Source organism: Triticum aestivum, chromosome 7D (genome assembly GCF_018294505.1).
Source record: "Triticum aestivum cultivar Chinese Spring chromosome 7D, IWGSC CS RefSeq v2.1, whole genome shotgun sequence".
NCBI lineage: Eukaryota > Viridiplantae > Streptophyta > Magnoliopsida > Poales > Poaceae > Triticum > Triticum aestivum.
In genome coordinates this window covers 100398909-100470997 of record NC_057814.1, presented here as the reverse complement: position 1 = coordinate 100470997, position 72089 = coordinate 100398909, and the positions used below count along the sequence as shown (strand labels likewise).

Here is a 72089-nt window from a genome sequence, read left to right as displayed (position 1 = left end):
CTTCAAGAAAGGGGAGAAAGGGCTTCAACGAGCGTTCCAGTGTAATGATGATTGCTTCGTCCAGTCCAACTTCGAGGCCACTTTACCACTGCTGGTAAAGGTGTGGGTTTGTGATATGACGGGTCATGACGGCCACACCGGGGTGACCGGTGAGTCTCGACTGTAGCACCTTGCTGTGATTTGGTGGATGGCACGCGGGCCCGGATGCTTTGATGTCCCACATGTAGATAGAGCAGCTAGTCATATAGGAGTACTCAATATTGTGCACCGCAACAAAGGCAGAGAGGAAAACGAGAGAACTATGTATTTATTTACGGTGTAGATTCACTCATTTTGCTCCATATGTACTATACTCATTTAGGGTGTAGTCTAGTCACTTGTTGAAATCTCTAGAAAGGCAAATACTCCTTTCCGATTTACAGGGCTATACTAGCAAGTAGTACTACAATAATGGGCTCAAATAGCAATTTTGTCTCATGCAAGAGCCTGGCTATATGCGTGCTCCAAGGCACTGCACCACGCCCCACCCCTACACAAAGACTGCCACGCGAGCGTTCGCAACTGCCACGTTCGGGTTGCGCTTGGCTCTTCGCCTCTTCGAGAAGACGAACAATGATGTTACTACTACTTCTACAGTATCGAATCCACTGCTACATGTCCGTCCACCGTGTGCGGGAGGGATAGCCACCGCACGCATGGGCGAGGGAGAAGGCATGTAGTAGTAAAATCAAGCTTCTCCTCGTTGTACGAGTTGAAACGACACATCATAGCACTGGCCCCACATGCTTGCCTCTAAACTTGGCTGAAAGACCCACAGTGTACAATATATTTGCTACAACCTCTAACATTTACCCCACCACAAATTAAAATATATATTCCTGTCTTGACCAGATGAGCGTGCAAACTACAATCACCAGGATGACAGGTAGGGCCAGAAGATTATTTTAATCAACAAAAAATGCTTCAAGACGGCCTCATAGCATGGAGCCGACCCCAACGATTTTAAGCTTACAGGCACGGTACACGCTATCCTAGACTACTCTACACATGAAACTGCCACACAAGCGTCCGGGCTGCACTTGGCTCTTTGCCTCTTCGGCAAATCGAACAATGATGGAGTACTACTGTAGTGGAGGAGTACTACAGTATGCTTCTGGCCATCTGACACCAAATGAATTGCTACATGTCCACCGCGTGCGGGAGGGAGAGCGTGTAACGAAAGCTTCTCCTAGTCCAGTCAGCCACCATGCTCATGGGCGAGGGAGGGACGCAGCTTCATTGACTTACTGCTCCTGCCTTTGCATGTATGACAGGTGGGCCCAACAGGTGGGTGGCCCACCTGTCATGCAGCCAAAGGCAAGTGCAGTTAAGGCACCGGAGCTCAGCCCGCGAGGGAGAGGGCGTTGTGGTAATCAAACTTCTCGGTGTTGTACGAGTTGGCGTGACACATCAAAGCACTGCACTTGATATATTTCAATAATTTGCGTTTATCGATGTATTAATTACAATGCATGCATGCATGTTGTGACTTTCCTTTTGATACTTGCATGTGTTGATTTAATGCACCTTGCCAAATTTTGACTATAAATTTAACTAACCAAATGTTCATGCATGTCACAAAAAATTACATCATTGAAAACTATGTTCAAAACGAATCAAACGATATAATTTTTGTTAACATGCACTAACATTTTGTCAGTTAAATCTTTGGTCAAAATTTAGCACCAATTACAAAGGGGCCCAATAAATATTGTACTCTCACATTTTGTTTTGAGGATACTCCCACATACTCCCTCTGTTTCCAAATATAAGTCTTTTTAAAGATTCTAACAAGTGACTACATACGGAGCAAAATGAACGAATCCATACTTTAAAATATGTCTACATACATCCGTATGTTGTAGTCCATTTGAAATGTATAAAAGACTTATATTTAGGAACGGAGGGAGTAGAAAATATAAATAATAATGCATGTTGGGGCAGCCCACGTTTCCGATAATTTTAGCCGTGGGCTTGTTCACAAATTTTACGAGGGGGTGGTTGTTCATTTAATTGAGGGTCTTGTACCAGACTTGAACGATACAAAGTGCGACCTGGCACACCGTAACACCACTTGGAATAAGCGGGTAGCTATCTCAAAAAACAATCAACAACTAAAAAAACGGCGACCTGGCACGTACACAATTTTAAACGATTGTTCTGATGGAGTGAAAAGGGAAAACTACCCCACTACGTATATATAGGCCGGAGCCTCCGTACTTGCTTGCTAGGGTTGCCCTATTCACGCACTCTCATCCTCTCCAGATCTAAACAAGATAGCGGTGGTAACACTGTCTTTCTCCCTTCAAAAAACACTGTCTTTCTATCCTCACCGTTGGTTACAGGTCCGGACGTATCCCCCTCTGCCGGTGAAGGGGAGGAGGGGCAGCGTTTAGGCCGTCGTCGACAGCGAGGGAGGAGACCCACTGCCGGCCGCACCGTTATCTCTGGCCGAGCGCCGGCGCAGGAGGTCCTCCGATCCCTTCGTCGTTGCCCTAGTGTGGGCGGATCCGGCCTCCCGCCGCCCACCTATCCACATACCGACGACCTTCAGGTATATCTTCCTTCGAAACCGCCCTAGCTCTACTTCCCCAGCTCGCTACGTCGCTGCATGTGCATCATTTTCTACCTCTCAGCCCCTCTCGATCGGATGGTCCAACGTCACCTATTTTTTTTCTTTTATTGTTAGAGGTAAAGCTACTTCATGGAGTCGAATCTTGTACTTGGTTCAAACAAGAAATAAAATGGGGATGGGGGAATTTAGTATGTACATCAGACTTGGTACAAACAGGAAGGAAAGGGGTGAAAGTAGTACAGACTGGTCATCCAACTTGTCTCTTGGTCAAAAAGGGAAATATAGGGGAAACGTTGTACACAGTGGTATGACCAGGACTAGATTTGCTATCCACACATAGGAGTAGGTGGCTAGAGTGAACAAAAATGGGACCAACCCAGATATGTTTCTTGGATGTTTGTTTCTCGGGGCAACAAACTCTGAATCACCACTTTATGCCCCTGTTTAGGTACATGGTGCTGGACTGCTGGTGCACCCACTGTCCCATGCCCTTATACCAAATATTTAGATGTTCTTAATCTAATGCCCCTGGTAAAATGAAGCCATGCCACTGTTATAAGCCATAACAAGTTTAGCCAAATGTTTTTGCCTGTAATTGTTTGAGACTCTGACTGTTTTTTCTTTTTACCAGAAAACAGTAGGAGAGACTCCTACTGCCAATTTGTATTAAAGCATCAGTAACAATTTACATATGTACAAGGGTATGAGAGTCCCCTCCACTTTGTGGGGGGGGGGAAGAGAGTAACTAGATAAAGAGGTAGAGGAAGTAAAAAAAGAAAGAGATTGCCTCAGAACCTAAGTGTTGTGAGGCAGGCTATGTTACACTTGCCACAAAGGCAGTGATGATGTCTATGTGTTTCTCTGAGGCTCTGTGTTTCAGATTAGAGAAGTCCGTTTTGAATCGCCTCTTCCATGAATATATCGATGGTGGTATGTGCCTGAAATAATTATTGTTCCTTTCATTCCAAAGGCTCCAGGCTGCCACCAGGAACAATTCCATGAACATCCATCTCTTCCAATTATTCTTGGCAGTCTCTAGCAGTTGTAGTCTGTGATTTCGATCAGTCCAATGAATCTCTAGGGTATCCCAGCATGCCTTGCTGAATCTGCAGTGGAAAAAGAGATGTTCCACTGCCCCTTCAATGTGTGTTCCACAGAGCAAGCAGTCCAGATTGGACCCAATATTGTAGTGTCTCCTCTTTAACATGTTACGGGTATTAACTCTATCCGAGAGGCCCGCCGAAAACTTTGATTTTCGGGGTGCAAATGCATTTCCAAAGCCATTTAAAAGCATCATGCACCGGAACATCCTTGAAGAAGAATTTGTAATAGTCCTTGGACTTGAATTCCCGGGCTCCCCATATATATGTCCATTGATCATGGGCGCTAGAGGACAACCCGGTTTCAGCAAGTTGTGTTTGGAGTTGCCTGAGCTCTTGAAGCGCTTGTGGTGAAAGAGGGAGGTGGAAAGCAGCATTGAGTGATTGTATGGACAAGAAATCCTTGACAGACATATCCTCATGAAGTGAGAAAGAGTATGCCCTAGGGTAGGTATCAGCCACTATATTGTCTTGCCATGAATCTTTCCAGAATAAGATTGTCTTTCCATTTTGCAGTTGAATCGTGGTCACACCTCTGAAAATGGGGCTGAGATGCATGATGTCACGCCACCAAAAGGATCCACACGGATCAACAGCGTGTGGAATGCGGTTTGTATAATATGTGTCCCACAGCAGTTGGACCCAAGGGATATCATGCTTGTTGTAGAATTTGTGTAGAAACTTGAGGAGTAGTGCATCATTTTGGACCTGGAGGTTGATGACACCTAGCCCACCACTTTGTTTTGGTCGGCAGACCAAATCCCAAGCTGCTAAAGAATTTGATTTCTCCCCCTGATTAGTTTTCTTAATCCAAAGGCAATGTCGGCGGATTTTGTCAAGCTGCTCAAGCACTTTGGGAGGAAGCTTCAATGTGCCCATGGTATATATTATCAAAGAGGTGATGAGGGAATTTAGCAGAGATAGTTTCCCAGCTTTAGACATCATGGACATGGAGGTAGGTATACTTCTTTCAGCATGATAGACGAGAAGCATAAGATCTTGTACAGTTGGACGAGTCGTTCCCAATGGCAGCCCAAGGTAAGTAAAGGGCATGGAGCCCACAACACATCCAAAGATTTTTGCAATGTTCTGACCTAAATCCGGGGTGGTGTTGATAGGGATTAGAGTTGACTTGTGGAAGTTAATCCGTAGGCCAATAGAGGTGGCATAGTCAGTGAGGATATTCTTCATTCTGGTTGCTTGGATTAGGCAAGCGGGCATGATAATGTGGCACCCCGGCTTAGAGAAACTGGTTTACCCTGCATTGCCAGCCCAAAGACTATGTCTTCTGGCAACACACAACATCTTGGTACAGAGAGCAACCGCTTTATTGATGCTAGCGGATCATAGTTCATATTACAACAGGTGGCGAGGCCAAGTGGCACACACGGTGCGGCTGAACAATATGTACATTATTTAGTGAACATAAAGGGCCTTGATCATAACAACTACGCGGCAACAGAAAGACGTCGTAGCGGAACTCCATAGCACAGGGACACCGATGTGGACACGATCTAGACTCGGACAGCACTCCTTTCCAACGAGACTTTCCTGAAAGCTGACATGACACGCCAGGTCAGTACATTGAATGTACTTGCAAGCTCACAACAAACACAAACATAATGACAAGCAATATCATGATATTTAACCAATTGCTTTACTAATGCAACATCATATCATACATGCAGTGATCATGATCTTGTGATATAAGTCCCTCGGACTTGCTTACTAAACGGTGATCGCTCTTGGATCACAAACGGACCAACCTCATGGTCTTTGATCAGTTACCTCGTAACCAAACGGTGATCTTACCGAGATCACAAACGGACCAACAACTTGGTCTCCATCAACACAATGTTTTCTCAAACATCATCTTCTCAACGATGCAAAGTTCATATCTTAGTGTGCAAAATTAATTAAACGTTGACCCATGGTGTGACCTACTTTCGAGCGTGTCCGTAACCATGGACTCAGCTATCATTAGATTTAATACACTCTGCAGAGGTAGCGCACTGTACCCACACCACGGAACCCATGGCCTCGCACTCCCATTCGGGTGGACCAACGGCGTTCCGACAAAACCCCTGCATTGCCATGACACTCTCCCGGCCACTCCGACTCACTCCCCACTGGGCTAGTCCTGGGTGGCCTCGTGTCTACCAAAGACACCAACGGCCACCGTCGTGGCAAAACATAAACGGTCCCAAATGGGGACAAGGTACCATCACAACAACAACGGGCACACAAGGTTATGTCGGCTTACCGGGCCAGGGTACCGCACGCCCATAACCTTCCCTCGTTGGAGGCACCGACCAGAGGCATGACAACGGACCGAATAAAGGCCTTCCCATAAAGGCAAATGTGGTTGCACTGGGAAAACTCAATTCAGTGGCACCATGACCCGATCAACGATATGTTCAAGTTGAGTTATTATCAGGTTCAACTTAAGGTGAAAGTAACCGGTGCAATGATATGCCATGAAAATGCATCACAAACATATGCATCATATATCAACGGAAATAACTGGTTCAACCATATCCACACTAAGCATAGACATCAACAGCTCATAACACCCCTCTGGTTATGATTTATCATCACTTTAAACAGAATCTTTTCTTAGCAAAGTTATCATTTATCTCATTTAAGAAAATAACTCAAAAATAATTACTTATATCCGTAACCATATTACTTATTCATAACAAATATTACTTCTAGTTACTTAGCCAACTAAATTAGCTTCAAACTTTTGTAAACTAAGCATATCAACTCAAACAAGCAACCAACAGAATACAAATATTATTCTAGTGATTTAAATGCATGGATTAAACCATTAATTCAAGTTGAAAAATCATAAATATTGTAATGGCACCATGAAAATGTTGATGTGGCTTGCCTTAGTGTAGATGAGGTTCACAATCCTCCTGGTGATCCTCAAGACAAGCTTCACTTTCTGAAAACAATTATAAGAACAAAAAGAAAACATCAAGAACCCTTCTGAAATTCACCAGAAAATCTAGACAGCAGAGAAAAATCTCTTTTTTGGTGAGCTGCTAGATTTCTTCATAAAGAACACAATGCAAAAAGAATCAATTCATTTGGACTTATGGTTAAAAAGTGTTGGCTGTTTGAAGCTCTCTGGATAAAATTGAATTTTGAATTTAAATAAACAGAACTGGGGGTGACGTCGAAGGTGTAAACCTCGCGGGCGCCACCACTCGTACCGCTTCGGGCGCGTACAGAGTGGCTGACTAGTGGGCCTCGCTAGTCATGTGAGAGGAAGGGGAGAGGGAAACAGAGGGCGGCGAGGCTCCGCCGGAGCACACGCCGGCGAGGAGGGCTCCTTGGCCAGAACTGGAGGGAGGGATCAAAAGAGGAGACGGAGGCGCACCTGCCCGTACCCGTAGGTTAGCTAGGGGTGGTCGGATGGCGTCGGAAACGGCCTCTCCAGCGGTGACAGAAAGCAGAGGTCGCCGGAGTTGGAGACGACAGCAACTAGAGGCAGCACCAGGGGCTCCAACCGGGCGGAACGGCACCACCGAGGCACGGCGGAGGCCCTGGAAGGGTGGCCCGAGCCTGGGAGGGGCTGGAGCTGCGGAGACGACCCGAGGGGATCGCCGGCGAGCTCGAGCTCGGGGACGGCGGCCCGCGGCCTGCCCGGCCGGGCTACAGCTTTCTACGAGTTTGTGGAGTGTGTGTGAGGAGTGGATGATGCTCGAGGAGGCTGGGGAGGGCTCTATTTATAGCCGAGCAATGAGAGGGGCTCGGGCTCAGCCAAAGGACACCTGGACACGGCGCCTGGCGATGAACGGCGTCAATGAGAGAGGGGGAAGGCGACGCAGCTCACGCGGGCACTATGGGCGAGCGGAGACGAGCACAGGAGCGAGGGGGTGGCGACGAACACAGTGCACAGCGCACTGTTGGGTTGGCCGGACCACGCCCGTGCTCGCTGCGGCGAGCTCCGGCATCAACGAGCGCTAGGAGAGAGTTATGAGGGTCGGGACGATGATCGAGGCGAAGTTTGGCAAGGTTTGGCAGGCGGGGAAGCGGTCACGTGAGCAACAGAGGCGCGGGCGCGACGCAGAGCGCGTCGGTCGTATGCCAGCACGCCTGGACGAACGCGGTCACCACATGAACTCCGACCTCAGGCCGAGCTAAGCCTAAACTTCATGTCTGGCATGTAGTCCGTGGTAGATTGAGAGGTTACCACACTTTGGTTTGAGCTCAGGCGCAGTAACATGGATTTCAACTTCCTGGTAAGTTTCTGGACAGTAACTTTGAGAGCTTACTGTGGTCAAAATACTAAGATTTGGGAGCTGGTCTTTGGAGGTTAGCAATCATCTACTAAGGTGATGATGCACAAGAAAATTCAGCCACAATTGAGCAAGTAAAATGGTAGTTGCTGTAGAAACTACCATTTCTGTCCAGAACAGAAAATATTTTCTGTAGCAAAAATATTCCAAAAAGTGATGAAATATTTTTGCTTAGGAAGGTGCCCTAGGGTTCAAAGAATATTTGGGATTTTTCTCAGATTTTTGTGGTCAAGAAAAATTGGGGTTGCTTTGGGACACAAGGGGCTAGTTAGGGTTTTAGAGAGAAAATGAATATTTTTCATTAGAGAAAAATATTCATAATATTGTTTTGAGATGGATCAGAGAAGAAATGATGGCTTAGGGAGAGAAATAAGTCACTTGGGTGAAAGTCAAGGGGGTACCCAAGTGTTTAAGTCCATCAGAAGTGATTCAAAATTTCAAATTCAAATCCAAACCAACTGAAAATCATGCAAAGAGAAGAGGACAAAAACCAGGCTGTCACAGATAATTATTGTGTCGTTGGCGTATTGAATGACAGGATAGTCCGTACTTCTTTCGGTGGGGAACGGCATGGTCAAAAGGCCTTTGGAGTATGCGTCATTAATTGTAGCTTGTAGCAGTTTAGCCGCGAGAACAAAGATTAGGGGTGATAATGGATCACCTTGCCGCACTCCACACCAACACTAAAACTGTCTCCCCGGAAATCCGTTTAGCATGACAGAGCATTTCCCCGATGAGAATATGCATTTAATCCAGTCAATCCATTTTGAGTTAAAGCCCATATGTTGCATGATTTCAATCATCGTCGGGTGCTCAATTGTGTCAAAGGCCTTGGCGAAATCAAGTTTGAGAAGGACGATCGGTTGTTTGGAAGATTGGCACTGGTGAATGAATTCAAACGCCCAGGCAACGCAATCTTGAATGGATCTCCCTTTTGTAAATCCGTATTGATTTTTGTGCATGATCTTAAGGATAACTTTCTGCAGCCGATTAGCCAGAATTTTCGTGATCACTTTCAGACATCAGTTAAGCAATGTGATTGGGCAATAGTCATTGACTGTTTCTGGAGAGTTATTCTTTGGAATAAGAGTGATGTATCCATAATTAAGACTCTCAAGATTGAGATTACCTTGATGGAATTCATTGCATAGCTGATAAAAATCAGTTTCAATAATTGGCCACCAAGCTTTTAAAAATGCTCTGTTGAATCCGTCAGGTCCAGGGGCTCTATCTGGAGGCATCTCATTAATGACTGCATCAATCTCGGTTGTTGTAAAGGGGGTCATAAGATGGTCCAAATCTGAAGTGTGTTTAATAATAGCAGATAGGTCAAACCGCATTTCATGTGGAGTGGAAGTGACTAATCTTTCTCGGAAGGCCTCAAATAAAACTGACTCCTTTGCGTTGTGATCTTCCATCGTGAGGTCATTGTTTACCTTGAGGCTAGCGATTACAGTTCTCCTATATCTCTGGGTGGCAACCGCTTGGAAGAATTTTGTTCATTCATCACCAAATTTGATCCATCGTATAGTGCATGTATTTTTCTAGTAATATTTTTGGTACTCCAGCAACCTAAGTAGATGAGCTTTGAGGATTTTTCTGAAGTTAGCTTCTGGGGTGGTAAGGGTCCTTTTATCTTCAATAGAATCCTTTTCCAAAAGGGCCTTATTAGTGTTCTCAATTGCCACAGAAAGCTTAGAGATAGTCTTACTCCATCTCTTACGGGCCTGTCTAGAGTTTTAAAGTTTCTGACTGTTGGAACACGCGGTACGCTACGCTAGCGCCAAATAAAATTTTCTACCGCGCACCCAAGATCATGCTGCTGGAAATAGATCACGGGATCGGGTTTACCACTAGACACGCAGTCACCACAGCGGAAGTAGAGTTGGTGATGCGTGTAGCCGATCTCCCGGGCCGTCTCCTCCTCGCGTTGGCGATCTCCCGCGAACAGCGAAGACCCGTGAATGGTGATCTCCCGCGAACGGCACCTCGCGGTTCCCTCGAACGGTTCGTCCAAGCACCGCAGATGCGATGCCTCCAAGGTATCCACACGTACGGGGAGCAGCGTCGAGCGGCGGACTGCTAGGTCCGGTCGCGCGGCATGGGCATGGGGAGTGGCGGTGGCTAACCAGGGTTCAATCCGATCAACCCTAAGTGGTGTGCCCACTCCCCTTTATATAGACCTCCGAGGTGGGCTCAACACTTGAGCCCACTAGGAGTCCACATCCATTTTCCACTCAGATCCAATCCGAATGGGCTGCAGCCCCTTAAGTGTGCGACCCTATAGGTTCACGTACACATGGACACGACCAGAGTCGATAGTTGGTAGCGGCTCCTAGCAGAACGTGCCAACTCCCATGTGGGCGTAAAGTCGTTTGACGAACCTCAACAATGTGGCATATGCAACATTCCTTTTGCCTCACGATATTTGTTGTCGAGCTCAAGGCGAGTACTTGTCACCCTTGTGTTAGCTCGACCTCTCTTCTCGAAACCATGATACAGATTCCCGAACTGGGTTAACACTTAACCCAAGTCGCATGGCCATGCTTTCCGAATCTGATCACTCGAGAGGGCCCAGAGAATATCTCTCCAAATAGGAGGGGCAAATTCCATCTTGGTCAACCATGTCTCGCGGCATGTCTCACGACTCACCTGAAAGCTACCTTTATAACTACCCAGTTACGGAGTAGCGTTTGATAGACCCTAAGTGAGTCGATCCTCATCCCGAGAACATGCGAGGACCTCAGGTCTAGGACATGGCATAGACATTGCACTTGAGACTAACAGATGACTATATCTCGCTGCGTCTCAAAGTGGGTCTGTCCGGCTCGGTGATCTCCATCCCCGAGCCCATACTATCGGTTTAGCATCTCCATGCACATGACTTGTGAAACATAGTCATCAACCGAGTCGTATACTAGTCAAGGATATGTGTCCGCATAACCTTATCAACTAGGGACCATTAAAACAATCATCATACAATACATAGTTCCACAAACAAGTCACATACTTATTGATACATATCATTGATGATGTTCAAGGACAATACAAAGGACTCATGAATACATATGGAAATATCATCATCACATGATTGCCTCTAGGGCATATCTCCAACAGTCTCCCACTTGCACTAGAGTCAATCATTTAGGCATCGTATGCCCATGGAGCTCATGTGCGCCTCATGCTTCGGACGTGGGAGAGGCTTCGTCAATGGATCAGCAACATTTGCATCCGTGTGTACCTTGCATATGTTTACATCACCTCTTTCGACAATGTCGCGAATAAGGTTAAAACGCCTGAGTATGTGTTGGGTTTTATGATGGTTCCGTGGTTCCTTGACTTGCGCAATGGCACCACTATTATCACAATAGAGGTCCAATGGATTAGACGCGCCCTCAACCACACCAAGATCAGAAATAAAATTCTTCACCCAAACACCTTCTTTTGCAGCTTCAGAAGCCGCAATGTACTCGGCCTCTGTTGTAGAATCAGCTACCGTATCTTGCTTGGAGCTCCTCCAGCTCACTGCTCCTCCGTTCAGAATGAACACAAACCCAGATTGCGATCGACTATCATCCCTATCTGTTTGGAAACTAGCATCGGTGTAACTATTTACAACGAGCTCATCCTCACCTCCATAAACCAGGAACATATCCTTAGTCCTTCTCAAGTACTTAAGGATATTCTTAACCGCTGTCCAGTGACTCTCCCCTGGATCAGCCTGGTATCTGCCCACCACGCTAAGAGCAAAACTAACATCGGGACGAGTACATACCATAGCATACATGATGGACCCAACAGCCGAAGCATACGGAATCCCATCCATGCGTCTTCGCTCATCAGGAGTCGTAGGACTCTGAGTCTTGCTAAGACTAATGCCATGTGACATGGGCAAGAAACCTTTCTTGGCATCTTGCATGTTGAACCGCTTCAACACCTTGTCAATATACGCACTCTGGCTTAATCCAATAAGCCTTCTCGATCTATCTCTATAGATCTTGATTCCCAAAATGTAAGCTGCTTCTCCCAAGTCCTTCATAGAAAAACTATTTTTCAATGAGTCCTTGACAGATTCAAGCATTTGAACATCATTTCCAATCAATAATATGTCATCCACATATAAGATCAGAAATGCAACTGAGCTCCCACTGACCTTCTTGAATACACAATGATCACAGTCATTCTTGATGAAGCCAAACTCTTTGACAGCTTCATTAAAACGAATGTTCCAATTCCGAGATGCTTGCCTTAATCCATAAATGGATCTCTGAAGCTTGCATACCATGCTAGACTTCTTTGGATCGACAAAACCCTCGGGTTGTGTCATATACACATCCTCGGTTAAATTTCCATTAAGGAAAGCCGTTTTGACATCCATCTGCCATATTTCATAGTCGAAATATGCCGCTATAGCAAGAATGATCCGAATTGATTTAGGCATCGCTACCGGTGAGTAAGTCTCATCGTAGTCAACTCCTTGAACTTGTCGATAACCTTTAGCAACAAGTCGAGCCTTATGGACTGTGACATTTCCGTCCATATCAGTTTTCTTCTTAAAGATCCACTTGCACTCAATGGCTCGAACGCCATCTGGCAGATCAACCAAGTTCCAAACTTGATTGTCATCCATGGACTTTAATTCGGATCTCATGGCCTCAAGCCATAACTCGGAATCAGGGCTCTCCATCGCTTCCGCATACGTAGTCGGCTCGTTGTTCTCCAAGAACAACACATTGCAGTCATGCAAATTGCGTAACCTTTCCGACCTCCGTGGAACCGGTGTCGACTCCACTACGGGTTCCCTGACTAACTCCGGTGTGACAGTATCACCTACCGGAACGTCCCCGTGTGGTTCTCGAATTTCTTCTAGTCGGACCGTCCTCCCACTAGCCTTCCGATTGAGAAACTCTTTCTCAAGGAAAACTCCATGTCGAGCGACAAACACTTTGCCCTCTTCACGGTTGTAGAAGTAATATCCCAAGGTTTCCCTTGGATATCCCACGAATATGCACTTGTCCGATTTGGGTGTGAGCTTATCCGACTGGAGTCGCTTGACATATGCTTCACATCCCCAAATTTTCAGAAAAGACAAACTGTGACTCTTCGCAGTCCATATCTCATATGGTGTCTTATCTACGGACTTAGATGGTACCCTGTTTAGTGTGAAAGCTGCAGTTTCTAGAGCGTATCCCCAAAATGACAAGGGTAAATCCGACTGACTCATCATCGATCGGACCATGTCCAACAGGGTCCGATTCCTCCGTTCTGACACACCATTTCTCTGTGGCGTACCCGGAGGAGTCAGTTGTGGAACTATTCCACGATTCTTCAGATGATCATCAAACTCCTGGCTCATATACTCACCGCCACGATCAGATCGTAGAAGTTTGATTTTCTTGCCGAGTTGATTTTCCACTTCGTTCTGAAACTCCTTGAACTTTTCAAAAGTTTCTGACTTGTGCCTCATCAAGTAGACATATCCATATCTACTCAAGTCGTCGGTGAAAGTCACGAAGTATTGGAAACCACCTCTGGCTGCCGTGCTCATTGGTCCACATACATCACTATGTATAAGTTCCAACAACTCGGACGCCCTCTCGCAACTCTTTGCAAAAGGAGTCTTAGTCATCTTACCGAGTAGGCAAGACTCGCATGTCTCGAATGATTCAAACTCAAACGAAGTTAGAATTCCATCATCATGGAGCTTCTTCATGCGCTTTTGACTAATGTGTCCTAGTCGACAATGCCAGATGTAAGTCGGATTTATCTCATTAGGCTTATGCCTCTTGACATTTATGTTATAGACTGATTCACCTTCAAGATCTAGGATAAATAACCCATTTACAACGGGTGCAAAGCCATGAAACATATTATTCAAGTAAATAGAACAACCATTGTCCTTAATACTGAATTCATAACCTTGTCTCATCAAACATGAGGCAGAAATAATGTTTCGACTCAAAGCAGGAACATAATAACAATTATCAAGTTCCATTACAAATCCTGAAGGTAAATTAAGTTGCATAGTGCCGACGGCCAATGCAGCAACTCTTGCTTTATTCCCGACGCGAATGTCAACTTCTCCTCTTGCGACATTCCTAGTTCTGCTTAGCCCCTGCATCGAGTTGCATATGTGAACAACCGATCCGGTATCATATACCCAAGAGCTACTAGAAACATCAGCAAGATAAATGTCTATAACATATACAACAAGTGTACCTGAAGAAGAAGTCATACTTCCAGTCTTCTTGCCCTTCTCGGCAAGCCACTTGCTACAGTTCCTTTTCCAGTGTCCGGGTTCCTTGCAATGAAAGCAAATACTCCCCGAAGCCGTCCCTGACTTAGGCGCAGCGGCTGTAGTTGGAGTTGCCTCCTTCTCTTTGCCCTTTGCCTTAGCCTTTTTCTTGGACCAGCTCTTCTTGAACTTAGCCGAGTTCTGCACCATCAACACTTGACGATGTGTACCTTTCTTGATATCCTGCTCTGCCACTTTGAGCATCCCATGCAATTCAGTGAGCTTCTTTTCCATCCCATGCATATGGTAGTTCGAGATGAACGGCCCATAGCTGTCCGGAAGAGAACCCAGAATTGTATCTGTGGACAACTCATCCCCAAGTGGGAAGCCCAGCCTATCCAGAGCTTGCATGTACCCGATCATCTTGATCACATGCGGGCTCAGTGGATCACCCTCTTTCAGCTTACAATCCATCAAGGATCGCCAGACGTTGAACCTTTCGGTCCTAGCCTGCATTTGAAACATGCTCTTAAGGTTCTCGATCATATCGAAAGCCTCAATATTTTCGAACTGCTGCTGCAGATCGGGCTCCATAGAAGCCAGCATGAGACAGCTGATCTCGTTTGATTCATCAACGAGTTTCTGGTAGGCATTTCTGGCTGTGGCATTAGCATTATCGGCAGGTTCCTCTGGAAGCGGATTCTCTAGAACTTGTTCCTTTTTCTCATGCCTAAGAACAATTCTCAGGTTTCTATACCAGGTGGTAAAGTTTGTTCCATTCAATTTATCTTTTTCCAGGATTGATTTCAACGCAAAAGGGGTAACTTGAGCAGGTGGTGCCATTGATCTACAACAGAAATATGCAAAACACTAAGACATGTATTCATGAAGAGTAATTCATATTAAACATTTTAATAAGATCATTACTCCCACTAAAATCAACATCCCTCGGTTGATACTTAGTGATTCAAGATCCAAGATCAACATGTCAACTAGTGAGCTTTTGCATCACCGCTAGAGGACAAGATCACTCGGTAAGCAACTCTTGCTAATCGTATCTCCATACGACTCTTGTTGTTGGGGACATCTCATGCCTCGCCAACTCCTATGCCTCGTAGCCCAAAACTGTTTTGATAGCCACGACAAGTAAACCAATGCTCCGCGTGTAAGTGTCCGACACAAACCCATCACTTCAAGGAGATCTAGTGGCACCCTAATTTCATAGGCCCGCCACTAAATATACTTGATATGTGAAGGTGCATCAATTGGGGAGGCATTTGTACTTGACATTCTTTGAGGGATCACCCTACTTAAAACATCTACCATGCAAAAGGAAGGGTGCATAAAAGGGATAAACTTTCACAGGCAGTTTATGTATGTGTGATATGGTATAGCCCCTTTTCACAGCGTGTGGTAATCTCCATCTCCACGTGCGCAGTCTTCCCATGCATGGTTGTCCTCGTGGTGATCTCCATCTCCATGCCATGGTGTCAACCGCCAAGTGTTACATAAGATACTATGCTATTAAAAACTAATAGCTACTGAAAGTAAATTACATTACATGGCTTCTCATGTTGACACGCAGGTCATTAATACAATAATGGGACAACCATATGGCTCCTGCCGGTTGTCGCACTCATGACACGCAGGTCATGAAACAATAATATACAAGCAACATACATGGGCTATACCAAATCACAGTCATTCCCTACAAAAACGAGTCAGACGTTCTACCGCCGAAGATAAAACCTCCTGAAACTGTATCTTCCAAGCGGATTTTGGCCTAGCCAGAAGTGCCGAAATCCTGTTCGACGGTTTTGCCGCTAATCCAACTTTTTATTAGCTTCAGTTTGACAGGTCGTGGAGCAAAATCGGAGTTCGTATGCAAAAGTTACAGCCGTTTTACCGAGACTGCTCCAACAGATTTCAGCACCGCGGAAATCACATTTCCAAGGTGTTGATCTATGTTCCGATTCAATCAATCTCATTGATCTTCGCATGCTGCATCCGGATTTACGTTCCACTGTCGACCCCGATGGCGGACAACCGACCGGTAGGGGTAAGTCGTGTCATGATCTCTGAATCACGATCACGGAAACAAGATCACGAAACCAACCTTCAACACTGACATGCGCGACCGATCTCATCGACCCGCACCTGAACCAATCTACATATCTCATATGCATATCATCGAATCTATTACCACACAGCGGAGGCTCTGATACCACTGTTGGAACACGCGGTACGCTACGCTGGCACCAAATAAAATTTTCTACCGCGCACCCAAGATCATGCTGCTGGAAATAGATCACGGGATCGGGTTTACCACTAGACGCGCAGTCACCACAGCGGAAGTAGAGTTGGTGATGCGTGTAGCCGATCTCCCGGGCCATCTCCTCCTCGCGTTGCCGATCTCCCGCGAACAGCGAAGACCCGTGAACGGTGATCTCCCACGAACAGCACCTCGCGGTTCCCTCGAACGGTTCGTCCAAGCATCGCAGATGCGATGCCTCCAAGGTATCCACACGTACGGGGAGCAGCGTCGAGCGGCGGACTGCTAGGTCCGGTCGCGCGGCATGGGCATGGGGAGTGGCGGTGGCTAACCAGGGTTCAATCCGACCAACCCTAAGTGGTGTGCCCACTCCCCTTTATATAGACCTCTGAGGTGGGCTCAACACTTGAGCCCACTAGGAGTCCACATCCATTTTCCACTCAGATCCAATCCGAATGGGCTGCAGCCCCTTAAGTGTGCGACCCTATAGGTTCACGTACACATGGACACGACCAGAGTCGATAGTTGGTAGCGGCTCCTAGCAGAACGTGCCAACTCCCATGTGGGCGTAAAGTCGTTTGACGAACCTCAACAATGTGGCATATGCAACATTCCTTTTGCCTCACGATATTTGTTGTCGAGCTCAAGGCGAGTACTTGTCACCCTTGTGTTAGCTCGACCTCTCTTCTCGAAACCATGATACAGATTCCCGAACTGGGTTAACACTTAACCCAAGTCGCATGGCCATGCTTTCCGAATCTGATCACTCGAGAGGGCCCAGAGAATATCTCTCCAAATAGGAGGGGCAAATTCCATCTTGGTCAACCATGTCTCGCGGCATGTCTCACGACTCACCTGAAAGCTACCTTTATAACTACCCAGTTACGGAGTAGCGTTTGATAGACCCTAAGTGAGTCGATCCTCATCCCGAGAACATGCGAGGACCTCAGGTCTAGGACATGGCATAGACATTGCACTTGAGACTAACAGATGACTATATCTCGCTGCGTCTCAAAGTGGGTCTGTCCGGCTCGGTGATCTCCATCCCCGAGCCCATACTATCGGTTTAGCATCTCCATGCACATGACTTGTGAAACATAGTCATCAACCGAGTCGTATACTAGTCAAGGATATGTGTCCACATAACCTTATCAACTAGGGACCATTAAAACAATCATCATACAATACATAGTTCCACAAACAAGTCACATACTTATTGATACATATCATTGATGATGTTCAAGGACAATACAAAGGACTCATGAATACATATGGAAATATCGTCATCACATGATTGCCTCTAGGGCATATCTCCAACACTGACACATCATGAAAGCAGCATTGCCAGGTTTGACAGGTTTATTTCAGGCTTGTTGGACTACTTCCATGAACCCCGGGTGGGCAATCCAGAAATTTTTGAAGCGAAACAACTTGCTTTTGGGGATTTTAGTTTGAATTACCATTGTGCAAGGAGTATGATCTGAGGTGGGTCGGCCGAGTGGTTTAATAGTGGTGTTGGGGTATGAGGTTGTCCAGTTAAGGGAAGTGAAGAACCAATCCATCTGCTTTAGAAGGGGATCATTTTGCATATTACTCCAAGTGAACCGACGTCCTTTGATTGGAATTTCAATTAAGTGTTGCTCCCTAATGAAATCATTAAATATAAGCATGTCAGAAGTATTTCCCCTTGGTTTGTTTCTATTATCTGGGGCCCTATAGTAATTGAAATCTCCAAGAAGAAACCAATCCTCATTGGCTGGAATATTGAGCTCAAACAACCATTTAGTGAAGGTGTCCCTTGGTTCTCCTTGGCAGGGTCCGTATATATTAACTAGAGTCCAGGTGTTAGAGCATAAGTTATAGGTGAATTGGACCTCGAGGGCAAACTGTTCATTAATAATAACCTGCCCAGTGAACAGAGAGTTGTTCCAAATAGTGAGAATACCACCCGAAGCCCAAAAGGAAGGAATATAAGCAAATTTATCAAAGCGTCTTGGGCATAAAGATTTAAGCATAGCAAGATCAAATACATCCATTTTTGTTTCTTGCAGATAGATAACGGAGCAACCACTAGAGGTAATCACATTAGATAGAGCTAATTGTTTTTTCGAGGAATTTAAGCCATGAACATTCCAACAGAGGATGTTCCAGTCCTGCAAAAGAGGCATTTAACACAACTCCACACTTAAGCAGAGGAGGAGGGCCCATCAGAAGGCCTATTGAGAATCTCAGCAGAGAGTTCTTCCTCCGGAACAGCACATAACTGCACCCCGATTGACTGCAGCACAGGGACGGGGGGTGGAGGTGGCACATCATCAGCAGTACCTTCATTGCTAATATGAGCAGAATGAGTGACACCAAAAGCTTGAGCAGAAGGAATGATGCGAGCCTTCACCTTGGATTTGTATGGGCGACGATCAGAAGGTTGAGGGACATGAAATCCATCATATTTGTTCATACGTGCACTCCGCCTAAGCATGGTGGTCACAGTTGGGGCTGGCTGTTTGCCAGTGCAGTTAATTGAAGAACTGGCTGCAGTGCTAGGAACTGGATCATGAGGTAGCAATAAAGCTCCCAAACCTGGGGAGGTCTGCGTTGAGTCAAATATAGCCAAGTCCAAAGTGGGGGCAGATTCCATAGATTCATCGTTGATCTCTTCAATCGTGACAGCAGTCTGTGGAGCAGAGGGGACTGGGTGTTCCCTGGCAGTAATCTGCAAGCCATCTGAACCATAAGGGACATGAACATCTACCTGAAAGTTGTCATATTTCAGACCGTATCCCCTGCTCCATGGGCCAAAGGTGGCAAGATGAGGACGAATAGCATTGGCCAGAGTGCATTGATTTGCACAGCAGGGTTTGGGCTAGCAAATAGCATTGAAGATATGAGATCTCCCTGAGCCTCCATACTAAACTGAAATCCACCTTTGTGGACAGTAACAGAAATAAGCATCTCATTCCGGGTCCTGTCCTCCTGAGCAATCATATCAGATATCGTAGAAGGGATAACAGCATAGTCAGGGCCTCCAACTTCAGAACTGGAGCTGCTAGGGATTGTAATGGCGTCATTCCAAGCTTGAGCCGCACTGTCAGCGATATTGTCAACAGGAGTGATGCCATCATTAACATTGAGCCCTTGTTTAGCTAACCAGGTCTGATAATTAACCAGGACAGGTGGCATTAAGTGTTGCATCGGAGCAGGTGCATCAGGCCAGGCCCCCCACCCAGCATTAGCATCAATCTGAATATCAACCTGTGCATCCTCCGCATTTTCCTGAGCCACATTATTGCCACCATTTGGCATACCATCCTATGCAAACCAATTGTGCATCTGTTGCTGATAGATTTGTTCGGCAGTCATCTCCGAACCAAATTGGGGATGTGGGTTGCCGTCCGGTGGTGGTGGCTCTTCTCCGGCTGGTGGAACCTCGGGGAGGTGAGCGTTCCACATTACTGTGCAAGATTTTGACTTGAACAGTCCAACATTCTCTAGGACCACCCAGCTGATAAACCACAAAGCTCTTCGGGATCAAATGCATGTGAATAACCCGGACCTTAAGCATGACGAAACAACGATCATGACCAGGATTGTACCAAGACAGCAAGCCACCAATGCCCCCCCCCAATTTATTGATATAATGCTTAGTTTGGTAATCGTACGGAAATCCAAAGTAAAGCAGCCAAACTTCCGGACCATAAGTGGTGAGCCTCATATTAAGAGCAGCATTGTGAGGCACAAAACTAATAACCAGATCTTCATCATCTAATTGAAAGGTAGTTGCAACGGCGGTATCTCTAATGAAGGGCTCAACAAATCCAAATATGCCAATGCCAAAAGGGTGGTCACTAACTTACGTAGTGAAGAGATGGGATTCATGTAACAGACCTTCAATGGTATCTCTGAGTGCAGCCCGCTAATGGATTGGAACATATCTGCTCGCCTCGGTGATGGCGAGGAACTCATGGTTCAGAGGCGGAACAGGATAGACCATCATGCCGCTCCGAACCACCCTATCCGGAGGGCCTGTTCAACCGCCATGCCTTGAGGCAGAAAGGGGATGACGTTGAGTGGGTAGTTCGCCATGGCTGGTGAAGCTCTGAGAGACGACGGGGGTGGTAATGGGTGCATCGCCAGAGGCAGGGGAGGGGGAGGGGAAGCCGAGGCAGAATGTGGAACGTCCGGGGCAATTTTGGAAGTAGTATTGATTTTGGGCACCCATTTCCAATTGTGTTGCTGGAGCGCCTTGAAGCAAGATTTTGCCACGTGTCCATACCAACCACAGCAATTGCATCAGACAGTTTGAGTGCGAGTACGGGGGCGGTCCAATGGGGGAGCAGCTCGTGTGTGATCAGGCTGATTGATTTGACTGTCGCGGGTCAAAGATTTATTACTGGTATCAATCAACTTTCCTTTGCAACTATTGGCTTTATGGCCAGGGCCAAAACAACGGATGCAGATAATTCTAGCAGGGCAAGCAATCTTTTTGTGCCCCCACTGTAGACATTTAGCACATAGAGCGGCCCAATTATTTGCCAACGTGATAATCTCTTCGTCAGAATACTGGGCTTGCGCCAGGTCACGTTTGTGTGCCGCACTAAGCGTAGGGGGCCACAAGTCATGAGGTGGAGCATGTTTGTATGCCGATTTGAGGAAACATTGTGGGAGCGATGGATAGGGCACATCACGACAGTATCTGAAGGAACCAAATTGAATGTGATTAGCAGTCTGTCTGTCCTCCAATTCCTCCTGCATTGAAAGCTTACAAAAAGACTCAAAATATCCTACTCCATTAGTATTCCAAGAATTAAGCCCCAAATCATTGGATAAATTGCCGATAACAGCCTGGGACGGGGGCGCCATTAAGGGAACTTTTGAATTTTGAATAACTTGATGAACCTGCGATGAACAGTTCGTCCTCGAAGAAGAAGAAGCCTCGGTAGCATTGAGATTAGAGAAATCCATGGAGGAAATAGGAACCAAATTGAACTTCTGTAATTCTGCTTGAGAGCACTTCCCCAAGACCTGCGGTTGCGGGCTGAAGTTGAACTTAGACTTGATCGCCAAAGGAGATCGGGCTGAAAGTTCTTGTAATTCAGTATCAGCATGCCATTGCTTATCCAGACTTGAAAGTTTGGAAAAGCACCCATTGAAGAGATGAAAGTGGCAAATAAAGTCCGGCCAAATTCTATCCTTAAGACCATAAATAAAATGCCCAACTTTGTTATTAGCCACCGAGAATCTAAATGATCTGTTGTTAATACGGACCACTTTGAAACCATTGATAATCCCTCCAAGACAACATTGCAAGGTAATAGCCACAGAATCTTCATTGAGGGAAAAGGGGGCAGACGAAAAGGACACCACCAGAAAGAATTCTTTGGCGCCTCGAGAGGGAGAGAAATGCACCGTAGAACCAAACCTTCTCCTCACCTGATCGGCTAAAGCAACACCCGGGGAGAAATCCCAGTGTAGTAGCCCTTCCATCTTGATTAGATTGAAGAAACTTCATGGTTGAATCTCTGTGGAGGAGGAGGGGTGGAGAGGGAGAGAGGTGGAGAGGACAGTCATCTTGGCCCGTCAAATATGTTGACTCTGACTGTTTCCTCCGTAGCTTTTTGTGCAAATAGGGATATCCATTTCACCTGGTTGCTGTTGTGACCTTTTGGTGCACTGCACAAAACACTTCTTAAAAACAAGCGACTTTTGTGTTGTTTAACTGGAATGTCAGAATGGAACAGTTGGTTCATTTTGGTGGAACTGCACAAAGGGAGATCTGTGTTCCAATCCTCATCATCCATATTGGCACCATAACCTTCCTTTAGGTAAGAATGATATTTAATGCATGTGTTCATCTCTATTTTGTGACTACCATGAGAAAATAATGCTTTGTTTACTAGTACACTTGTACTCCCTCACTGACAAAACCAATCTGAAATAGAAGGCCAATCATGTACTTGGTTTCACCAACTGGTGAGGAGAAAGAGAAACAGAGCATGAAGAGGAAGAGGAAGAAGAATCAACAGTGCCAAGGTGATCTTGCTAAAGCCCGAGGCCTCAGTCGAGGCCATTCAAGGGCTCCAGCAACGTCTACCTTACATGTGAGACGATCCTCCAGGGAGCCTAATACGTCTCCAACGTATCTACAATTTTTGATTGCTCCATGCTATATTATATTCTGTTTTGGACATTATTGGGCTTTATTATTCACTTTTATATTATTTTTGGGACTAACCTATTAACCGGAGGCCCAGCCCAGAATTGCTGTTTTTTGCCTATTTCAGAGTTTCGCAGAAAAAGAATATCAAACGGAGTCCAAACGGAATGAAACCTTCGGGAACGTGATTTTCAGAACGAACATGATCCAGGAGACTTTGACCCTACGTCAACAAAGCTACCAGGAAGCCACGAGGTAGGGGGCGTGCCTACCCCCCCCCCCCCAGGCGCGCCCTCCACCCTCGTGGGCCCCACGTTGCTCCACCGACGTACTCCTTCCTCCTATATATACCTACGTACCCCCAAACGATCAGATACGGAGCCAAAAACCTAATTCCACCGCCGCAACCTTCTGTACCCACGAGATCCCATCTTGGGGCCTGTTCCGGAGCTCCGCCGGAGGGGGCATCGATCACGGAGGGCTTCTACATCAACACCATAGCCTCTCCGATGAAGTGTGAGTAGTTTACCTCAGACCTTCGGGTCCATAGTTATTAGCTAGATGGCTTCCTCTCTCTTTTTGGATCTCAATACAATGTTCTCCCCCTCTCTTGTGGAGATCTATTCGATGTAATCTTCTTTTGCGGTGTGTTTGTTGAGACCGATGAATTGTGGGTTTATGATCAAGTTTATCTATGAACAATATTTGAATCTTCTGAATTCTTTTATGTATGATTGGTTATCTTTGCAAGTCTCTTCGACTTATTAGTTTGGTTTGGCCTACTAGATTGATCTTTCTTGCAATGGGAGAAGTGCTTAGCTTTGGGTTCAATCTTGCGGTGTCCTTTCCCAGTGACAGTAGGGGTAGCAAGGCACGTATTGTACTGTTGCCATCGAGGATAACAAGATGGGGTTTTATCATATTGCATGAATTTATCCCTCTACATCATGTCATCTTGCTTAAGGCGTTACTCTGTTCTTATGAACTTAATACTCTAGATGCATGCTGGATAGCGGTCGATGTGTGGAGTAATAGTAGTAGATGCAGGCAGGAGTCGGTCTACTTGTATCGGACGTGATGCCTATATACATGATCATACCTAGATATTCTCATAACTATGCTCAATTCTGTCAATTGCTCAACAGTAATTTGTTCACCCACAGTAAAATACTTATGCTCTTGAGAGAAGCCACTAGTGAAACCTATGGCCCCCGGGTCTATCTTCCATCATATTAATCTTCCAACACTTAGTTATTTCCGTTGCTTTTATTTTACTTTGCATCTTTATCATAAAATAACCAAAAATATTATCTTATCATATCTATCAGATCTCACTCTCGTAAGTGACCGTGTAGGGATTGACAACCCCTTATTGCGTTGGTTGCGAGGATTTATTTGTTTGTGTAGGTGCGAGGGACTCGCGCGTAGCCTCCTACTGGATTGATACCTTGGTTCTCAAAAACTGAGGGAAATACTTACGCTACTTTGCTGCATCACCCTTTCCTCTTCAAGGGAAAACCAACGCAATGCTCAAGAGGTAGCAGAGCCCTTCCACTTCTGCTGTCTCTCCTGCAAGGTCACTTAATTAATTATGAGTACTTAAGTACCACTAATTTATGCCTAATTTTCCTGTCGGAGTTAAACAAATCTTTAGTAGCACCCTATGTTGAATCATGTACATGTGTATGTTTGTCTATGGAGGTGAATCATGTGGTGGAGCAGGGAGGGAATATTGCTAGTGTCATGACATAATAGTGCTATTGTTTTGCATGTCAATTTATTGCCATTGGTTCAATGAGGCAATGTTTTGCGTATTGTCCATCATGAATTTGATGCTACTATTAGAGTAATATGCTAATGTCTTTCTATCCTTTCTCACTAAGCTAATGAAGGTTTCACCTTGTTCCTACTTGTGCAAACAGGGATCATGTTGTGCCAATCATACATTTTAGTGGAACTACACAAGACAATACAATGAATTGTATCCCAGCCAGTGCTTTAACTCTGCTGGAAGTTCTTGATAATCTTTCGATATAATCTCAGCACTGGTAAACAAGAGTGATTTCAACCATACATTTGAAGTGCACAAAAATATATACTATTGAGTGATTCTAGTGAGTGCTTTATCATCTCTTCTGGGACTACATGAATAAGCTTTTTTGCTCAGGTTGGTACCGGCCTAAGGCCTTCATCCATATTAGTTTGATGTCATCTCTATTTGTATCGTGCTACTGTCATGAGAAACTCCTTTATCTTTGCACGTTAAAGTTTTGCAACCTATGATACATGGCAATGCTTTGAGTGTTGAGCTAATTGGCACTGATTAAATAAACTAATACCTCTCTTTAAGCAAGACTACTATGTTGCTAACTTTACCCATTAAGATAATGAGGGTGCTTCTATTTGTTAGTGTATGTTTCATCAACTAGTCCCACTATTACAGTAATCTCACTCTCTCAATATATGTGCCAACAGGGATGCTCGATTTTGGTGGAACTGCACAAAAACTTTGGGTGCTTCATTGCCTCGACAGCTTCCTTCCTTTCCTGTCAGTCGCTAATCTGGGCTTGCTTCCTTCCTTTGTTGTCGGTCGCTTCGCTTATCTCGGCTTCCAGGCAAAGGAAATAGTAATTGATATGCTACCTCACACAGGTTGGTACTGGTCTTTATCCTGATTATTGTGCTTGTCATATGTATTGGTAATTTGGTATTGTGCTACTGTTTGCCGATTTTATAAAGGAGTAACTTGGAGCCTGAACTCGCAGCAAATCATTACATTGGATGATTTCAGTAGAACTGCATAAAAAGATCAGATGGACAGATACTTATGTTGTTGCTATGTACTCCAAAGTTCACTCAGACAAGCATCGATGTTGACAAGAAGAAGTGCATATATTCATTCATTCGAGTATCAACCGGCGTCAACCAGTTGTCAAACTCCAAGTATTAGGAGAGTGAACGCCAAAAATATTGCTTGGCGCATAGCCCAGAAAAACGCAGTCCAGTCTTTGGTCCCAACTTGTGCCTTTTGGTTATCGGCACATATGGTAGCGAACTGTATGGCATGGAGTCTAAAGATTCCAGACAAGTTGGTTGACGCATATATTCATCTGGCACTTAATCAGTCTGCGCGCCAGGGATGCTCCATTTTAGTTGAACTGCACAAAAAATTTCGGTGGTTCATTTTCTCAACCGCCTCCTTTCTTGTCTGCAATGTACAATTTTGGCGAGCTACAGGACCAAGATGAGCCAGTAAACTAGTTGGATGAAAGTAGTGGCCAAGTTGCTCAAACCTCCCTCGGCACGAGGCCACTATTTGAGGATAAACCTACAAGCAAGGTTCAGATTGTCTATGCTGCCTCTTATGTACTCGAAAGTTTACTCGTACAAGCATTAATTTTAGCAAGAAGTACCTCCGACTGAACACCATTTACCAGTCTGTACTCTAGGTAATTAAAGTTCGTCCATGGATGATATTGGCTGTCATCTCAATCATTTGGATGCATAAACATATTGAACATGTGTATATCTGAATCTTTTTGTGAATTATCTATGAATATTGTCGTGTGATCTATCAATCATTTGGGTGCATAGACATGCTGAACTTGTGTATATATGAATCTTTTGAGTTGTTGATTCTGAATGTTGCTATGAATATGAACGTCCTGTGAACCTGAGTTTGATACGAATGTTTACCTTTTCTGTTGTACTTGTGTGTGAACTTGTTAGTATATATGTCTACTGTGGGATTTGTGACGTGTGGGTGTCAACGGCACACCTTCTTCCTGAGAAGAATTGCACCTGCTTTGTTAGGGTAGCAACGGCGCATCAGCTCTTTTTAATCTTTTTGCTCTGTCTTCCCCCCCTCCCCAGCTCAACCCCTGCCGTAATGTTTTCGACCTCAAAACAAACATAGTACTGCACTGTTTTTGGGGCTTGATGAAAAATCGAGTGTTGGTTTCTGTAGGTTGGCCCGCCCAGCAAATGGGTTGCTGGTCCACCACGGACTGGGAGGCTAAAAATACAAGTTGTATGGTGCAGAGGCAAGTAAAAAACACCATCAAGAGCCATCCACTGAAGAAAAAAATCGCTCCTGATGTGCTTCTTCGGTCGCGCCGCCGGCCCCCTCTTTAATCCAGTTCGCTCGGGGATCTAGCTGGTATCATTTTTTTCCAGAGGGCGAACAAGTATCAGCTAGGCCTAGGTTTTATTTTTTAACATGCGTAGCCCACGACATACGGAGACAGTGGTTTCAACTTATTTTTTGAGGTCCATACCAGCCTATGGGCTTTTTCTTAAAGATCGGCAGCCTGATGTATTTTTTTTTAATAGAACGCAGATCTCTGTTCTATTTATCTATATATAAGAATAATAATGTTGTGTCCAATTTATGTTTTCCCTTCTAACCACATTATATATATTTATATTATTACTATTATCGTATATTTTATAGAGACTTATATATTCATTATAAAAACATCCCACGTGTTATTAACTTATAAAAGTAAATGTTTAACAGAAGTTGGCAAGGAAAATCCTGGTTGTTTTTGATTCACAGGCAAGGAAAATCCTGGTGATTGCGTACAAAAGCTTGCGAAGATTTTAAGGACCAATGTAAAAATAATGCGCTTATTTTTATTTTGAGCAATAACTCGCTAATTTGTTAATTTTATATATAAAAAATGTGTCACTCCGGTTTATTTTTTGATATTAATTGCTCCTTCTAACCTAACATTATATATAGAACGAGCCCAGCTAATTCGTGTATTTCAAGAAAGTGCAAATGGGCTAGGATTTCTTAGAAAATATTAAATGGGCCGCATTGACGCGAAATTATTTGTTCACCCAGCCCAGCAAATGGATTGTACATTCTAGAGAACATGGGTTAAATATATGCCACATTTTTGCAGGCTGACATGTGGGCCAATAGGTCGAAGCCTACGTAGGGCGTTGTCAACTTGGTCAACAAATGATTATGACATCCACAGCCATTGGATTTATATCCAACGGCCGGCATGCACCTTCAATCTCTCGTCTTCTTCCTCCAGCGTCGGCGAGACCGCCTGGTCCGGCCTCCGGCGGCTCTGCTTAGCACGCATCGCTGCGAAGCGCTACCCCACCGCCGGCCAGGCTATCCCTCCATCCCTCCACACCTCCTGTTATTCTCCACCGACTACAGCCCCACGCCGCACCAGAACCAGTTATAACCCTTGTACTCCTCTCAATCTGCGACTCCACTGCCGCGTCTTCCCATTTCGGGTCGTTCCTGTCCGGGGCCTCGCCGTCGTCCACCGCCTCGCTGCGCTCGGCGCGGCGTGGTCAACAAACGAGAGTCATCGGAAGAGGACTGTACGTGGAGAGCCTGACGGCTGGGACCCATGAGGTCCATGGTCGCACGCAAGGAAAGTTCCTCCTTATTAAGCTGAAAAAATGTTTCCTCCCCCTGACAGCTGGGACCCACCGGCTGTATCTTCGCACGGAAGGAAGTGCCTCCTTGTTATGCGGAAAAAATTATTCCTCCCGTTGACAGCTGGGACCCGTCAGATTTGGTGGCTGACTTGTGGGCGTACTATGCGGACATGTACGCAGGGCTTTGTCAACTTAATCAACAAATGATTCTAGCAGCTGGACCGTTGGATGTTAATCCAACAGCCATGCTCCTTCTTCAACCTCTGTTCTTGCTCTTGTCTCCCGTGGGCGGCACCGCGGCAGTGCTGCTGCGCACCCAAACCAGTCATGTTTCCCACTCCTCTCCATCTGCGACTCCACTGCCGCGTCTTCCCCATCTCCGGGTCGTTCCAGTCTGGGGCCTCGCCGTCGTCCACCGGCCTTGGTGCGCTCGACATGGTGTGGTCAACGTGGTCAACAACCGAGAGTCATCGGAAGATGACTGTATGTGAGAGGCTGACAGTGGGGACGCACCACGCCCATGGACGCATGCATACAACTGCATCCTTTTTACCCTGAAAAATAATGTTTTCGCCCCCTGACTGCTGGGACCCACCAGCTACATCTTCGCACGCAAGGAAGTGCGTCCTTATTACGGGCAAAAAAAATATCCCCCTGACAGCTGGGACCCAGCAGCTATATCTTCGCACGCAAGGAAGTGTGTCCTTATCCTCCCTGGCAGCTGGGACCCACCCGGTTGAAGTGTACGTACCGCTCTCTGTCTTGTCAGAACGTGTACGTACATACTGGTCGATCGGTCGCTCTGCAACGATGAACCGTGGCCGAGTAAGTAGCGGCACATGTCATAGTAGAGCCCTCCACGTAGCAGTTCAAGTTGTCCCGTCTAAACCGTGTACACGTACATACAGCCACACGCCAAAAAATACGACCACGTACGTATATACAGGTGGGGTCTCGAACGCCTACTCGTGCATACGTACGGCCAGGGCTTGTGTACATGGCTGGGTCGGAACGGAGAAACTGTGCCGTCTCGTGTTCATGGGGAGGCAACGGAATGCCTCGTGTTCATCGGGAGGCAACGGAATACGTCGTGTTCATCGGGAGCCAACCGGCTTGGACGGAACAGCCGATCGAAACGAGGCCTAGCGTACCGTAGAACGGAGGAAATGGCCTTGTGTTCGACCGGCCACGGTCGAAACGGGATCCTGTTCATCGGGAGGGGTCTGGCGTACCGCAAAACGGAGGAAACGGACTTCTCTTGGACCTCCTACGGTTGAAACGGGGTCCTGTTGATCGGGAGGGGTGTGGCGTACCGCAAAACGGAGGAAACGGACTTGTGTTGGAGCGCTAGGTCGAAACGGGGGTCCTGTTCATCGGGAGGGGTGTGGCGTACCGCAAAACGGGACTCCACGGAATACTATTCATCTCCACCGTCGACTGCCTCCACGGGCTACTGTTCATCCACCGTCGACCTCCTCCAGACTCCACCTGCGACTGTTCATCCACGGCATCTCCCCTCCTACCTCCACCTGCGACTGTTCATCCACGGGCTCCTGTTCATCCAGCCTCCACCGCTCCTCCACCGGCTACTGTTCAAACAGCCCTCTCCACAGGGTCCTGTTCAACCACCCCTCCACGGGCTACTGTTCATCCAGCCCTCCACGGGCTACTGTTCATCCAGCCCTCCACCGGCTACTGTTCAACCAGCCCTCCACGGGGTCCTGTTCATCCACCCCCAACCGGCTCGATCGGGGTCCTGTTCATCCAGCGGCAGCGGCCTCTACTACCACAGGATCCTGTTCATCCAACCCCCCACCGGGAACTGTTCATCCAAACCCCCCCAACAATGCTCACTGTTCATCCAGAGGCAGCATTGATCGGCTACAGTTAGCAGCAGTAGCGAAAGAATCACTCGGGTTCAGTTAACAGGAAGGGATCGATCAGGGTTCAGTAACATAGCTAGTGCAATCGCTCGGGTTCAGTTAGAGCCCAACGCCTCGCTCGGGTTCAGTTAGAGTGCAACGCCTCGCACACACGCGCGTACTTGTACGAGAGAAACGCGCATCACTCGGCCCCCGACCACCCACCGTAACCGGGAACTCCCAGATATTTTCCTCGCCCTCGCTTCTACCACGGTTTTTCTGTCATGCACGGCCCAAAGAATGTCATGCAGCTGCGTCTCCGGCCCGCCCAGGACGAAAATCCCATTTTCTGTCATGATTTTTTGTCATAGAAGTAGGAGCCCACCACATCTATGATGATACCGGGTTTTGTCACAATTATTGCCATAGAAGTGTCATAAGCATGACAGAAAAAACCGTTCGGCCCAAAATGTTACGGATGTGTCTTTTTTTGTAGTGTAGCCTAGGGGGTGCTAACCTAGTCGACCTATGCTCCTCGGATTGGGCCGAGGGGCCCTCATACCTCTCAAGATGGATTCCAGAAGCTACACGATCTGGCGTAGTCAAGACTACATCTACCGAAGGCTTGACGTGTACTCCAAGACTTCTCATGTCGCCTCCACGCCCAGATACCGACCTTGTAACCCTAGATACCCTACCTAAGCCGTAGGGATTAGCCCGTAGGGGGGACATCAATGCAATTTCATTCACCTAGCCCTAGAGTTAGAACACATCTAAAGGTCTTGAGGTATATCAACTCTATACTTGATACATCCATATCAATATAAACAAGAGCAAGACGTAGGGTTTTGCCTCCATCAAGAGGGCCCGAACCTGGGTGTCGTGGAATTAACACGTCAGATGTCCTAGGTGTAAGGACTTAGTCGTGAGGCCAGCGCATCTATGTAGTAGCTTGAGAGGGGTTGATTGGGATGAGAGACGTAGGGCGGATCAACGCACAAGACAAGGGTTTAGACAGCTTCGGGCCCCGAGAAACATCATCCGGTAACAACCCTACATGCTGTTTGTGGCTAGGTCTCATTATGCTTATGAGAGAGTCGCCGGTAAGCCGGCTTTTTGTGTCTAGCCCTAGAGATTGTTTCTTGTTGCTCGTCCCCCTTTGGGGTGCCCTGCCCCTCCTTATATAAGTTAGAGGGGCAGGTTACATGTGGAGTCCTAGTAGGACTAGGACTAGTCTATCTTCTCTTACAAGTTAATTACAAGTCCGGGTCTTGCTTCCTCGTAAAGGAAATATTCGTCATCCCTTTCTTCTTAAGCCGGCCCATCATAAACGTGAGCCGGCCTTCTGGGCCTTGGGCCTAGTCTTCTATCTGACCCGCCGTCGGGGTCATCCGTGAGTCGTCAGGCTCGTGAGTCGTCTGACAGTGAGCCGCCAGACCCGTGAGTCGCCAGTCCTCCGGCGGGTCATCAGCGAAATGCCAAGTCCGGCCGGGTCATACTTCCGGCCGGGTCATACCGCGGGGTATATCCCCGACATTAGCCCCCAGTTTAATTTGGATTTATCCATGTTAAACTGATCCTGCAACATAAACACAAGAACAAATTTGACAGGTTGTGCTCCGGGTTAAATATTCTTGTAAACCGGCACCTGATCATCCTTGAGTCCTTGACATTTTCTCCTGGAATATCCGGGTCAATAGGCCAGCTTCATAACCCATTTCCTGATATTGGCTCTTGTAAATAAAGAATCCATTTGAATTGTCCTTCAATGCTCTAACTTGACAAAAATATTAGTCTCTGAAATATTCAACTGATATCCAGCCGGCTTGAAGATGTAAAACTTGCCGGTTTATGATTACCACCATTGTCGGGTTATAAAAGCTGATGATTCTGGGTCATGATTGTTGATGATGCCGGGTTGTAGACACAGGGTCATAATGATTGGTGACGCCGGGTCAATCTGGTTTGCTCAAAACAAAGAATTTGAAAATATTTCTTCGATAATAATATAATACCTGTAGCCCCCAAATCTTGAGTAGAACAAAGTGATGGCTTAAGACTTGCTTCAATATAAATACTACCACTTTGAATAAATCCATATTGTTCATCTCAGCCACTAGTAACAACTGAATACTCCATATTATGTAGCCCCCAAGTGCCGGGTTGTCATGCTTGCCGCAACCTGGGACTTGTAATTGCCTTATGCTCATATAAACTTCAACCAGCGTAGCCCCCAAGGGCCGGGTCATTATGCAATAATGAGCAGGGACTTTGTAAATATGATCATTGATAATAACAGTATATGATGTAATATCCACCATGGGGCTTGAACCCACATCCACAAGGTTAAGAGCTTTGTACTCTACCAACTGAATAGTGGATCTTTCAATATAATGGATTAAGGCTTGTGTACCTCGAATTTTCGACAGGACCAATTGGTAGCCCCCAAGGGCCGGCTCATTTAGAATGTGATGAGTCGGGTCTTCAATAAGTTGAGCAAAAAATGACTTTGCATTAGCCCCCAAGTGCCATGGTGCATGCTGGCAGTGACATGGGACTTTGCATATTTGATATAATCTCAACTTGAATAATGTAGCCCCCAAGTGCCGGGTTGTAAGCCTGCAGCGACTCGGGACTATTCCTATCATTGTAGAATAAATCATATCCATTGATAAAATAATAGCCATTGCGCTGAAGCGACTTTGAAAACCTCAATCATAATATTAGTTTCTGATAACCATAATAAAAATCCAGCCATGTTGGCTATTAAAGATTTGACTAACCCGGTTTGAAAACCTCAATCATTCAAATCATAATGAAAATCCAGCCAAGTTTGGCTATTTAAAGATTTCAAATACCTTATCTGTTGACAAGTAAATCCGGAGTTTAAATACCCGGCGGCTCTTGGCCGATGGCGATTTATTACGCCTCCATTGTAAGCCGGAATTTTTATAACCCGGCTATTTATAGCCTTTGAGAAAATCAAGAATTGATGAGCCCTCCTTCTAGCGCCTTAATGTCAATCTTTCGATGATGGGCTTGAACTGAATCATTTATGTAAGTCATAGCTCTGTAAATCCTGCACAGAGTTTAAACAACATATGCCCTGGCGACTTAACGCCAAAAGCCAGGGCGGGTAACCACCCAAATGTAGTCTTACCCTGCACACAAGTATATCACAAGATCCCTATAATCCCTTGAATGATACCGCCGGTTTATGTGACCCGGACAGTGAGGGTGAGAACCCAATTCTGTAAAAGCCGGCACACATGATATTTGTGACAACTCAAATATTTGTGATTACAAAAACTGTATGAGAAACAGATAAAAATTTTGAGGCTTCTAATTCGAATACGATCAGTAAACCGTTCCAATGGGGTTAAGCTAAGATTCGAATACGATCATATAGCCCCCAGTGGCGTTGGCGTTGCCGATCAAAGTGGGTATCGACAGCTATGTTCTCTTTGGTTCTAATACGACCTATGTTTGAACAGGAAGCCCCCAAATGACCTTGAGAGTTGTTTAACGACGCTGATTCGAATACGATCCATGTCGGTTCCCAAAGGGGGTTGAGCTATGGTTCAAATATGACCAAGAAACTCCCCAATGAGCTCGGCAGTGTGCCGATCAAAAGGGTATCGACAGCTATGTTCTCTTTGGTTCGAATACGACCTATGTTTGAACAGGAAGCCCCCTAGTGATCATAAGAATATTTAACGACTCTGATGCGAATACGATCAGGGTCACACCAAAAAGGTTAAGCTAAATTCGAATACAATCAGCTCCCAATGGTCATTAAAGCAGGGTACCTATGTTTGGGTTGTGCTTTGTAAAGACTCTTTTTGGTCCCTTTAATTTTTCCTGAGAACTCGAACTTTGCGAGAGATAAATTCTTTTTGAACCGGAAAAACCGGATATTGAGAGTTTCAAGGCTTTGTGATAAACAAATTTACCTTGAACTGGATTTTGAACCGGATTTGAGAGCTTCAGTGCTTCGTGGGAGATGTCAAGTCTCTTGAGCCGGATCTAAACCGAAATCCTTCTTTTTCAGCCCGAAATTTTCTGACGGCCTTTAAACTGTTTACCAATATGGCGGTAGCCTCCGGGACCAGGTTATTTTTCCCTCCAATGACCCGGAGCTCTTGAATGCATTGAAACCGACCAATACTGCCGAGTCATATCACTGTAGCCCCCAAGTCTCAAGACGACTCGAGGAGTTGGCTTTGAAATTCTCTATATTGACCATAGCATAAGGTGTATATCATTGGTGTTGATAGCGTGATGTGAATCCACAGAAAGTTGAGGCGACTGCGGCGGGTTATGAATGATCCCGTATGAGCCGTGTCAGCAACTCGGCCAATGGTTCCTTTCAACTGGATGTTTTGAAGTTAACCAAACTGTAGCGGCATCGACTTGTGCACCTGCCCATTGAACCATCCAGTGCACACAGCGGCTGATAATACATGATAATTCGCCTCCAATTTGTTGGAAGAAAACCGGGCTTCCCAAGTAGTGACTTGCTCATACTCGATAAACAGCTCATCCAGACAAGTGCGGCCCGGTGTGTCGATGTAGACCAGGCCGCGAGAGACGGACGGTAAAGACGACCGTAACATCAGAGGCGGAATAGACAGATGAACCGGCCGTGGCGTTGTAAGCCGGTGCGGATGAGCGAGTTAACCACATCGTTTTGATGTAGTGAACAATTGTCCTGCATCAACACCATTGCAGACCAAGACAAAGATAAACTGCTCTTTGATAAAAAATAATATGTACCAATAAAATATATTTTAGATGGATATCACCTGATGTGCCAGGCCGGAAATAATCCGCCATGAATTTAATAATTGCTAGGTGAAGTTGAAATCGCTCACGGGTGAACCGGCCGCGGCGTGGTAAACCGGTGTAGACGGGTGAGTCGACCGTGGCATTGTAAGCCGGCGTGGACAGCGAGTCGGCCACGGCGTTGTAAGCTGGCGCGGACACGTGAACCAGCCGCGAGGGCGGACGGGCGAGTCGTCCGTGGCGTTGTAAGCCGGTGCAAACGGGCAAATTGGCCTCCTCGTTGTAAACCGGCGCGGTCGAAAGAAACGGCCACGATGTTTTAAGCCGGTGTGGTCCGTATCCGCGGTATAAGGTCACCTTTGTAGTAAATGGTTACCCTGCATATAAAAAACACCGTAGAGCAGAGTAGTTGTGCTCGAATGAATTAATACGTGCTTTAAAAAATAAGCAGGATAAATAGCACCTGGTATTTTTATCGGATGAATACGGATGCGGCCATTAGCGCATAATTGGTCTCCACATGTGGGTACCTCATGCATTTTACGTAGATTGATCTCTCTGTAGCAACAGTAGTAGCTCTAGTAACCAAGGGGTACAGCATCCTTGAATTCACGTGGATTGAATAGTACTCCCAGTAGTTGACATGACTTGTCTTGATCAATATGGAAGCAGCAATGGCCAGAACAAAGCCAGTGAAAAGAATAAGGGAACCGGCAACTCTCCTTCGCTTGATTCTTCTCACGCGTGCACCAACATTAAAAGTAGTATGACGACAACTCAGTAGGGATGAGCGAGTCATGATAGCGCGTGCGCGGAGCAGAGCAGGCGGCTCACTTGGCGACTCACGCCCTTGCTGGAGGCGAAGACCAGGTAGAGCGCGGAGGAGCGACGGGCCAAGGCAGCAAGGCAGAGGCAACACAAGGGCGCAACAGAAGAGGTGTGAACGCAGCAGCTCGTGGACAGCATGAGATAGCATGGCGGTTTCAGCGACAAGGGCCACAACAGCTCAGGGCCCGACGGCGGCTTGCAGGCGGCTGCGGCGGCTCGACGGGGTCCATCTCATAACGGCTTGGAGGAAACCAAGCAGAGGGGCGGCTCTCAGGCAGCGCACGGCCGGGGCGGCTCACCGCGTCAAGATGAGGCCCCAGCCACGGTGGGTCAAAGGCCGGCGACTCAGCGGAGGCGAGTCCGTGGCAAGGTGAGGGCGGCTCATAGCAGGCAGAGGACGGCCGAGGCCGCGACGGCAGAGGCCAGCCAGCTTTAAGGCGGACCCGGTTCAAGGCGGAGACAGAGGGACTCCGAGCCAGGGCTGCTGCGGCCACGGCGAACCACGACGGAGGCAGCGGCGGCGACTTGCGCCGGCTGCGACGTACGGCAGGAAAGGAGCAAGGGCGCTGGTGCCGGTGGTAAACCGGCGCGCGTGGACAGCAGCAGTTGATAGCAGTGGTGAACCGGCACGCGGGGAGCAGCAGTATCCGGCGTTTTGAAGATGGCCGGCTCAGGCCGCACATCTCAGCAGCGGCAGCTCATGGTAACGGCGGCCTCGAGATGGCGACTTAAGGCGGAGCAGCAACACGGAAAAAGAGGAAAAGAGGGATTCCCTCCTATTTCAGGGAAACCAAGGTCGTTCACGACAACATCCAGTTGCAAGGACAAGCACCAAGCAGCTAAGATCTAAGATCGTTCTATTACAGATATATAGGGGCTGTTTGGTTGGCTTCCGCAAAAAGCTACCTGACTCAGGGCAAGACAAGGCGGCGTCGGCGACTCACCGCGATAGCGCGTTTTGTCTAATCCGAGTCATTGATCATATCAGTTACCGGATTACTTCTGTACTCCGGGTTACGGCAACATGTGGCTCGGGAAGAAGGCGGATCAAGGTGTGGGCGACTCGATAGCAGGAACCGAGCGCGTATTCTAATCCGGTTCCGGGTCGCAGAAAACCCCTTTTTTTAGCACCACTAGTCCATGGTTGATATTCTCTGGTAGTCTGGTTTGCCTTGATCGACGCGTAGCACAGACGTGGATCTCCCTTTTGCAGGATTTGGCCGATGTTTGTTGCCTTACCCGTACACATAGCAGTGGGTAACAAGTACTGTAGCTTGACGTGACGAGTACTAGTTGAATTACTAGTACTTGAACCAATGTAAACAGCTTTTAGTTGAAATCGATCTTCGATTGAAAGAGATATGTACGGCCGCGGCGCACGGACCAAAACAAAACGGCGGCCAGCTTTGGCGAGTTATTGATGCAAACTTGACACGCCAAGGGAAAAATAGGTCATAGAAGAAGATGGTATTGGCGACTTGCCCCTTCTTTCCTGTTAATCTCGGCGGTTTAAGGTAGCGCACCACCGCCCCCCTAATTCCTTTGAACTTTAAGTCTTTACAGATCTTGAACTCTGGACTGAAAAAAGGTCCCTCCAAGAACTCATCACCACCGTGCGCGAGCCCCATGGTGGGCGCCAATTGTCGTGGAATTAACACGTCAGATGTCCTAGGTGCAAGGACTTAGTCGTGAGGCCAGCGCACCTATGTAGTAGCTTGAGAGGGGTTGATTGGGATGAGAGACGTAGGGCGGATCAACGCACAAGACAAGGGTTTAGACAGCTTCGGGCCCCGGGAAACATCATCCGGTAACAACCCTTCATGCTGTTTGTGGCTAGGTCTCATTATGCTTATGAGAGAGTCGCCGGTAAGCCGGCTTTTTGTGTCTAGCCCTAGAGATTGTTTCTTGTTGCTCGTCCCCCTTTGGGGTGCCCTGCCCCTCCTTATATAAGTTAGAGGGGCGGGTTACATGTGGAGTCCTAGTAGGACTAGGACTAGTCTATCTTCTCTTACAAGTTAATTACAAGTCCGGGTCTTGCTTCCTCGTAAAGGAAATATTCGTCATCCCTTTCTTCTTAAGCTGGCCCATCATAAACGTGAGCCGGCCTTCTGGGCCTTGGGCCTAGTCTTCTATCTGACCCGCCGTCGGGGTCATCCGTGAGTCGTCAGGCTCGTGAGTCGTCTGACAGTGAGCCGCCAGACCCGTGAGTCGCCAGTCCTCCGGCGGGTCATCAGCGAAATGCCAAGTCCGGCTGGGTCATACTTCCGGCCGGGTCATGCCGCGGGGTATGTCCCCGACACTGGGTAAACGTTGTCTCCTTGTTCCTGTTACCATCTGTCCAAGATCCACAGCTCGGGACCCCCTACCCCGAGGTCTGCCAGTTTTACACCGACACTAGTGCTTTCATTGAGAGTTCCGGCGTGCGATCAATGGAAGGATCGATGGATCATCGGTTAACGACTCTAAACTTACAAGCATGATTACCATGATCGAAGCTCATGTCACGGAAGCGCCCGTCCTCCTCCACGAGCTTGAGGGGACCCGCGATCCCTCTCCGGCTCCCGCCGAACCCTCCTTCAAGGACAAGGGGCTGAGATACTTCCTAGAAAGTGACTCAGACAGCGACCGACAAGAAGTAGATGGCGAAACTGATCTTCAAATCAGCTCGGCTGACCTGACGGCCACAGATTTAACGCGGGATGAGGATGCTAGGTTTCGGGCCCGCGATCCCTGGAGATCGAAACCTGCCCACCCACCTCCCACATCGAGTATTGTCCCGATAACTCCGGCCCTCTAGACGTCTAGGACCTGGCCTACGTGCGGCAACTCCTCGACGAGTCAATCAGATAGTTCTGGGCCAGATTCTTGTATGTCAAAAACAAGATAATAAACTACCAGGACTCGGATATAATAACAGCCAGCTAGAATGGATGCAAGGATAAAGGCGTTTCGAACGCCCTTGCTCGCCGCTGTGTCCAAACACTCCCAGAGTTATCTGATCTGGTGTCCAGATTCTGTACCATTGAGGATGCTTGGCTGGCGGGGCAAAGCACATATTCGATCTGTGAACACAACCCACGACGCGAAGGACCCGCACCTCAGTGTGAACCCCACAAACAGAATATACCGGCCGAGCGACCTACAGGTCATCCGGACAATGACTAGCATTATGGGTCATCTGAACCCACAACTAGTGCCATGAATCGTCTGATCCTACTACCAACCCTATCGGTCGCCCGATCCCACTATTAGCACTATGGGTCATCCAAACCCACAACTAGCACCATGAGTCGTGTCAACCCACAATTAGCACTATGGATCGTCCAATCCCATAACTAGCACAGTGGGTCATTCGATCTCACAACTAGCACCATCGATCGTCCGGGTCCACAAGCACCACGATGGGTTGTCCGGTCCCATAACTAGCACTATGGTTTGTTTGATCCCAGAACTAGCACCATGGGTTGTTTGAGCCCAGAACTACCAGTATGGGTCGTTTGAGCCCAGAACTACCAGTATGGGTAGTCCGAACCCACAATATAAAAATGTTGTTCTACGTTGACTATTAGTTTGCTAGATGTGTACTCGTTGACACAGTTATCATCCAACACTTGAGCACTCCATTGTTTTCTTAAAGCAACAATTTAACTTTTCATTTATAATGCAGAAAAGGGCATATTTTGACAATCCAGATCCTATTACTAGTACTTTTATGTGGGTTGTTGTAGGGACCATGGATTCGAAGGTATACGACGCAATCGTGCGGAAGATGACAAGATGTGCATCATGCGCCAAGAGATGGACAAGAAGGTGGAGCGAGATGGGCCAGAAGGTGAAACAAGAGCATGCAGCCTGGACCGGATGATGAAGGAAGAGCGTGCAACCGTGGACCGGATGATGGAGGACGAGTGTGCAGCCATGGATTTTTTTGTGGAAACTTTTTTGTTTGGACAAATTTTGACCAAAAATGGTTTTGAATTTGAATTCACCAATTCCGAGGTTTCCTCTATAAACTTCTTTTTTGGCCAAATTTTGACCAAAAATGGTTCTGAATTTGAATTTTGCTTGTAGTTTTTTTTTTGTGAATCTTTCCCAGATTGAATATAAGGGTAGTGTACATTTTTGCGAATTTATTTGATTTTGTCTAGAAACTTCCAATTTTGGCCAAATTTGACCAAGAATGCTCCTGAATTTGGATTTTGGTTCTAGTTTTTTTTTTTTTTTGGTTCATCGTAACTTCTTCAAATTTCTCAGATTGAATATAAGGGTATTGTTCTTTTTTCTGAATTTGTTCAAGAATCTCTGGGCACTTCCATTTTTTGGTCAAAATTATTTTGGAAGCATTTAGCTAGCCTTAGGTCATTATGGGCGCTTCATTTGTTTACCTCGTTTGTGACCGAAAATTTCTTCCACAATACACGAGCTCCATCATGGCCCTTTGTCGGGTTGCACACCGCCTCACACGAGTATTCAAGCTGAACATCAGTGACCACAATGGCACAAAAACTCATCATATTTGAAACTATACAGCTAGCTATGCATCATGGGTCGGCGCCCGGCTCAGAGCCACATAACATGGACTTCACAAGGATATCATTTGTATACAATACTGAATAAATGTGCAAACTCCCAGCAAATAATTTCTACAGATAGTCTTGCAGTTGCAGCAACAACATTGAAAAGTCATAACCTATTCCAAGGCAAACACTAGAATATTGGCAGCAGAAATCCAAAGCTGAATTATGCAAAGTATATCGAAAAGATGCACAAGAAAATGTAAGCCAAAGATCTCAAGTGCATACAGATAAGATGCAGTGGAGCGCCGAGTCGCTGAGACATAAATCAAAATCATTAATCCACAAGGTACTGATACACTGACAGGTCCAAGCATAGTAACAGAAACAATTCCAAGAGACACTGGACTACAGGTCGACTTCACAAGACACCGCACGAAATGATCATGTATGTCCTCATTTCCGGCTTCATCATCTCCAGCAGTAACGCCAACAAGCAAAGTAAGACTAATAAATCAATGGAAAAGCTTAAGATGTTATATAATCTAAGGGGCAAAAAGATATCTTTTGTGACAAGGATTGAAATGTCTATTAGAAGACACATATATTGCCAAGTGCAAGGAAGAAGGATAATAGTCATTACCAAGTAATGAAGGAGATTTTATGGCAGTTTGAATATTCAAAGGAAATTTGCTAATCAATAATTACTCATAAATGTCTGGTCAATCCTTAAGCAGACTACTGATATTAATAGTGCTATAGGTTCCACTAGTTAGAAACCTCCTGATGAAAATAAAATACATGCACAGAACCATAGTTAGCATTTGGCAATGGACATGCAACAAAGCAATAATCATATTATTACTGTTCTAGCTTTTAATTAATTAGCCTAATGATGATAAGAACAGGAGGAGCTCACTTGAAAATTTCAGTCACATGCAAATTTTACTATATAACAGGCTAACATACTGATGTTGGATAAGGCAACATTGACAGCTGCTAGCTAAAAATTGTACATACTGTGCCATCCAATGGACAATTCTATGAACCGTTTATACGGTAGTAGATGGAGTAGTATTTAAAATCTGTGCATTGCTTTTCATGGCAACCGAATTTGGTTGGTCCAATCATAACACAGCAGTTAACACGATATAACAGCTCATAAGTGTGGATGGTTGGTCATGTTCTGAAAGAACTATTTGGCTGCAGCATACCTTCAGAAGTGAATTAATAATATGGTGTACAATGAAGCTAATTATTCACATAGTCTTCTTACCATCAGAATCAACGATAAGAGACATGCAGTGAGGTTGGAACAAGTTTATGATAAGTAACCTTTATAACAAACTCAAAGTATCCAATATCAGAATCCAGTGTAGTCGGAGTATAAGGCTTGATTACTTCCTCACCAGTAGCATCCTTCCCTCTGCAGTCAGTTAACAAAATACATAAAACAGAATCAGAATATTCGACTCACTGCATGAACCAAAAAGAATGAACATTCAACTCAACATGATAACTGTAGACCAGGATATAAGCAGTACAAGTGTTCAGACCTGCAGCTTATATATGGGCCAATTGCAAGGCCCAACACAGAAGTAGGTGTGTGGAGAGCAAATTTGAACTTGGCCACATTATGACCGATCTGTCTCTTCTGCACAAGATCATAGCACATCCATTAATATTTATATTATACACAAACTTCAAAAGCAGTAATCTTGAATACAGCAAATAATTTTGTCCAGTGGATAGTAAGTGTGAAAATGAATCACACAAACAGTTTAAAAATCCCCTAGAATCTGCAGGTGCAGAACCATGCGAACTAAATAGTCGAATCATGCTGCAACTTTGGATGAAGTGTGAACATGAAGTCACTGTGGATTCAAATATATCAATATTATCTGTAGTAATTCTTGACCTTGCATTGCAGGTAACTTTTACTTGTACTCCCTCCGTTTCTTTTTAGTCTGCATATTAGATTTGGTCAAAGTCAAACTTTGTCAACTTTGACTATGTTTAGAGAAAAAAATATCAAGATTCACAATATGAAATCAATATTGTTAGATGCATCATGAAATTAATTTTCATACCATATAGTTTTAGTATTGTAGATGTTGATATTTTTTCAAATAAAGTTGGTCAAACTTTACAAAGTTTGACTTTGAACAAATCTTATATGCAGACTAAAAAGAAACGGGGGGAGTACCTGATATTACAGTTTGTTGTGAAAATAATTTATGTTTATGACCTATATTAGTTTTTTTCGAACTTTAATTAGTTAGCAACAGGGGTACAATCAGCATAAAGCCATTTAAATCTCCCTTACGTAGTTTTGCAGCCAAACTGTAGTTCTACGTTGCACCAGGACTTCCGGAGCCTCCGACTTCTGGAGCCTCCACAAGGAATGCTTCTGGTCAGCCGCATCCATAACTTCCGGAGCGTCCACAAGCTCTACGGCTTGCTTTACCAGCAATCGAAACACTCAGTCCTTGACATGCAAATGGAACCAAACAGGGAAGAACTTTCCATCTTTTCAGCAGAAATAATTCGATTTGGTGACCTTTGTAAACATCCCCAACTAGAAACACCAGGTTAACAGTGAATGAACTGGGACTACGGCGAGGATTTAAAGTATAAGTCAAATTAGCTTAGAGGCAGGGATTTACATACAAGCATGAAGTTCAATACAACAAACTCCAGTTTGACGCAACAGAGCACATGGTAAGGAAGGCCTTAAACATCTGGATTTATAAGCAATGATACTTTGATCACTGCAATTAGCTTACTGTAGATAACAATGGCTATCTATTGAACAATTTGGTTTCCATTTCAATATTACCAAGGGAAAAACGTTGTGCACACGGATGCCAAATTTCCCTGATACATTTATGTGTTTATATACACAAGCCGCTTCATACACTTACGAAGTCATGCATTATGCTCTCCCATGTGGTGAAGTTTGTCATTCACTTTCTAACAAATACTAGATTCTATACTTCACCAGCATCTTCCGTATGGCATATCTTGGGACGCTATTTAAACAAGTATGCTTCTGAAAATTATGCATTTCACTTCGACATGTATACTGTAAGGCACCTAAATTCTCATGAGCTTGCATAAACATAATGCATGTTAAGAGCATTACACATCAAAACATTAAGCACTAAGCACATGAATGGATATCATAATCATATTCTCATCACATATTCAAGTGGAAGCAATATAAAAAATCTTAGATCCAGGCTTCGAGCAAATTTGTGACTTATAAAATATTACCTTGCTGACGTGATTTCAATGGATATAACTGCAGCGAAATCATACATGTCACTGATACTGCCTTTCCCTCAAGGTTTTCTGATTTAATACAGAAAAGGTCAGTACATCTGGTTTTATTCCCCTGTCTACCATTTCTTCAAAAAGATCTTGTGCCTTCTCTATTTCTCCCTGGCTGCAATATCCACTTATAAGAGCTGTGTATACATATTGATCAGGAGTGAGCCCTTTCTGCAACAATTCATCAAATCGTCCCCGGGCTTCCTCCAAAAAATCGGCTTTGCACTGCCCATCTATCAATACGGTGTAAAAGGGTACATCAGGTTCAATTTCCATTTTTTTCATAGAGCTGAGCAACATGTTCTGCTTTGCTCTAAGAAGATAGATCCTTCTCTCCTTACTAACGCCCTGCCAGCACCGCTGCAGGTACTCTTTTAGGTGACCATCCAGTAGCACGGTATATGCAATTACATCAGGCTTAATACCTAAGTTTATCATCTGATCAAACAATTTGCAAGCTTCTTCCATCTGGCCAACCTTGCAGTAACCATTCATTAGTACAGTGTATACAATAACATCAACAGAAAGTCCTCGCTGAACCATATCATGAAACCATAAGCAAGCATTGTGCATATCTCCTGTCTGACAATAGGCTGATATGAGTTTGCTATATGAAATTACATCAGGAATAACATTATTTTCTAACATCATGCTGCAAACTGTTGAAGCTCCCTGGGCATTTCCATCCCTACAAAGGTCATTCATCAACTTTGAACATGAGAAATGATCCACAAATTTTCCTTGCTTAGCAACCCTAAGAAAAAGCATGTAAGCATGATCAGTCCAGCCTGAATGCAAATAGCCACAAACCATTGAACTGTACAATACTTCAATGTGATCGATTCCTTTCTCTTCTACTATATTAAATAACACCTCAGCTTCACTAAGGTTGTCACTTCTGCAAAACCCATCAATTATTATACCATAAGTGAGTGAATTAGGCTCTAACCCTTGATCCGCCATATGGTCTAGAAGGTGAAACACCTCCGTAACAAGACCATTCTTGCAGAATCCACTGGCCAATATGTTATATGTAACTACATCTGGCTTTACATTTGCCTTCAGCATCACTTCAAATGCTTGACGTGCATTTGGTACATCTCCCTTCAAACAATAACCCTTGATCACGCATGTATAGTGAATTCTGTCAGGTGTCAGACCCTCAGCCTTCATTTCTCTCAGTAGCTTAACCGCCTCATCCATGTTACCAAGCTTGCAGTAAGCATAAATGGCAATGTTATACAGAACCCCATCTACGTTGAGTCCCGAATCTCGCAGTTTCTGGAAATGCTCTGTAACCTCAGATGTCATGCCTAACTTCGTAAAGCATTGTAGAAGATAACTTGCAATGTGGCAATTTGTTTCGAAACCATGGGATACCATGGCTTCATAATGATCCAACACCTTGAGTAAGTTGCCCGCTTTGCCGTAACTCCGAATGAGATAGCTATAACCATATATATCTGGGGTGAAGCCTTGTCTCGTCTTGTCCTCCAAGAGCATTTCAACCTCCTGCAGTCTCATTTCCTTGGAGAGCCCATCCATTACCATGTTATAAGCCATGGGCTCAACTTGAACCCCCTCCCTGCTGATCTCTTGCAGAATAGCATAAGCCAAATCAATCTTTCCGCAATCACACAGACCGGCTATAAATGATGAGTATGCATTTATATCTGGTTTCACCCCCATTTCAATCATCTCAGCCCACACTTGGAATGCTTTGTCTGCCTTCTTTTCTCGAAAGAGAGACCTGGTGATAAGGCCTAACGAGTGAGCATCCAAAGTCAATCCAAAGAGCTTAATTTGATCATAAGCTGATACAACAATCTCCGAGTCACCGCTCTCAGCTGCAAATTTGAGAAGTATGTTGCAAGTCAAAACTGACGGGACAATTCCAAGCCTAAAGAGGTCACCAAACAGCCCTATTGTGTCCGGTGCACTGCAACAAGAGGTGCATGTCGTGATCAAGGAATTAGTCGCAAACAAGAGAGCATACGAAGTAGTGCACGTCCTTCTGAGCTGATCCATGAGCGGCACGATCTCAGGGCCGCCGCCGCCGCCATCAGCCTGCAAGAGGATCTCACGGAACAAAGAAAACAGCATTCTCCCCTGGCCCTTATGTGACAGAACGCGGATGATCTCCGTGTAGGTAGCGAGGTCATGGCGAAAGCCGATGCTCTCGGTGTCCTTGAAGTAGGCAAACGCGATGGCAGGCTTCCTCTCCAGGCGCTGAAGAGTCCTGACGACGCCGGCGGAGCTCAGGCTCGGAGCGAAGCTCCTTCTCCTGGTAATCTCACCGGGAGCGCAGTCCCTTCTCCGGAAAACCTCGCCGGGGGGAGCACAGCTGGGCCTCTCCTCGCCGCTCGAGGTGGCGTCGTCGTCCAGGTGGTGCGCCCAGGCGGCGAGCACGGAGAGGCGGCGGCGGCGGCGATGGGATGGGGATGGCTGCCCCGCGGGAGGGGCCCGGGCGTGCCTGCGGCACTCGGCGACGCATTTGCGGCGCCACAGGAGCATGGGGACCTAGACTGCGCACATCCGGGAAGGGAATTGAGCAGGAGGATCGCCGGACGGAGACGACCTAGCTCGTACCTCGAGACTCGGCGGCCAGAGACCGCGGACGGGGTGGGAACCGCAGGAGCGCGCCGCGCGATGCCCCGAGGAGGGAGGGCGGGACGGAGGTGGCGGCGGCGGCGACGCGGCGGGGCGGGACGGCGGGGGAGTTTGGGGGAGGGGATTGGGTCGTCGGCGGCGACGACACGGCGGCTGGTCTTGGGGGGGCTTTGGGGAGATTTTAGCATGTCTTTTTACACCACCAATTCATCCATTCATTAATCTCAAAAAAAAAATCATCCATTCATTATGTACTCGCAAAAAAAATGTAATATCTGGTGAAATTCATCAGTAATGACATAAAAATTTGTCCCGCGTGCTTATTTTAGTTCGCGAACTCAAAAAAATGAAATTTTATCATGCTATTTTTGTCTGCATGTTCACTTTGATTCAACTCGTTTGAAAACAAGGCCAAGACGAATGAATTTTCGCCACCCCCAGTGATACCATGACAATGAGGAGAAGTTAATTTATCCCCACGAGAAGGATCTCAAGATGATGACTTCATCGGACAAATTCATCTCACCCGATGATCCTCTTCCAAATTCTTCGCACAAGCAGACTCGTCTTGCTACCGCATAGCTCCTAGACATCCTTGACAAGCCCATGGATGTCGTTTGGGGCGAGCGGTTTTTGCGTCGGCGTGCAACTAGCAAGCGACAGCAGGGGCGGGCTCGTGAAGGCTAACTGGGCAATGACCTGGCAAGGAGTTAGTGAGGGAGAGCTAGATCCGCCCAGAATTGGCTGCGGTGGTTCATTAGTGGGCTTGCGAGTGTGTGGTGTGTGCGGCTTGGAAGGTGGATTTAGGCGAAAGTTTTGTCTCCGGTCGTTACCAGAGACGACGATGACGACGCTTTTGAGTGTTGTTTCCTTCTTGTTGGCATCGCCGAGGAGATACTTCTAGCCACTACCTTTGCAGCTTTAGGGGAAACCCTAGATCCGTGTGATCGGGCATTGGAGGCACCATGGCATCGTTTCTCCCTTAGGGGTGTTTTTGGAATTGGGCATCATTTAACGAGGTCGATGAAAGATAACGGTGTTGGCGTCAAGGATTTTATGGCGATGATGACATGGTGAGTGATGTCGGGGTCGAGGCAATAGTTGTGATAGTTCTTCTCCGACATGTTCTCGGGATTTGCCCTGGTTGTTTATTGTTGTGAAGTCGGAGCTGCAACGCATAGACCCGGTGGTGACGGTGATGGGTAACAGGTGGCATGTTCGTTGATCTTCAGTGCCGCCAACCTTGCATAGTCCCCCTTGGTACCTTTACGTCAGAATCGGAGCGACGATGACCTGTCGCGCTTGATTGAGAGCTTGGCATGGACCTTCATGTGACTTTGCACATCCTCTATGGCATGGGTTGAGTCGGCTGTCGTCTGCGGCGAAGTCAGATTTGCGTTGGAGATTGGATGGTGTTGCTTGCTCAAGGGAGAAGTGATGATGATGACATCAATGCGCTACCTCGATGAGGCCTCTTATCTGTATTGTGTGTGAAGAAAGTTGTGTGTGTAGTTTAACGATTTGTGGCGGTCTATGCCATTTTTTGTTTGTTAATTGGGCAATTCTCTTCTTTGGCCCTCGTTTCGCAAGAAATAACTCAGTGAACCACACATGCAAATTCACCTAGCCTAACCTCGCGTTCAAACCGAGACAATTTCAACATGACGAAGCTATAGTTTTTGCAAGTTTGTGGGATGAACTTAGCATGCTGAAAAAATCGATGTGTCTCCCTGCATTCCACTAAAATGGTAGTTCATTCAGTTAAATTGTGCATACAATGACAAAAACCCAAAAATTAAGCGAGGTTCATTTTTGCGCTGAGAGTGCATGGCTCAACCCCTGAATATCTGAACTAACAAATGAAACACGACATAAATATGAATCTCTATATGTACTAGATGACCCGTTGTGCCAATTGGCGCAGAGACCAACTATAACCTAGAAGCTAAGCAAACTATTTGAAAAAATTCCACCACTATCCAGTCAGTAGACACACATGTGCCATGGTGTTGTCAGCTTCCGTATTGACCCGACTGTTGGGCTGCCCGGTCACGACAATCCAACCATGATGCATGAGTGGAACATTTATGGATTCCACCCGGTCGTCCCGCTCAGAGGCCGGTTGTTCATAGATCCCATGACGACAACAATGACTGATGAGTAGTATGTTACTTAGTAGTCATTGTGTAATACTCCCTCCATTTCTTTATATGAAGTGTATTTGTTTTTTCAAAAGTTAAACGAGTGCATGTTTGACCAAGTTTTAGAAAATTATACCAATATCCATAATATAAAATTTATATTATTATGTACTGTAGATGTTGTTATTTTATTCTATAATCTTGGTCAAACAATTAAATAGTTGACTTGCACGAAAATTAATATACCTTATATTCCGGAACGGAGGGAGTAATAATTAGCAACATTGGTTTCTTCAAGCTCGTCCTATAAATATCATGAATACGTGACGACTCGGGCGACTAACCGTTGTCCTCGATCATAACAACCATATATTTGTACTGGTCGTAGCTAGATATAACCTCATGGTCTTTGTCGCGGAGGATGCTGTCGGCGTTCTGGAAACGGGTGTCTCCAGACTTGCCTGCCTGCGGCCCACGGCGTGGCCCTGCGAGCGGGTCCGTACGGCCCATCTTCACCAACAAGCTTTCAAGACCCTCGCGAGGGGCCAAGCCTCGCGAGGTGGACGACACAAGACCTCCTCGGGAGCGGCCTCACCAGGCTGGCTCGCAAGGGGCGAAGAGATCAAGGCAAGGCAAACCTCGCAAGGTTCTCGTGACGTGAGCCATGACGATCGAGACCAGGCGGGCGCCAGTGCGTGCAGTGTCCTTGTTTCCTCTTTGGTGTTAAGAGGGCAAACGCAGGCGAGGAGTACCGAGGCATCAAGCAAAGGTTTTCCTATCGGTGCAACGAGACCAAGACCAGTAGGACGGCAAAACGGAGGTCATCGTGGAGCCCAAGAAGGCGTCACCACCAGAGCCTTTGGCAGGCGAAGACTACTTTTGTCAGGATAAGTTGTACTAGCTGTCCCCTTTCAAATTGGCCGTTGTGGAATCCCTTCCCGCTCAATATTTGGGAAGAGGACCAGGGCCTCTATAAATAGGACTAGCCACCACAGTAGAACTGATTCAGATCATCCTCACCCACACAAGTTCACCAAGCACAAGAACACCTCTCCTCAGGAGGCTGTTCTTCCCCTTGTACTGTTCATCCTCAGTCCAAGAGGCAGTCCACCACCACACACTGGAGTAGGGTATTACACCACAACGGTGGCCCGAACCAGTATAAATCTTTTGTCCCTTGTGTTGTGAGTTCGTCGAGCTAGCTTAGGAATCGCGAAGCGTGAGAGGGCGTGATCTGCGAGGGGGAGATCTTCGCGCGCACCCCAGAGTTCGAACCTTAAGGGTTTTGCCGGAACCCAAGATCCGACATTTGGCGCGCCAGGTAGGGGTGCGCCGGAGTTTTCCTTCCGTTGATCCGCGTCCCGTCGCTTCGTCGCATTGATGGCGGACGCCTGCCAAGCCCGCGCTGAGCGCAGGGCTGCCCTCGCCACCCGCGTCGCCCAGACGGCTCCCGTCGGCGGGCCACCTCGCCGTTCTCCGTCGCCTGCGGCCAACGCCTCCACCGGACAGGCGGGGAACGAGAAGCAAGCCTCCTCGCTGCACCCCTCGGTGCAGCGGGACGGCCGCACCGCCACTCCATCGCTGACCCCGGCTGGTTCGTCGTCCCACGCTCGTCGCGCTCCGGTGGACGCGCAGGCCACGCTGTGCATGGCACGTGAACTCCTGTGCTACCGCCCCATCGACGACCTCTACGAGGACTGACTCGACCGCATTGCCGAGCTTGTCAGTGCCGCAGGGGGCTCCCTTGCGTCGTCCCTCCCGCTGCCTCGTCCACCACCAGCTACAGGCAACGTAGCTCACGAAGCACCTCCATCACCTCTGCACCAAGACGGCGCCCTGGCGCCAAGGCGCGCAACTCCGCGGCGCGACCCACCGCGTTCGCCGCGCGTGCGCGAAGAAGGAAGCTGCCAAGAAGTCCCTCGCCCGCAAGAGAACGCTCCACCGCTTCCCGCACCGCCCCGTCAGGATCGCTTGCCGCGGCAAGGCCCCGCACCGCTTGCCGTGGCGGCGCGCGGGCGCTAAGACCAAGCTCCACTTCCAAGACGGGCCCCGGTGACCACGGCCGGTTGCCGTGCCTTCACCCCCGAGCTGCGTAGCATTGCCTGGCCGGGCAAGTTCAAGCCAGACCTGCCTCCGCGCTACGACGGCACCCCCGACCCCGCGGAATTCCTGTAGCTCTACGAGCTGAGCATGGAGGCGGCCAACGGCGACAAAAAGTCATGGCGAACTGGTTCCCCATGGCGCTCAAAGACGGCGCTCGTTCGTGGCTCCTGAACCTGCCTCCAGGCTCGATCTCCTCCTGGGACGAGATGCGCGACCGCTTCGTCGCCAACTTCCAGGGCACTCGCGACCGCCCCCCGGCCGCGGGTGATCTGCGCCGCGTCAAGCAACAACCAGGAGAGACCCTCCAGAAGTACATCCAGCGCTTCACCAACGTTCGTCTCACGATCCCCAAGGTGACGGACGAGGCCATCATCTCGGCGTTCTCCGATTGCGTCCGCGACGTCAAGATGAAGGAGGAGCTCGCCATCCACGAGGAGCTGTGCACATCCCTGGAGTTGTTCAACCTGGCGACCAAGTGCGCAAGGGCTGAGGGAGGGCGCCTTTCCCTTCTCGAGCTCCCAGCTGCCGGCCTGGAGGAGAAGAAAGCCAAGGCCAAGGATGTGAAGCGCAAGGGAGCAGCTGTGCTCGCGGCAGAGCCGGACTCAAAGCGCGGCAGGGACCAGCCCGAGTCATCCAAGAGCAGCCGACCATTCTGCGTCTTCCACAACGTGCACAGCCATAACACCAACGATTGTCAGGAGCTCAGGGCCATTCGCGATGGACGCTTCGGTCGACGCCCCGAGCACAACGACCGGGGGCTACGGCCGAGGAGGAGGACGTGGCGAAGGACGTTGGGACAACCGGGGCCCACGCCAGGAGTGGCGCGACCGACCTCGTGAGGACCGCTGGCAGGATCAGCCTCGCGAGGGTGCCTGAAGGGATCAGCCTCGCGAGGACCGTCCTCAGGGCAATGCTGGGCTTCCTCTACTGCCACCACCACCAAGAAGGAACGACGACCACCATCAAGACGAGGGGGCTGGGGGCTTCCAGGAGCTGCGTGCTATCGCCTGTATCCTGGGCGGAGCTCAAGCCCCAGCCTCACAGCGAATCTTCAAGCAGTTTGCTCGCGAGGTGAACGCAGTCCTCCCCAAGCTCGAGGCCACATGCCCGCTCAGGTGGTCCAAGTGCGCCATCACTTTCAGTTCGGCAGATCAGCTTAAGTGTGCGGCCACTGCTGGCGTTCTCCTGATGCTTTGTTCGCCCATCATCAGCAACGTACAAGTGACCAAGACCCTCATCGACGGCGGTGCAGGACTCAACGTCTTATCCGTCGACACGTTCGACAACCTTCAAGTGCCCTATGAGCAGCTTCAGCCTACCAAGCCTTTCTCGGGAGTGACCGACGGTTCCACCACATCGATAGGGCAGGTCCGCCTCCCTATCACCTTCGGAGAACGCAACAACTACCGCACCGAACTCATCGACTTCGACGTCGCACACATCCGTCTGTCGTACAATGCCATCCTCGGGTATCCAGCCCTGGCCAAGTTCATGGCGGTGACGCACCATGGCTACAACGTCCTCAAGATGCCAGGGAGCGGCAGGATCATCACAGTCCCCTGCGAAGAAAGAGATGTGGTGTGCTCCCTCGAGCGCGCCTTCCTAGCAGCGTCAATCGAAGACCCCGATGATACGTCTCCAACGTATCTATAATTTTTGATTGCTCCATGCTATATTATCTTCTGTTTTGGACATTACTGGGCTTTATTATTCACTTTTATATTATTTTTGGGACTAACCTATTAACTGGAGGCCCAACCCAGAATTGTTGTTTTTTGCCTATTTCAGAGTTTCGCAGAAAAAGAATATCAAACGGAGTCCAAACGGAATGAAACCTTCGGGAACGTGATTTTCATAACGAACATGATCCAGGAGACTTGGAGCCTACGTCAAGAAATAAAGGAGGAGGCCACGAGGTAGGGGGCGCGCCTACCCCCCCCCAGGCGCGCCCTCCACCTTTGTGGGCCCCCTGTTGCTCCACCGACGTACTCCTTCCTCCTATATATACCTACGTACCCCCAAACAATCAGATACAGAGCCAAAAACCTAATTCCACCGTCGCAACCTTCTGTACCCACTAGATCCCATCTTGGGGCCTGTTCCGGAGCTCCGCCGGAGGGGGCATTGATCACGAAGGGCTTCTACATCAACACCATAGCCTCTCCGATGATGTGTGAGTAGTTTACCTCAGACCTTCGGGTCCATAGTTATTAGCTAGATGGCTTCTTCTCTCTTTTTGGATCTCAATACAATGTTCTCCCCCTCTCTCGTGGAGATCTATTCGATGTAATCTTCTTTTGCGGTGTGTTTGTTGAGACCGATGAATTGTGGGTTTATGATCAAGTTTATCTATGAACAATATTTGAATCTTCTGAATTCCTTTATGTATGATTGGTTATCTTTGCAAGTCTCTTCGAATTATCAGTTTGGTTTGGCCTATTAGATTGATCTTTCTTGCAATGGGAGAAGTGCTTAGCTTTGGGTTCAATCTTGCGGTGTCCTTTCCCAGTGACAGTAGGGGTAGCAAGGCACGTATTGTATTGTTGCCATCGAGGATAACAAGATGGGGTTTTTATCATATTGCATGAATTTATCCCTCTACATCATGTCATCTTGCTTAAGGCGTTACTTTGTTCTTATGAACTAAATACTCTAGATGCATGCTGGATAGCGATCGATGTGTGGAGTAATAGTAGTAGATGCAGGCAGGAGTCGGTCTACTTGTCTTGGACGTGATGCCTATATACATGATCATACCTAGATATTCTCAAAAATATGCTCAATTCTGTCAATTGCTCAACAGTAATTTGTTCACCCACCATAAAATACTTATGCTCTTGAGAGAAGCCACTAGTGAAACCTATGGCCCCCGGGTCTATTTTCCATCATATTAATCTTCCAACACTTAGTTATTTCCTTTGCTTTTATTTTACTTTGCATCTTTATCATAAAAATACCAAAAATATTATCCTATCATATCTATCAGATCTCACTCTCGTAAGTGACCGTGTAGGGATTGACAACCCCTTATCACGTTGGTTGCGAGGATTTATTTGTTTTGTGTAGGTGCGAGGGACTCGTGCGTAGCCCTCCTACTGGATTGATACCTTGGTTCTCAAAAACTAAGGGAAATACGTACGCTACTTTGCTGCATCACCCTTTCCTCTTCAAGGGAAAACCAACGCAGTGCTCAAGAGGTAGCAAGAAGGATTTCTGGCGCCGTTGCCGGGGAGATCTACGCAAAAGTCAACATACCAAGTACCCATCACAAACCCTTATCTCCCGCATTACATTATTTGCCATTTGCCTCTTGTTTTCCTCTCCCCACTTCACCCTTGCCGTTTTATTCGCCCTCTCTTTTTCGTTCGCCTCTTTTTCGCTTGCTTCTCGTTTGCTCGTGTGTTTGTCACGATGGCTCTACCTGGATTTGGTGATCTTCACCTTAAAAGGCTAGAAGAGATCGAAAGCAACGTCAGGAGTTTTATGGTTTTGCAATTTGAGCATAATAATTTCTTCAGAAACGAGCTTAAGGAACAAAAAAGTTTAATGAGTTATATGAATAAAGAGCTCAATAATTTGATGGTTTAAGATCCCAAATTGCTCATCTAGAGAAGTTAACAGCTGAGATATCGGATAAGCAAGCTACCTTAGTTAATAAGATGGCCGCTAAACCGGAGAACTTTGAAAATAAAGATGAAGATCTAAAAGTTATTGATGTGTCCCCTATTAAATCTTTGTTTTGCAATATGAATCTTGATAATGATGGGACTGAATATGATCCACCTTTACCTAGAAGGCGTTTCAAAAATTCGGAGTTTTTAGATCTTGAAGCTAAATTTGATGAAAGTGGGATTGAAGAAATCAAAACATTAGATGTTAATAAACCCACTATTTTGGATTTCAAGGAATTTAATTATGATAATTGCTCTTTGATAGATTGTATTTCCTTGTTGCAATCCGTGCTAAATCCTCCTCATGCTTATAGTCAAAATAAAGCTTTTACCAAACATATCGTTGATGCCTTGATGCAATCTTATGAAGAAAAGCTTGAGTTGAAAGTTTCTATCCCTAGAAAACTCTATGATGAGTGGGAACCTACTATTAAAATTAAAATTAAGGATCATGAGTTCTATGGTTTATGTGATTTGGGTGCTAGTGTTTCCACTATTCCCAAAACTTTGTGCGATTTGCTAGGTTTCCGTGATTTTGATGGTTGCTCTCTAAACTTGCACCTTGCGGATTCCACTATTAAGAAACCTATGGGAGAGACACACATGATTCGGAAATTATTAGAATACTCTATGTGCTTCACTTATATCTTTTGAGTTATATAGTTTTGCTCTAGTACTTCACTTATATCTTTTAGAGCACGGTGGTGGATTTGTTTTATAGAAACTATTGATCTCTCATGCTTCACTTAGATTATTTTGAGAGTCATAAATAGCATGGTAATCTGCTTAAATAATCCTAATATGCTAGGTATTCAAGATTAGTAAAAACTTTCTTATGAGTGTGTTGAATACTAAGAGAAGTTTGATGCTTGATGATTGTTTTGAGACATGGAGGTAGTGATATTAAAGTCGTGCTAGTTGAGTAGTTGTGAATTTGAGAAATACTTGTGTTGAAGTTTGCAAGTCCCGTAGCATGCACGTATGGTAAACGTTATGTAACAAATTTGAAACATGAGGTGTTCTTTGATTGTCCTCCTTATGAGTGGCGGTCGGGGACGAGCGATGGTCTTTTTCTACCAATCTATCCCCCTAGGAGCATGCGCGTAATACTTTGCTTTGATAACTTGTAGATTTTTGCAATAAGTATATGAGTTCTTTTATGACTAATGTTGAGTCCATGGATCATACGCACTTTCCTCCTTCCACCATTGCTAGCCTCTCTAATACCACGCACTCTTCGTCGGTATCATTCACCCACCATAAACCTTCCTCAAAACAGCAACCATACCTACCTATCATGGCATTTTCATAGCCATTCCGAGATATATTGCCATGCAACTTACCGCCGTTCCGATTATTATGACACGCTCCATCATTGTCATATTGCTTTGCATGATCATGTAGTTGACATCGTATTTGTGGCAAAGCCACCGTTCATAATTCTTTCATACATGTCACTCTTGATTCATTGCATATCCCGGTACACCGCCGGAGGCATTCACATAGAGTCATATTTTGTTCTAAGTATTGAGTTGTAATTGTTGAGTTGTAAGTAAATAAAAGTGTGATGATCATCATTTTAGAGCATTGTCCCAAGTGAGGAAAGGATGATGGAGACTATGATTCCCCCACAAGTCGGGATGAGACTCCGGACGAAAAAAAAGAGGCCATAAAAAGAGAGAATAAAAGGCCCAAATAAAAAAATGAGAGAAAAAGAGAGAAGGGACAATGTTACTATCCTTTTACCACACTTGTGCTTCAAAGTAGCACCATGATCTTCATGATAGAGAGTCTCTCATTTTCTCACTTTCATATACTAGTGGGAATTTCTCATTATAGAACTTGGCTTGTATATTCCAATGATGGGCTTCCTCAAAATGCCCTAGGTCTTCGTGAGCAAGCGAGTTGGATGCACACCCACTTAGTTTCTTTTGTTGAGCTTTCATATAGTTATAGCTCTAGTGCATCCGTTGCATGGCAATCCCTACTCACTCACATTGATATCTATTGATGGGCATCTCCATAGCCCGTTGATACACCTAGTTGATGTGAGACTATCTTCTCCCTTTTTGTCTTCTCCACAACCACCATTCTATTCCACATATAGTGTTATGTCCATGGCTCACGCTCATGTATTGCGTGAAGATTCAAAAAGTTTGAGAACTTCAGAAGTATGAAACAATTGCTTGGCTTGTCATCGAGGTTGTGCATGATTTAAATACTTTGTGTGGTGAAGATAGAGCATAGCCAGACTATATGATTTTGTAGGGATAACTTTCTTTGGCCATGTTATTTTGAGAAGACATAATTGCTTAGTTAGTATGCTTGAAGTATTATTATTTTTTATGTCAATATTAAACTTTTGTCTTGAATCTTTCGGATCTGAATATTCATACCACAATTAAGAAGAATTACATTGAAATTATGCCTAGTAGCATTCCACATCAAAAATCCTGTTTTTATCATTTACCTACTCGAGGACGAGCAGGAATTAAGCTTGGGGATGCTTGATACGTCTCCAATGTATCTATAATTTTTGATTGCTCCATGCTATATTATCTTCTGTTTTGGACATTATTGGGCTTTATTATTCACTTTTATATTATTTTTGGGACTAACCTATTAACTGGAGGCCCAGCCCAGAATTGCTGTTTTTTTGCCTATTTCAGAGTTTCGCAGAAAAAGAATATCAAACGGAGTCAAAACGGCATGAAACCTTCGGGAACGCGATTTTCATAACGAACATGATCCAGGAGACTTGGACCCTACGTCAAGAAATAAAGGAGGAGGCCACGAGGTAGGGGGGCGCGCCCTCCACCCTCGTGGGCCCCCTATTGCTCCACCGATGTACTCCTTCCTCCTATATATACCTACGTACCCCCAAACGATCAGATACGGAGCCAAAAACCTAATTCCACCGCCGCAACCTTCTGTACCCACGAGATCCCATCTTGGGGCCTGTTCCTGAGCTCCGCCGGAGGGGGCATCGATCACGGAGGGCTTCTACATCAACACCATAGCCTCTCCGATGATGTGTGAGTAGTTTACCTCAGACCTTCGGGTCCATAGTTATTAGCTAGATGGCTTCTTCTCTCTTTTTGGATCTCAATACAATGTTCCCCCTCTCTCGTGGAGATCTATTCGATGTAATCTTCTTTTGCGGCGTGTTTGTTGAGACCGATGAATTGTGGGTTTATGATCAAGTTTATCTATGAACAATATTTGAATCTTCTGAATTCCTTCATGTATGATTGGTTACCTTTGCAAGTCTCTTCGGATTATCAGTTTGGTTTGGCCTACTAGATTGATCGTTCTTGCAATGGGAGAAGTGCTTAGCTTTGGGTTCAATCTTGTGGTGTCCTTTACCAGTGACAGTAGGGGCAGCAAGGCACGTATTGTATTGTTGCCATCGAGGATAACAAGATGGGGTTTTTATCATATTGCATGAATTTATCCCTCTACATCATGTCATCTTGCTTAAGGCGTTACTCTGTTCTTATGAACTTAATACTCTAGATGCATGCTGGATAGCGATCGATGTGTGGAGTAATAGTAGTAGATGCAGGCAGGAGTCGGTCTACTTGTCTTGGACGTGATGCCTATATACATGATCATACCTAGATATTCTCATAACTATGCTCAATTCTGTCAATTGCTCAACAGTAATTTGTTCACCCACCGTAAAATACTTATGCTCTTGAGAGAAGCTACTAGTGAAACCTATGCCCCCCGGGTCTATTTTCCATCATATTAATCTTCCAACACTTAGTTATTTCCTTTGATTTTTTACTTTGCTTTTATTTTACTTTGCATCTTTATCATAAAAATACCAAAAATATTATCCTATCATATCAGATCTCACTCTCGTAAGTGACCGTGTAGGGATTGACAACCCCTTATCGCGTTGGTTGCGAGGCTTTATTTGTTTTGTGTAGGTGCGAGGGACTCGCGCGTAGCCTCCCACTGGATTGATACCTTGGTTCTCAAAAACTGAGGGAAATACTTACGCTACTTTGCTGCATCACCCTTTTCTCTTCAAGGGAAAACCAACGCAGTGCTCAAGAGGTAGCACCCGACAACAGCGCAGCTCGATACCCTCCTGAGGGGTTGTCCCCAAGAAGAAGAAGCAGCTACTCCGTGCAGGACCTCAGGAGGGTGGCGTCGCGAAAGGTACCTCGTCAGGATCAGCGCCCGCACCTAGGGCGCCTCCCTCCCTCGCATAGGAAGGCGCGCCCGACGCCCTCCTTGGGCAGGGCTCGGGGGCTCTCTTCTGGAGGGCCTCAGACCTTGCCAACGTCACGAGGGAGGCGCTCGGGCACCACTTGGAGGCGTGCTTCGCGGCATGTCTCCCTCAGGAGGACACAAGGCGAGGAGCGCCCACCGCTCAGGAGTTCATTACCAAGACCACTCAGGAACTGCAGGACGCGAGAGCCATGCACGGCGACCGCCGCTCACCGGGCGCAGCTCCCCATCCAGGCGAGGATGCCGGGCTGCGCGTCTACATCGACGTCCCGGGACTCAACAGGGTCGCGTCCCAGGAGCCTTCCGGCCTTCGCGCGCGGGGCGTTGCGAGGGCCCACCGCACAGCTACGTTTGCATGCCTCTTGGCCTGCCAAGCGAGGCATCCGCCTTTCAGCGCAACCTGCGGCGTGTCCTGGCAACTCAGGAGGCCAGGCACCACGCCGTCCTGACGGAGATGGAGACGGTCCTCAAGGAACCGCCTGGACCCCCGGAGCCTCCCGAGGCTCAGGGCCCCGGTGGCTCATGAGGAGCAACCCCTTCGCCGCGTACCTTCAGCTGCCCCAACATCCCTTCATCAACAGAACCAGGTGACATTTTCCAAGTTTATTTAGCTAGGAGCGCCCTCTGGGCTGCATCATTCCCAGGCCGTGTGGGTCCGTCCCTGCGGCATGTATCCCTTTCCTATGTCTTTAGCCTACCTTGTTGGGGGCGCCCCTCGGGCTGCGTCATCCCCAAGCCGCTCGGGCCTGACCCAGTGGCACGTATCTTCCCTGCATTTACTTGAGCCAGTTTGCTTTCCATGCTTAATCTATCTATGACTATTGTCACCCACCACGGGAGCTGCTCACGCTGGCACGGCGCTTGTGCTTGGGTTCATCCCTGCAACGTCGACAAATATGAGCGGCCGAGCTCTGGCCACGTGCTCCACCACACCAGGCCCTCAGTGCCTCCGTTCTCTGGCGAAGCAATCAATGGCCGCTCGGCTATTATAACGGCAATCTACGCCCTACCTCGTGCTGACTTGCAGGAACCTCCTGAAGGCCACGACAGGCGGCACCGCGGGCTCCCTCTTCTCCCATGTAATTCGCTTGCGCGTTAAAAGGGGGGCTCCTGAGCATCGCGACTCAGGAGCTCTTACCGGCTCTCCAGCCCTCACCCCGGCCTTGACCACGGCATCGCAACCTGGCATACCAGCGGCGGCTGAGCTTGCTCGAGGGCCGGGACCTGAGGACGTAGAGCACGAAGGAGAGCGTGGGAGGAGAGGAAGACTCGTACGGGCCCGACCTGGCTAAGCTACGACCGCCTGCGCACAAGCCTGGCGCCTCGCGAAGGACCGGCCCTGGACTGCCAAGATAAGTTTCGCGCTCGGGTCAACCAATCGCTCCGGCGTTGGGTTCTCATTCGTGTTGCCCCGCTATGGCGACATAGCCTCCCTTTCCTGCCTCTCGGCGGTCGCTTGGGCGCTAAAGGGGACCTCCTGAGCATCGCGTCTCAGGGGCTCTTACTGGACCTCGGGCCGCTCACCTCCTGGCCTTGATCACGGCATCGCGACCTGGCATACCAGCGATGGCTGAAGCCTGCCTGGGGACTGGGACCTGTCGGCGTAGAGCACCAAGCCGTCGCGAGGATGGAAAGGGAAAACCGAGCCGGAACGGGACACGCACACGCACCATTTTATAATAAGGATGATATCGACAGAAGATATTGCGGACCCTTTACACGCCCCCACGGGGTACCTCTCAATTCTTCGCAGGAAACAAAAGGGAAAAGCTTCAAGGAGTCCTATCTACACGCGCCCCTGCAGCTGACGCCATCATCAACAGTGGGCCACCAGAGGCCGGCGCCAACCTGATCCAGGGACTTGTCAAGTCGGGCAGTTGCCGAGGCAGCGTGGGGAAGCGGAGACGCCCACGTCCAATCAACCGCCACGCGTCGACCAAGGCCGCAGGCTAATGGGGCCCGCGGCGCTCCGCACTTGCCCTTTGGCTTCGCCTCGAAGCCAAGTCCGAGCGCGCCTTGGGCCCGGGGGCTACTGTCGGCGTTCTGGGAACGGGGGTCCCCAGACTTGCCTGCCTGCGGCCCACGGCGTGGCCCTGTGAGCGGGCCGGTACGGCCCATCTTCACCAACAAGCTTTCAAGACCCTCGCGAGGCGGATGACACAAGACCTCCTCGGGAGCGGCCTCACCAGGCTGGCTCGCGAGGGGCGGAGAGATCAAGGCAAGGCAAACCTCGCGAGGTTCTCGTGACGTGAGCCATGACGATCGAGACCAGGCGGGCGCCAGCGCGCGCAGTGTCCTTGTTTCCTCTTTGGTGCTAAGAGGGCAAACGCAGGCGAGGAGTACCAAGGCATCAAGCAAAGGTTTTTCTATCGGTGCAACGAGACCAAGACCAGTAGGACGGCAAGACGGAGGTCATCATGGAGCCCAAGACGGCATCACCACCAGAGCCTTTGGCAGGCGAAGACTACTTTTGTCAGGATAAGATGTACTAGTTGTCCCCTTTCAAATTGGCCGTTGTGGAATCCCTTCCCGCTCAATATTTAGGAAGAGGACCAGGGCCTCTATAAATAGGACTAGCCACCACAGTAGAACTGATTCAGATCATCCTCACCCACACAAGTTTACCAAGCACAAGAACACCTCTCCTCAGGAGGTTGTTCTTCCCCTTGTACTGTTCATCCTCAGCCCAAGAGGCAATCCATCACCACACACTGGAGTAGGGTATTACACCACAACGGTGGCCCGAATCAGTATAAATCTTGTGTCCCTTGTGTTGCGAGTTCGTCGAGCTAGCCTAGGAATCGCTAAGCGTGAGAGGGCGTGATCTGCGAGGGGGAGATCTTCGCGTGCACCCCAGAGTTCGAACCTTAAGGGTTTTGCCGGAACCCGAGATCCGACAGATGCATCATTGGCCGTGCTACGTATCGGGAACCGCTTCCCCTCGACTTTTTACCCTCTCCTTCATTTCAACTCAAATAATATCGGTAACCATCCTGGTTTAATGATCATTGCCCATGTATTTCTTTAGCTAGCCAGGACAACCCAATAGCTGAGTCGTTCCTTCTTTAGCCGACCAGGGCAAACCAATCTTTAGCTGGGTCAGTCGCTACGTTTACGTATAACACAAATCTTATGTTAATTTTTATAAATTTAAGTGTCTTCTAGATGGGACGAAGGACATGGGAGTACTATATGTCTATGAGTAAGGAGTCTCTCTCCATCCTGCTCTATTGTCCGACTAACACAGATGCAACACGTTCAGGTTGTGATTATTCCTCGCTCATGCTCTTCAATCTGCACAAGGATATTTTCACTACGACATCGAAGTTAACTATATTTCACGATTCAACCGAATAAATAAGATTGGCCACCTAAAATGCACAAAACTAAGCTCTTCAAAGCATGTGTATATTTAGAAAAATGTTATCCATACATCTACTCAAAACTAATGAGGCAAAAAAGAAAGAGAAGAGGACTTTTGCATTGATATTGGCTTTACTGGCATACGACGTGGGTTGTACTGACACTTGGACCTTGTGTTTTATAGAAGTCCTATATACACATGAAGTACCATAATGGTTTTTTTTCTGGGGTACAAACCAAAGAGGCACCGACGAATGGAAAAGTTTCTAATCATTATGAAATTCCCATGTAAATCATTTAAATGAAAGGAGCTCCAATTTGTCAAACAAATAGCCGGTTGATCAATGCAGTCGGCGAATGAACAAGATCTTTTTTTTAGGGTAACAAAATCTTTTTTTTTAGTAGTAACAAATCTATTTTGGTACCATATATAATTTCTCTACCACGAAAAGGCCGAAGAGCTCAAAGCTAAAAAGCTCACACGGTTGTGTGAGAAGCTTCCAAAGCCCAAGTAGCCACCGTTCGAGCAGCTCTCCTCCTCCTTCTCTTCCTCTGGCCCCACCGGCCGAACAAAGCACGTGCCACATGATCCAACACTCCAGATCACCCGCTCGGCCCCCATCCCACCGATCCCAGCCGTCCATTCGCCAGGGGTATAGGGTTTATAGCCCCGCCTCGCACCTCCCTCACTCCCTCTCTTCCGTCCCCGCGGCAAGAACGGCGGCTGGACAAGAAAAAAACCAAAAAAAAAGAACACAGAGCACCACACCAATTTCCGCCCGCCCACCCATCGATCGAAGCCCCGGATTTCAATCCGCAAGAATCCCTCGAGAAATCGGAGGAGCCGCGATCTTTCTCCCTCCGGATCCCACAGCGCTGCTGCTCGGCTGCCGCTCCGGCGCGACGTCGAAACCCTAGTGGGGATGGCGGAGGTGTCCGCGGCGGCGGCGCCGGTGCCGGAGGGCGTCCTGCACAGGAGGATAGAGTTCCACGCTGCCAGGAGGCCGCACGCCGCGGCGGCCGTCGGGGGAGGCGGGTTCCAGATGGAGACCCTCAACCCGGACGCCGCGGGCGGGGCGGCGACGGCGGCGGCGGGAGCGGCCAGGGGCGAGGCGGAGGCGAGGAGGCCGGAGAAGGCCGAGGCTCTGGGCTTGGATCCGGAGCTCACCGTCGCCAGGATCTACCTCGGGAGAATTGTGAGTAACGCAAATTCGCAGCTCTGATTTCGGGGTTTGTGCTCTTAAAGCTGTGATATTTGATAGGGGGTTTGGGCGATAGAGCTGCTATGTCTGGTGTTTGGACGCCGGAGTTTTTAATTCGGGTTTGTAGCACCACAGTGTGATTTTAGGCTCGTACTAGTTAGTAAAAGATGCACAGAATTTGCTTCAAAGAATTGCCATTTCTTTGTGTTTTAGTATGGTGGGTAATGACATTCAGCTTGTGATGCCCTTCAAATGCTCAAATCGGACTGCATTTTGCAGGGTGCCGGTCTGCAAAATCTTGGGAACACTTGCTACCTCAACTCGGTTCTGCAATGCTTGACGTACACGGAGCCTTTCGCAGCCTACTTGCAGAGTGGAAGGCACAAGTCTTCATGTAAGTGCTGTTGGAACTTGCAACTGTCCACTGGCTTAGCGACACGATAAGTGAATTGACAGTGTTGCATCAGGCTTGTGGATTACCAAGCTAGCAGTAAATTGATCTGCATATTATTGCACATTCTAAAGTAGTATAATCCTTGTAAAAGGTATATGGCTTGGTTCTACGCTGTATCAATGCCCATGCTACTACTACTTGAATATGAGCATCACTTCCAAAGACAACCATACTCGCATTCTCAAGCCTCAAGGGTATTCCATACACACTATTGGCAAGTTTTCACCAATTGCTCCAGCTTGAATCACGTTCGAATCGAGAAACATGTGCAATCGCATCTCAAAGTTTGATCAGTCAACCGTTTATCATCCACTGGAGAAGTCATGTAAAAGTTTGTCATTCTATTTTGTCAGAGGATTATGTGGATGAGAACGGTTGGCTGATATATATGGATTGGTTATCCCTACCGATGCTTTGAGTCACACCTGATGGAACAGGTATCAAGTCAGTTGTCAATACAATCTTATCACTGCATCGAATAACCACGATATTCTTGGCTTCTTGCCTTCTGTGTTAAATTATCACCTATTATCTTTTATGTAAACTTGGTACTTTAACAAGTACGGTGCTTCCATTTCGATGTTGGGGATGTGGTTTGCACTGTATCATGAATAGTAGAGTACTCCCTCTATTTGAAAGATGTGAATCTACAATCAGCATTATCTGTTTGAAAGATGTAAAGCTACAATTACATTTGATGACATTCCTTTCATTTGCGCTCATCTAATTTTGCTCTCTTTTAAACCTTTATTATACTTTATAAACAACCAGATTAATCTATCACTCTGATCTATGACTACCTTATTTTGAATACACTAACACCAGTCATTTCACTCTTGTATCCTTCTGGCCCATGATTTCCTCAATCCCTGTGCTATACCAAAACTTGCCTTATATTTTCAACGAGGGAGTAAATTGCACTACATACGCAACGTCTTGTTAGGTGGTAAATCTAGGTCACAGAACTTGAGGGTTGCTCAAATGGCCCATGGAAATTCTAAAATGTTGCGTGTCTGATCAGAATCATATTGAGTGGCAAGAAATGAGAATGAAGTGGACTGTGTTTCTGTCAAGTTAACTAGGGAATGGATGTCCATGCGCAGCAGCTGCCACCAGTAGGATTAGCTTGGTGCAATTTTTACCTGGGGACGAATTTGGGCGACTGTCAAAATTATTGACAGGGGTGCATTCACTTGTATAATATGTCGGCTACCGAGTGGCTTCAAGGTAACTGTAGACATCATTTTTCTATAGTAAGGGAGGGTAGTTAGCCAGTGGGAATGTGGGATAATAACGGCACACACTTTTACGGTTTTATCCATATACTGAAAGAAGCTGATACTGCCAACTTGGCACTCCAAAACCCACCCCGAATGGCATTTTTGTCACCAGGGCTGCTTTACATTTATAACTGAAAATGGAAGCCAGTCCATTTATGGACTCATTGTTACCCCATTAGATAGCACACAGAATTCACGAAACTGTGCCTTTTACGCTATACTTGAAAACTTCAAACTTCCACTAGTAATACAACATTTGCTGATCTGTGAATCAACTAAACCCCTACCACTAGCTATTCTGCATTTGTTCTATTCTTCTGTTGAAGCTAACAGTAATTTCAATACCTACGTACAAAGGTAGTTTGTTAATCACTATATGTATGTTATACATACTCCCTGTTTTCAGCTTTTCGCCCCTGCGAGGCATTTCTCATACAGCCGTTACTAATTCCTTTTTTCCCACCATTTTTAGGTCGTACTGCTGGATTCTGTGCACTGTGTGCTCTTCAGAACCATGTTAAGACTGCGCTACAGTCAACTGGAAAAATAGTGACGCCATCACAAATTGTCAAGAACTTGCGCTGTATCCTTCCATATGCTCTAGCTTAATTGATTTCCTCTTTTAGTTTTAACTTGAAATTCTCCTGTCTATTCTTTATCGAGCGTCAAAATGTAAATCTTTGACCACAAATAGGCATTTCTCGTAGCTTCCGTAATTCGAGGCAGGAAGATGCTCATGAGTTAATGGTTAACTTGCTTGAATCCATGCACAAATGCTGTTTACCTTCTGGAGTACCGAGCGAGTCTGCAAGTGCTTATGAGAAGAGCTTAGTTCACAGAATATTTGGCGGCCGCCTAAGAAGTCAGGTACATCATGTGCATTCTTACTTTTGTACTAGCAATTTCTTGGGAAAACCCATTTCTGTTGTCATCACTGCTGTGCTGCATATATATATGTTCCAGGTGAAATGCACAAGGTGCTCGCATTGTTCCAACACATTTGATCCTTTCTTGGATCTCAGTCTTGATATTGGCAAGGCCACAACTTTGGTGAGAGCACTTCAAAATTTTACCGAGGATGAACTACTCGATGGTGGTCAAAAGCAGTATCAGTGCGAGCGCTGCAGGCAGAAAGTTGTAGCAAAGAAAAGGTTTACAATTGATAGGGCTCCAAATGTTTTGACAGTTCATCTGAAGCGCTTTAGCCCTTTCCGTCCCCGTGAAAAGATTGACAAAAAAGTGGATTTTCAACCTGTTCTAGACTTGAAACCATTTATGAGTGATTCTAAAGTGAGTTATTAGTTCTGGACCTTTGAAATTTACCTTGATTTTCCCCCAATTAGCTTATATTCAGTATTTTGCTATGATCATGTGTAGGGCGCAGATTACAAATACAGTCTTTATGGTGTCTTGGTTCATGCTGGTTGGAGCACTCAATCTGGTCATTATTATTGCTTTGTTCGGACTTCCAGTGGGATGTGGCACAATCTTGATGATAATCAGGTCTGGTATAAGATCAGAATTTTACTCTTCTTTGTGTGGTTTATAACACTATCTTTACCACGCTGGCTCATGTACCATTGATGAAAATATTATTCTGAAACTATTGTTTTTTCCTTTTAAGTAAATCCTCATAGCAAAGCCTTGCTGCCTCATCGATTTGTTGAAGACCTTTGCTACCAGTGTTATCTTATCTTTTCAATAACTTGCATTGTATCACATGGTAGAGTGTAGATACAACATATCTTATTGCTATAATGTTATGGCATCCTTAATTCTACAGTGTTCAGAGCTCGGTGGTCACAATGCATCGACCTTTTTGCTTGTTCTAATTAGTGATGCATTATCCTGTTTTAGTATATGCTGAATATAGCATTTGATAAGTTACTACTGTACATTATACTCGACTTGTTTGGGGAGAATCCTTTAGCTAGATTTTGAATATAAGAAGTACGGTTTGGGTTCTGTTTATGGCTAGAAAGGAAACAAAACCAAATCCTGAGCCATATTGCCTGTTGAATTCCAGTTCTCGCCCTTGGTTAATTTTGCAGCTTTTATTTTTGCCGTACTGATTCCCAAGGCAATCAATTTCAGGTACGCCAAGTTCGTGAGGCAGACGTACTGAAACAGAAAGCCTATATGTTATTTTATGTACGTGACAGAATTGGGAACACATTGGGGCGCAAAGACAACAGCACTCCTAATCTGCCTGTAAACAAAATGATCCCTGGGAAGATATCATCTATCAATGGTGTAATCGGAAGTGGTGTAATGGAAGCAAAATCGAGTGGTCTGACATCTTCTTATGCAAATAAGAAGTTGCAGAGTACAAGCAATGCCCATTCCAGCGTTAGCAGTATGACATTAGTAGACCATTGTTCAACAAATGCTGGCAAAGCTGAAACTGCTGCAGCCCTTCAAAACAGTGTCCTGCCCTCCGCACAGAAAGCCCTTGGACCTCAAAATGATGGTGCTACATTGTCAACTAAATCAAAGCAAGTTGCTTCAAGTAGTCATAAAGAGGCATCTTCATCAGGTCAACTGGCGAGCAGCAATCAGACAATGGCTAAGATGTCATTGCAGGAACCAAAGCCTGGTGGTGCATTGGCCAAGCTGGGAAATAATACTTCTATTGCCTCATCTATGGTCAGTGGTCCTGCTGGACTGTCAGAGACAGATAAACAAACTTCTTGCTCTCAAACATGTTCCAAGCCAAGCTCGAACTTGGTTGGCACGATTACCGGGTTTACCGCGCAAACTTTCCAAACTAAGGTATCCTTTTGATGGTCACTGCTAGTTTTTGTCTCCATTTCCAGCACTTCATTACTTACGTTATCTTATGCGACTTGGTAGGATGCTGTTCTTTCAAATGGTGTCATCCCTAGCACTAGCGGTGGAGATCCAGTTTCAAGTGAGAAAATGAAGGACTTAACAGGATCTCTCAAGCAAGATGACCACGTAGTGAAGGCTTTGACGATGAGCAAGGTATGCTAGTGGCCAACAGCCACCCTTCTCTCTCCCTTGTTAGAGAAGTATTTATTCATTACACATATGAACCAGTCAAATCGTGACTATGCTGCTCCCTTGCGCACAAATAAAATCTAAGCTTCATCATTTCGCTTAATGTGAGTCGACAGCTGTAATATGTTCTGCTCGTACATTTGTGCAGAAGGAGAAAACTATACTACCAGGACTTGAGCAAGTTGATGTTGGAAAACAGATCTCCTCGCAAGTTTCCACGAAGGTGGTTCCAGGCGATTCATGTAATGGCAGAATGACTAAAAGGGTGGACTCGAAGTCAAAGAAACTTGTGAGATATCCAGTAATGAAGTTGTGGCTTCGGCCAAGACAATTATCACTAAAGCAACAAAAGAAGCGTAAGAAAACCAAAAAGCGCGTTAAGGGCACGCCCAGTGTTGATTGTTCTGGTGACAACAGCAGTGAGCAGCAGACATCAACATCAGCAACTGTGCCGCCCAAAACTGCAGCATCTACATCTCGTAAGCGGAAACATGCCCATGCCAGTGCAAGTTCTGAAAACGACACCCAAGCATTCAAAGACAGGCAGCAGGCTGTTGGAGCAAGTAATGCTGGTGCCGGTGATGATAACATGACCAGGAACCGAGAGAGTGGAACTTCTGCTAGGGCAGAGCCTCCAAAGTTGGGTTCAATCTCTTCTACAGATAAAGCACATTCAAGAAACAACGTAGATGCAAAGAGGGGAGCCGCCTCCCAACAAGTCGTTATTCGCACAGAGGACTTGAGGGCCGAAGTTACTGGTAAGCAATTCTCTTTTCAGATGCACGCTCACTATGTGTTACAAATACTCTGCTTTTCTTCCAGTTTTAATCTGTAAATATGTTCCTTCCTTGGTATGCAGTTCCATGCTGGGATGATGTTGCCGTGCCAAACAGTGAGACTAGAGAGTACAAAAGTTCAGGGAAGAAGAGCATTGGATATGTGCTGGATGAGTGGTGAGTTCTTTCGCGCCTGTCCATAAGATATCTCTTAACTGATTCTGAATCCTGGTCTTTTCTGTCCGGGCTGCAACTGCTTCAAGAGACCTGAACTTACCATCCATTCGGTTACCGGCTTTCCAGGGATGAGGAGTACGACCGTGGAAAGGCAAAGAAGGTGAGGAAAGCGAAGGAAGACGAGGACGACGACGGCATGAACCCCTTCCAGGCGGAGGCCAACTACGTGTCAGCGCGGAAGACGAAACAGAATTCCTACAAATCCAAGCCTTGGGACAAGCCCGCCAGACCGAGTCGCTAGGCTTGCCGAAAGAGACGACGCCCCGAGGCTCCGTAGAAAGAGAAGAGAAAGTGTTGTTGTATCGCCCATTTTTCGAAATCTACCATCTGCTGTTCCTTTTTTTCCTGCCTTGTTGCTCCTTTTTTCACCTTGTTTGACTAGACGGCTCGAAATAGACAGCACTCTTGATCGGGGCCTGTATTTAATTGTGAGATTCTTTGTAGCGCAGCGGGAGTCGTAGAACATGTTGCCGTTTTTCGCAGCATTTTTTTGTTCTTGTTTCTCCAGCAGCATAGTTATGATTTATTATGAATAAATATGAGTTCTATTTTCTCTAGCAGTGCAATTATTTGTAGCGATGCAATTGTATTTCTGGTACGGTAGAAATGCAGAATCAGTCTTGTAAACTGTTTGCACTTTTTATCTCAGTTGCCGTTGGTTTGGGCTGGCCCAGGAAGAATCTTGTCTGCTGTGTTTAATGGGTTATCAGGGCGTACGACGGAACAGGCCCAGTTCACAACCTGGATGGAGGGCCGTGATGAGAAGTGACGGGTCGGACCACGCAGTAACTGCACTAGCATAACGGATAGTGGTATGATCGTGCGGTTCTGAGTTGGAGCGTCTCATGAATGCGCGCGCTATCTCTTCCATCTGCAGGCTTCATGGTGATGTCCACCCCCAACGGGGAGGGAGAAGGCGGGAGCTCCTGAAGAGAAGTTCAAACCGAATGCTTAGCCCGAAATGGAATTTACGGCCAATTTCACTTGAATTTCGGTGGAATATAGCTTCACTTCGACACAAATTCAGGTGAAATCGTCTCGCTACACAGCTCAGTAACTGCAGGCCTAGCAAACCCAGGTGAAACCGGGGATCGTACGCTGATCGTGCACAAAAAGGAAACTCGAATTCACAACCATGCAAGCTGATGACATCTGAGCACATTTCATACACACACGCAAAGAAAGAAAGCCCCCCACCCCCACAGTTGAGTAACTGCAAGCGTAGTGATGAACCCGTCCGGCCGGGCCAGGAGATCCGAGGCGAAGATGATTTCGTATCGCACATCATGGCGCCCCGGGAATCTCAATCTCCGGCCAGATTTATTTGCCGGCCGGGACAGACAACCATCGTGAGGAGGCCCAGACAGAGACACAAGTACTCGTACGTGTACATGCTGCCGCCCGATGAGTGGTGGAGTGCAGGGTATACCCGTATCTGAATGTGCGTCACGTGCACGCCAGTAAATGCATGGATACCCCCTCCCGCCGTCACGCGCCGCCTGTGATCTCATCCGCCGTCATGGTTTGGCGGCGCTGCTGCCGCCACGTCGTCGACCCTTCTCCGTCGACCCCGGCCGCCCGAGTTTCACCGTAGATCAAACGCCGTCAAAATCGCCGAAATTTGGCGATTCAGGCAAAGCTTGACTGGTCGATGCAAGGTTGCCACGAGTGTGTACGTGGTGCATATCGTATAGTATACACACGCACGTACGGGCTTACGAGTCATGGGCATTGATGGATGTATGTCGACATGGCTGGCCAGGTAGGTGGGTAGCAAGCACTGAATTCCTGATGATATATCCCTATGATTGCCCGATGCAATGATCGATCAAAGTATCCAACCAAAGATTGAATGGAACTCCGTATCCTACCTACTTTGGAACGAAGATTTCAAATCATGCATCTTGATCGATGGAGCTGGCTGTAGAATTAAATCCCGGTCGAGACGGCGTACGCATGCATGCACGTGATGCGTGTGGAGTGGACGCACACCTGCATGCAAGTTGAGCTACGTACGTACGTAGACCCATGGAAATTATGGTAGAGCTAGAGACCCAAGGAACACTCTATGCACATGTGTTTTTTTTTTCTCTTTCAAAATTTTCATGTCGATCTCGTTTCAAAATGCAAAGCCTATCTCTACTCTCTAGTAGGAGTATGATTCGATGCGTACGTCGGCAGTCAAGACATCCGGGAGCGACCAATCGGCGGTACGTGGCGTAGTCCGGTGCGTACCCATGCTGCCATGCATGCATGCTTGCGGATTGGAAATTTGAACCATGGCGTGCTACGGAGGCTTTGCTTGGGGCCTTGCAGTGAGATAGAGATTTATTGTCTAAGCCGTTGTTTAGGTCCATGCATGGGCGCGCGCGTACCGTGTACGAAGTACTGTTCACTAGGCGTAAATTAATAGGGTACTTGATACCTAGATAGGGTCGTGTTTGTACGTGGTACAGTATAGACTTGTCGCCGCCTGCTCCATCAATCATTGCTGCTAACCATGGACAAACCTAGTGCAAGTGGCATCGATTAATCACGATCAACTCAGCATTTTGAACTCTCTTACAATTCCAGGCCAAAACCCGTTTACACACAACAAAGGAGAGAAGAAACCAACTGTAAATAGGAGTACTACTAGTAAACGAGAGTAAATAATTTCACGTTTGAAAAGCGGCGATTAAATTCCGTGCGGTTCATGTTCGAAATGTGCCGTCCAATGAACGGAGCTCAGGAGAGCTGTAAGCCTGTAACACCCAATTAAGAGCAATGCTACATTCACGGACTTTTACAGAGGCTTTACGGACTGATCAGGCTTTGGCACGTTGTGATTGGTTTAAGGGGAGGGACGGGCCCCACCCACCTGAAAATCGGGGGGGGGGGGGGGGGGGGATGAAGAGGATTAAAGGAAAGGCCCGTAATACTCCCCAATTAATTAGCCAGTCACGGAGCCACCTAGTGCTGTCGTTAATCATGTGACTCTGTACTGTACGTTTCAGCGTGATTATTAATTGACAACAGGAGTACTACGACGGCATCACGGCGTTGCTTCTGACTCGGCCGTGGAACGGAACCGGGGGGAAATTCGAAATGGAACGGTCAACCGCTGCCTCCCTTTCCCGTTCTAGAGCTGTACCGTTCACGGCTTCCAGCCGTGGATAGATCCGGTTTTTGAAGTTTTCACATGGTGATGATCACTCCCCGTCCCCGGTGTAAGTACGTACTACGAGCCTACAACTTTGCTACTACGTACTCCTAGTAATCAGCCTTTTGAAATGGCCCAAGGTACACGCTCCTCCACGGCCGGTCGTCTCCTGATTAGTTTGAGCAGAGATTACCGCATGCATGGTTAATTCCATTTTACTGATCTGAGCACAAATTATCGCTTGAATAATTTCTTTTACAGTCATGCAGTAGCACCATGCATGAACAATGGCTCTGTTCTTTGCATCTTACACAAAGCTGCCCTGTCTGATCGGAGCACCTGCAATGTCTTCCTCTGATCTGGCCGTGCTGATCTGGTCCGTCGGATCCCCGATCCAACGGCTGCGCGGACATAGACTCGGGCCCAGAAAT

General features: G+C 46.8%; 2 protein-coding genes across 4 annotated transcripts; one reads left to right on the top strand and one right to left on the bottom strand.

Moving 5' to 3' along the window:
* Window positions 1–40104: 40104 nt before the first annotated feature.
* On the bottom strand, window positions 40105–46185 carry LOC123167416 (pentatricopeptide repeat-containing protein At2g26790, mitochondrial). 2 transcript variants are annotated; one of them, XM_044585254.1, is made up of 4 exons: window positions 43360–46185; window positions 42410–42544; window positions 41640–41737; window positions 40126–41509 (listed from the first exon to the last, which is right to left on the bottom strand). In XM_044585254.1, exon 1 carries the CDS (start codon window positions 45928–45930, stop codon window positions 43408–43410), a length of 2523 nt encoding a protein of 840 aa, XP_044441189.1. In that variant the 5' UTR covers window positions 45931–46185; the 3' UTR covers window positions 40126–41509; window positions 41640–41737; window positions 42410–42544; window positions 43360–43407. The 2 variants fall into 2 exon arrangements, with proteins under 2 accessions (XP_044441188.1, XP_044441189.1); XM_044585253.1 differs by having other exon boundaries at window positions 40105–41509; window positions 42410–46185.
* Window positions 46186–62243: 16058 nt separating this feature from the next.
* Window positions 62244–69069, top strand: LOC123170301 (ubiquitin carboxyl-terminal hydrolase 23). 2 transcript variants are annotated; one of them, XM_044588133.1, is made up of 11 exons: window positions 62244–62742; window positions 63028–63142; window positions 64955–65065; window positions 65177–65349; window positions 65446–65772; window positions 65860–65985; window positions 66577–67254; window positions 67336–67467; window positions 67652–68261; window positions 68363–68456; window positions 68583–69069. In XM_044588133.1, exons 1-11 carry the CDS (start codon window positions 62470–62472, stop codon window positions 68755–68757), a joined length of 2814 nt encoding a protein of 937 aa, XP_044444068.1. In that variant the 5' UTR covers window positions 62244–62469; the 3' UTR covers window positions 68758–69069. The 2 variants fall into 2 exon arrangements, with proteins under 2 accessions (XP_044444068.1, XP_044444069.1); XM_044588134.1 differs by lacking the exons at window positions 62244–62742; window positions 63028–63142 and adding an exon at window positions 63621–63639.
* Window positions 69070–72089: the final 3020 nt, after the last annotated feature.

Bases quoted from the DNA above. Each gene is read 5' to 3' on its own strand.
- LOC123167416 (XM_044585253.1), bottom strand. From the start codon at position 45,930: ATGCTCCTGTGGCGCCGCAAATGCGTCGCCGAGTGCCGCAGGCACGCC.
- LOC123170301 (XM_044588133.1), top strand. From the start codon at position 62,470: ATGGCGGAGGTGTCCGCGGCGGCGGCGCCGGTGCCGGAGGGCGTCCTG. The intron at 65,350-65,445 runs GTACATCATGTG...TATATGTTCCAG, and splicing joins GCGGCCGCCTAAGAAGTCAG to GTGAAATGCACAAGGTGCTC. The intron at 67,255-67,335 runs GTATCCTTTTGA...GCGACTTGGTAG, and splicing joins CGCAAACTTTCCAAACTAAG to GATGCTGTTCTTTCAAATGG.